This window comes from Primulina tabacum, chromosome 12 (assembly GCF_025594145.1).
Source record: "Primulina tabacum isolate GXHZ01 chromosome 12, ASM2559414v2, whole genome shotgun sequence".
In the NCBI taxonomy this organism is placed as follows: Eukaryota; Viridiplantae; Streptophyta; class Magnoliopsida; order Lamiales; family Gesneriaceae; genus Primulina; species Primulina tabacum.
In genome coordinates this window covers 33367822-33436318 of record NC_134561.1, presented here as the reverse complement: position 1 = coordinate 33436318, position 68497 = coordinate 33367822, and the positions used below count along the sequence as shown (strand labels likewise).

General features: G+C 35.4%; 7 protein-coding genes across 11 annotated transcripts in view; 4 read left to right on the top strand and 3 right to left on the bottom strand.

The window, feature by feature from the left end:
• Window positions 1-14323: 14323 nt before the first annotated feature.
• On the bottom strand, window positions 14324-24377 carry LOC142521420 (uncharacterized). The gene is made up of 3 exons (XM_075624624.1): window positions 21033-24377; window positions 14462-14675; window positions 14324-14353 (listed from the first exon to the last, which is right to left on the bottom strand). Exons 1-2 carry the CDS (start codon window positions 21783-21785, stop codon window positions 14640-14642), a joined length of 789 nt encoding a protein of 262 aa, XP_075480739.1. The 5' UTR covers window positions 21786-24377; the 3' UTR covers window positions 14324-14353; window positions 14462-14639.
• Window positions 23291-26736, top strand: LOC142521421 (uncharacterized). The gene is made up of 2 exons (XM_075624625.1): window positions 23291-24001; window positions 26499-26736. Exons 1-2 carry the CDS (start codon window positions 23291-23293, stop codon window positions 26508-26510), a joined length of 723 nt encoding a protein of 240 aa, XP_075480740.1. The 3' UTR covers window positions 26511-26736.
• Window positions 26737-34643: 7907 nt separating this feature from the next.
• Window positions 34644-39619, top strand: LOC142521473 (serine/threonine protein phosphatase 2A 57 kDa regulatory subunit B' theta isoform-like). 2 transcript variants are annotated; one of them, XM_075624680.1, is made up of 3 exons: window positions 34644-34779; window positions 35240-36728; window positions 38980-39619. In XM_075624680.1, exons 2-3 carry the CDS (start codon window positions 35529-35531, stop codon window positions 39322-39324), a joined length of 1545 nt encoding a protein of 514 aa, XP_075480795.1. In that variant the 5' UTR covers window positions 34644-34779; window positions 35240-35528; the 3' UTR covers window positions 39325-39619. The 2 variants fall into 2 exon arrangements, with proteins under 2 accessions (XP_075480795.1, XP_075480794.1); XM_075624679.1 differs by lacking the exon at window positions 34644-34779 and having other exon boundaries at window positions 34789-36728.
• A 10609-nt stretch (window positions 39620-50228) lies between these two features.
• LOC142520654 (E3 ubiquitin-protein ligase AIRP2-like) lies at window positions 50229-55373 on the top strand. 3 transcript variants are annotated; one of them, XM_075623730.1, is made up of 7 exons: window positions 50231-50932; window positions 52677-52839; window positions 52984-53050; window positions 53139-53373; window positions 53456-54198; window positions 54285-54629; window positions 54700-55373. In XM_075623730.1, exons 1-5 carry the CDS (start codon window positions 50844-50846, stop codon window positions 53664-53666), a joined length of 765 nt encoding a protein of 254 aa, XP_075479845.1. In that variant the 5' UTR covers window positions 50231-50843; the 3' UTR covers window positions 53667-54198; window positions 54285-54629; window positions 54700-55373. The 3 variants fall into 3 exon arrangements, with proteins under 3 accessions (XP_075479846.1, XP_075479845.1, XP_075479844.1); XM_075623731.1 differs by having other exon boundaries at window positions 50229-50932; window positions 52685-52839; window positions 53456-54629; XM_075623729.1 differs by having other exon boundaries at window positions 53456-54629.
• On the bottom strand, window positions 54786-55517 carry LOC142520655 (photosystem II reaction center proteins PsbY, chloroplastic-like). The gene has a single exon (XM_075623733.1). The coding sequence runs from the start codon at window positions 55452-55454 to the stop codon at window positions 54879-54881; it is 576 nt and encodes a 191-aa protein (XP_075479848.1). The 5' UTR covers window positions 55455-55517; the 3' UTR covers window positions 54786-54878.
• Window positions 55518-59989: 4472 nt separating this feature from the next.
• LOC142520500 (oxysterol-binding protein-related protein 1D-like) lies at window positions 59990-65348 on the top strand. Its single transcript, XM_075623493.1, has 8 exons — window positions 59990-60919; window positions 61479-61835; window positions 62105-62192; window positions 62322-62785; window positions 63281-63436; window positions 63653-63961; window positions 64338-64682; window positions 64846-65348. Exons 1-8 carry the CDS (start codon window positions 60386-60388, stop codon window positions 65017-65019), a joined length of 2427 nt encoding a protein of 808 aa, XP_075479608.1. The 5' UTR covers window positions 59990-60385; the 3' UTR covers window positions 65020-65348.
• Window positions 65349-67630: 2282 nt separating this feature from the next.
• Window positions 67631-68497, bottom strand: part of LOC142520497 (uncharacterized) — a 5099-nt gene continuing 4232 nt past the window's right edge. For both annotated transcript variants that reach the window (XM_075623488.1, XM_075623489.1), the window contains exons 14-16: window positions 68391-68489; window positions 68153-68260; window positions 67631-68008 (exon numbers count right to left, since the gene is read on the bottom strand). In XM_075623488.1, the coding sequence (XP_075479603.1) occupies window positions 67859-68008; window positions 68153-68260; window positions 68391-68489 (357 nt within the window). In that variant the 3' untranslated portion in view covers window positions 67631-67858. The remainder of the gene's footprint in view (window positions 68009-68152; window positions 68261-68390; window positions 68490-68497) is intronic.

The window sequence follows — 68497 nt, the reverse complement described above, 5'->3', positions numbered from 1 at the left end:
GGTGCTACGCATTCATTTATGTCTAAGAGATTTGCCAAGAAGTTAGGAGCTAAGCCTGATAACTTAGAAGAACTATATAGAGTAGCAACTCCCGCAAATCGGATTTTAGAAACTCACACTCTATATCGGGATATTATTGTACTCATAGAAAATCAGAGTTTCAAGGCAAACCTAATCCAACTAAACATGGTGGAATTCGATATAATTCTTGGAATGGATTGGTTAGCCAAGAATCATGCTTTAGTAGACTGTCATGGAAAGACGGTAACCATCCAAGCTCCGCACCAAGAGAAACTTTTATTTCATGGTAAGACAAAAGAACGAAGGACTCTTCTTTTTGCTTCTCAAACTTGGAAAGCCATGAAGAGTGAAGAAGAAATTTACCTAGCTATGTTAAGCGAGGTAAAGGAAGAAACCACACTTGCACTAGAAGAGATTCTGGTAGTACAAGAGTTTCCATATGTCTTTCCTGAAGAACTCCCTGGCGAAATTCCCGACCGCGAAGTGGAATTTGAGATTAATTTAGTACCCAATTCTACACCAATCTCAAAAGCACCATACCGAATGGCTCCGACAGAGTTAAAAGAACTCAAAAAACAACTTCAAGAATTGTTGGATAAAGAAGCAGATCCGTCACAGTGCATCTTCGTGGGGAGCCCCTGTATTATTTGTGAAAAAGAAAGATGGGAGTATGAGGTTATGTATCGACTATAGAGAGTTGAACAAGATTACAATTAAGAATAAATACCTTCTCCCGAGGATATATGACCTTTTTGATCAATTGAAAGGAGCCAAGGTCTTTTCAAAACTCGATATGAGGTCAGAATACCATCAACTGAAGGTCAAAGCGGAAGATATCACTAAAACAGCCTTCAGGACAAGATACGACCATTATGAGTTTACAGTGATGCCGTTTGGACTGACCAATGCTCCAGCAGCATTCATGGACCTCATGTATAGAGTCTTCAAACCATACCTTGATAGGTTCGTGGTCGTATTCTTCGACGACATTCTGGTATATTCTTCAAGTGAGGAAGACCACAAAGAACATCTTCGTCTCACCCTCCAGAAGCTGAGAGAAAAGGAATTGTACGCCAAGTTCAAAATATGCGAATTCTGGCTAGAGAGCGTCACATTCATGGGACACATAATATCAGCAGTAGAAGTCTCTGTGGACCCTAAGAAAGTAGAGGCAATCTCAGATTGGCCTAAACCAAAGACTGTCACAGAAATTCGAAGCTTCTTGAGATTAGCAGGCTATTACCGAAAGTTTGTTGAAGGATTCTCTTCAATAGCAATACCTCTCACCAAACTCACACAGAAGAACTCAAAATTTCAATGGAGTGAAGATTGTGAGAAAAGCTTCGAGACTTTGAAGAAAAAGCTTACGTCAACACCAGTGTTGGTATTGCCAACTGAAGGCAGAGATTTCACCATCTACAATGATGTATTTAAAGAAGGTTTAGGATGTGTACTCATGCAAGAGGGAAGGGTGATTGCATACGCGTCGAGACAGTTGAAGCTGTATGAACAGAATTACCCAACGCATGACCTCGAACTAGCTGCATTGGTGTTCGCACTAAAAATTTGGAGACATATCTTTATGGAACCAAGTGTGAGATTTTCACTGATCACCAAAGTCTCAAATTTGTTCACCCAAAAGAAACTAAATATGAGACAAAGACGGTGGATTGAACTCATGAAGGATTACGACTTGACTATAAGCTACCACCCAGGCAAAGCCAACAAGGTAGCAGATGATTTAGGTCGAAAGAATACGAGTAAGGTGATCCTGACATCACTTTCAGCACAACCATGTCTTCAAGAAACAATCAAGATAAGTCAAGATAGAAATTCCGCTTTGGTGAAACTGAAAGAGCAAGCTAAAGAAGGAAAATCACTAGACTTCGAGACGGATAACAAAGGAATCTTGTGGATGAAAGGACGATTGTGCGTACCAGACATCGATAACCTTCGACAAGAAGTAATGTCTGAACCACTTAAATCAAAATTTTCAGTTCATCCTGGCAGTACCTAGATGTACAAAGATTTGAAGAAAAATTTTTGGTGGAGTGGAATGAAGAAAGACGTGGCAATGTTTGTTTCTAAGTGTCACGTGTGCCAGCAAGTCAAAGCAGAGCACCAGAGACCTGGTGGACTTCTTCAACCATTAAAAATCCCGGAATGGAAATGGGAACATATTTCCATGGATTTTGTAGTTGGTTTACCCAAGTCGAGACAAAGTCATGATGGAATATGGGTAATAGTAGATAGACTTCTTACCTGTCCGCATGAACTATAATTTGGATAAGTTAGCCACATTGTACATGAATGAGATCGTGCGATTACATGGAGTTCCAGCTACCATACTGTCAGACAGAGATCCTAGGTTTACATCTCAATTTTGGAAGAGCTTTCAACAAGCTATGGGGATAAATGTCACTCTCAGTACGGCCTATCATCCTCAGACCGATGGCCAAACAGAAAGGACAATTCAAACTCTAGAAGATATGCTGAGAGCATGTGCTATAGACTTCAGTGGTAATTGGAGCGAACATCTGCCCTTAATTGAGTTCGCATACAATAATAGGTATCAAAGCAGTATTGGAATGGCACCATACGAAGATCTGTATGGAAGAAAGTGTCGATCACCACTATATTGGGATGAAGTAGGGGAAAAAGCCATCGTTGGACCCGAACTGCTCCAAGAAATAGTGGAGAAAGTTGCTTTGATCAAAGAGCGACTAAAAGCTGCACAAGATTGACAGAAAAGCTGGGCTGACCTGAAAAGAAGACCCGTGGAATTTGAAGTCGGAGAAAAAACATATGTGAAAGTGTCACCTATGAAAGGTGTAATCCGATTCAATAAGGCTGGAAAACTGAATCCCAGATATGTTGGACCTTTTGACATTTTAAAGAAAGTGGGAACACTTGCTTACAGATTATCACTTCCCCCCGATATGTCAAGGATCCATAATTTTTTCCACGTTTCTCAGTTAAGAAGATATATTTCTGATCCAAGCCATGTTCTTGAAGCTGGACCACTGTTGATTGAGGGAAATCTAAATGAAGAACTGAAGTATGAAGAAATTCCAATTCGAATTGTGGATATCAAAGACCAAGTACTAAGGCGACGAACTATTCCATATGTCAAAGTACAATGGTCCAATCACACTGAAAAAGAAGCTACTTGGGAGTTGGAAGAAAAGATGCGAGAACAATACCCATATCTATTTGAGGATCATGTATAGCCAAGTTTCGAGGATGAAATTTCTCATAAGGAGGGAGGGATGTGAGAACCCAAATTTCCAGCACTAGCTAGCATTTTGCAGCAGCTAGTAAAATCAGTAGCAATGTAAAATTTCCAGCAAAAGCTAATATTTCAGAAGATGGTATTTTTCCAGCAGACAAAATCCAGCAGCATAAGAGTTCAGTAGCGAGGTTCCAGCAGATAGCTATTGATTTTGCTTATGACTTGTAATTGAAGCATTTAACACGGAATAAAGGTTGTTAATGGCAGATTATGGCCATTAATTGGGAGGCCAACAGTCAGAATTTTGCCTATAAATAACACCATCAAATCTCTGAATTGGTGTTACACAAACCTTGAGTTATCACTTGAAAATTCGAGTTAAGAGAGTGCCTATTTTCGAGCAGTAGAAATCAGTAGCAAGAACAAGAAGATTCCAGACTCCAACCGAAACTTTCTAGCAAATTACTGTAAGTGGGCTTATGTATAAATATCTTGAAAACTGTTTGATGACTTCTGTTTTGAAGCAAAGTATATGTATTTTTGAATTCTGATATCTGATTTTTGAAGCACTGAAACCTAGTGAACTAATTGTAAGAATATATATTCTGAACATTACTGAATTCTGATTACTGATTACTAGCCTCACCCCTTAGAAGAGATAACATATAGGGAACTGATATCAGTTTAGCCATGAAATTCACAAATGTGCTTAGTGCTTGCTTACTTGTTAAATCTCTGATTTCTATTCTGAATACTGATTCCTGAATACTGATTCCTGTTCTGAAAATAAGAGTTTCTGTATATTATTTGTATCACTGTTTCTGTTGAAAATGACTTTGAAAACTGGGAGTTATTCCCGCCCCCGCTTACTGAGTGACAACCATATCACTCACCCACCAAACTCATCTCAGATAAGAACAAGGAAGAATTGTTAGAAGAAGAAGAGCAGATCTAGTTCTGGGGCTGGTGAAGAAAACTGTTATTTCTCAGTTCTAGTTTATGTTTTTCCGCTGCATCTGTTGAGACGTTGTTAAATTTGGTTTCTGAATTTTGTACTTCTGAGGCTTGTTGTTTTCGAATGTAAATTTGAGAGCAACGCCGGTGTCGGCCAACCCCGTCCCTGGGGCGTGACATTTAGAGTTAAATATGTGGCAGTTTGGTGATCAGTTAAATCTTGGATTTATACTCCTTTATAATGATTTCTTTCATTCAAAAAGAAAACCATGATGATAAAACAACAAGTTGGCAAGTAACAATGTAAAACCAATTTCGAGACTCGAACAAAGGATAATGAAAGATCTGTTTACAGCTTCAACCTCTCTTTTATCAAGACCCATGCCAAAAAGTCACTGTTGCAACAACCTTTCCAGAAAGAATTCAAGTCAGTGAAATAAGGCAAGTGTCCAAAAAGAAACACCATGTGAGAAAAGATGAGAATTATTTCCTTACCACTCTTATCTTGTTAGAACAAAATAAATCTTGTATGCGACTCCTATCTTTCGCAGGAAGACCACTGTGGTAACTCTGGGAAAGATTCAAGATTTATTTCATATAGTCAGCCTGAATTTAAAGAACTGCCCCTTGAATCAAACTCTGTGTCTTTTGACCGAGTGAATGTTAGCAAGTCTAACCTTTGCTGACATTTTGTTATCACAGAGGTATCTGCAGATTCAATATGATAAAAGGAAAATAAAATCCAACTAAGTTCACTATGTCATCGTTAAAGAATCAAATGATTAAATTAATGGTTGGGAAAGTATACCTGGAATTTACAATATATAATGATGCTTTTGATATCCGAAAATGGAGAACACTTTATCAGTGCCATCAAATCCTTCATTCTGTTTAGCGAGATGCTATTGAGATCCAGTGCTAACAAGACTCTTATGAAGGCAACCTGGCAGTGAAAGAAGCCTATATTTGGACTCACTTGTTTCCACTCACAGAAATCGGCAGATGCAGATTTTCCCTCAAGTTGTCCAACTTAATAAGATTTGTTTCAGGAATCTCTAAGGCATCATGCAAAGTTCTGGTTGTTGCAGTTGCAGTCATAGCAAGAATGCATCCAGCATTAAACGTACCATGCAGCAAAGAGCCTTTGAGCCTCATATATGAAGGTCGAAAATTGTGTGACCTGTCCCAAAAAATGAAGATGAGCCAACTTTGTGAAAGAAAGTTTAAGAGATGTTTGAGTTTGGCAAAAATACAACAACCAATCACAGATAATCAACACGTAGCATTTGTGTGACGCCCGGTTTAGGAATTCATAATTATTCCCTTACTAAGCGCCACATTTTCTACAATATTTCTTTATTGAACTGCTATCTTTATTTTTACCATTAGAAAAAAATATTGTAAATAAAAATTTAAATATTTTCTACTATTATTAAAAGATTATATACAAATATTTACATTCTTATTTCAAATATGTACAATTATTTTACAGCGGAAGTTTAAAATTTATTTATAAACATGTCATCACAACTTTCAAATGCTCTTATTTCAGCTTCAGTTATTTTCCTCTTGTTCCAATTCTGAGGTTCCTGTGTCTGAAAATTACAATAGACGAAAAGAAACAGAGGGTTAAGTCTTTAAAGACTTAGTGAGTTTAAATTAGTAGATAGCTTTTAAATAAATTAAAATAGCGCTTCATAATAATTATGCATGAAGTAATAAGCATAAAAATTAGATGTTATGAATGCTATGAAATGTTAAAATTACTAAGAATAATAGATAAATAAAAATTTCATAAATTAACATTGGTGGCTCTAATTGAGCACTTATAAGATCATTTTACGAGCCGAGTGAACCATTCTCTGGACCGAAATATTCGTTGCGCGTTGTTCAGATGAACCATATACCCGGGACTTTTGACCTGTTGTTCATTGAACTCATTTTCCGGGCCGAAGCCACGTTGTCCAGTGGACTCAATTTCCGGACCGAAATCCATTGTCCATGACTCCATTCATTAATGATATATCAATCGTTCATAAATATGCAAGAAAATATATCAGTAATCGAAATGAACTCTGAATGATATTTGAACATTAAATAAATGCTATTGAAATTTTCAGGCCAAATGCCAAATGCTTTAATAGAAGAATGAATAGTAAATTCCTCACCTGATAACTTACAGTTTAGGCTTGATTAGTAATCCGAATTGTTGGAGCAAGTCCTAAAAATATATTACGAATGATATTTATAAGTTAGAGTTTCAAGTAAATAGCTGATCATTTCCAGATTATTTTTGTTCAAAATTTAACCCGGTTGATTTTACTTAAGTTTGCAAAATTCATATTAATTAAAAAATATTTCTAAACATTACGAAAGTTGGCCAAAAAGTCGGGAACATCACCAGGAAGGTTCGGCCACCGAAAAAACAGCGATACGGCGGCGCGTGAGGTACACGCGCCGACAGTTCCGGCACGTGACTTGCCTTCCAACGGCCACGCGCGGCCAGTTTTTTTCCAGCTTATTTAACTTTGTAAGATCTTTAATTCTTGTGTTGAAAGTATTTTCAAATTCCTATCCGATCAATACCAGATTTAAATATCATTTTATGAAGAACTAAGGTACTCCGGCATTCCAAAAATGTTAATTCCGGCAATATTTTGGAACGACGGACGGTATGTCCCTTATCTATGCAACAACAGGCACAACTTTTGTGTTCAAGTCAACCTCTAGTTTGGTGTGTAGCTATAAGAAAGATGAGTGAAAAGTAACTAGCTTGAAACGTGATTCCGTTGCCGTTTTTCGGAATATCTTGGTTTGATTTTCTTGTTCTTGATTGATCTATTTATATCACCTCCAGTGCTATATGGATTTCAGACATGAGATGAATAGTTGGTGATTTATTGGAATTTTTCGGAAAAGGTTATAGATTTTTCTTCTATTTTTTTTCTCTTTTCCCCTTTCCTTTCTTCTTCCCTCTTCCGTGTATTTCTTCTTTCTCTCGGTTGATTGTGAATTGAGAATGAGAAAGGATATATATAGCCGTGGATTCCATGTTTATCCATATTTATTGTATTATTTAATAAATGAAAAAGATTATATTTATCCAAAACTTAATATTATTATATACTTGCATACATTTAAATACTTTGTACTTAGTTAGAATATATTGTACTTAATGATTATATACATTGAATTTAATTATAAATTATATTACATTGTACTTAATTACTTAACATATATGTTGAGCTTAATTATAATATTTTATTATATTTTGGGTATTTGGTCTTGGAATGAGAACCTCATAGTACTTGATAAATTTTTAAGTGTATTGTGATGTATTTCAAGGTATTTCTTGATACTTTGGACAAATAAAATTTGTACCAAAAAATAATGTGGTAAAAAAAATGAAAATAATAAAATTTAGTTATACTAATAAACTTTTAAATGCATTTATGCACCTTTATGTTTAGGGTGTCACAATTTGTTAGCATGATGATGATAAATAAAGTGCTAAAACAAAAATCTCCAAACACTCACCATTCGTAAACACAGTGGGCCTCATTGATGACCACAAGAGATAATATTGAAGTGCTGGAAAATGTTGATATTGTTGAAAATATGAAAAATATTTGTGTTGAAAATTATAACGTTGAATGTTGAAAATTAGGTAAAATTAGGTGTTGAATATTGAAAATTAGTGTGTGATGATGTATGTAATGATGAAATTGTTTTTGGATTGTTTTCCAAAGAAATACTATAAATAGGTCTCCATTGTAAAGATTTGATACAACTGAGTAGAGAGAAAAATATTATAAAGTGTGTAGTTTGGTAAATTTTGAGAGTTTGAGATTTTTACTTTTTAACATAAATTTTTACTTTTTCACAACACGTTATCAGCACGAAGCTCTAAAAGTCATCCATACTTTTCCAAGCTCCAAACAGAAGAAAAAAGTAACAAAAGTAATAATATTTATTTTACTGTTATTTATTTATTCTGTATATATTTAATATATAATATAATGTTATTATTAGAAATAATAAAAATAAATTTTTCAAAAACTTGTTATGAATCCTGGGAGGATGTTAAGACGACATCCCACAATCCTGGTAAGGGATACAAGTATAAAAGCTTATAAGATTTTTAAACAAAATAACTTATGACACTTCATTATAATAATGTGATATGATATACATAATTATGACTAATATTATATACACCATATTATTACCATAAAATTATACAAATACATACATTTATTTTTTTGTACACCAACGGTCATAAACGGTAACAAAACGGCTAGTTTTTGCCCTATAAATATGATCTCACAAACTCTTTCAATCACTCCAACTTTCTCCTATTCTCTAAAAATTATTCTTCATCAAATTTTCGAAGAAAAAAGAAGATGGCTTTCTCAAGGTTATTTTTAATTATTTTGGTTATCATACTCACGAGTCTTTTATTTATCGGAGAATATCATCCTCATGTGTTTTCTTTATTTTTACAAATGCCTGTACTTGTTGTTTATCCATTACTTTGTATTGCAATATTTATTAACTAATAAAATGCATCGTAATTTTTTAGTACCACAATGTCAAATTTGACAAAGCTCGAATTTGTTGCGCTCGACATCACGGAAAAAAATTATATGCCATGAACTCTCGATGTAGAAATGCATCTTGAGTCATTGGGTCTTAGTGAGACCATTAAAGAAAATGGTATATCTTCATCACAAGAAAAAGCAAAAGCTATACTATTTTTGCGTCGACATCTCGATGAAGGTTTAAAATGTGAATATCTCATCGAAAAAGATCCCATGGCTCTGTGGAAAGGATTGAAAGAAAGATTTGAACATATAAGAGAAGTTATACTTCCGACCGCCCGTGATGAATGGAATATGTTAAGATTCCAAGATTTTAAGAAAGTCAGTGATTATAATTCAGCGATGTATCGAATAATCTTGCAGCTAAAATTTTGTGGACATGAGGTTACAGAATCGAAAATGCTTGAAAAAACATTTTTCACGTTTCACGCATCAAATATAACTTTACAGCAACAATATAGAGTGTGTAGATTTGCGAGATATTCTGAACTCATCGCCTGTCTTCTTGTGGCGGAAAAGAACAATGAGCTATTAATGAGAAATCATCAGTCCCGACCCACTGGATCAACAGCATTTCCAGAAGTAAATGCTGTGAGTAAAAATGAATTTAAACCTTGAAACCAAAATCAAATCTAGAGACAAGGTTTTGGTCGAGGTCGTGGTCGTGGACGTGGACGTGGAATTGGTCGTGGTCGTGGTCGAGGCCGTGGTTTTGAAAACAATAGAGATAGTTATTTTTACAACTCATCTCAAAAGGGCGTCACGAACCATCCACAGAAAAGGCATCATGAGAACATGAATGAAAATCACTCGAAAAGATTTGAAAGTTCTTGTTTCAGATGCGGCACTCCAGGACATTGGTCTCGTATTTGTCGAGCCCCTGAGCACCTTTGCAAGCTCTATAAAGAATCGATAAAGGGGAAAGAAAAAGAGACCAACTTCACTGAACGAAGTGACCGTTTGAGTGATTCAACTCATTTTGATGCTGCTGATTTTATGAATGATTTCTCTGGAAATGATCAATATGTTGGTGGGATAGAAATGAACAATATTGATGCTACAGATTTTCTCAATAATTTTTCTGAAAATGAACAATATAATGGTAGAGTATAAATGTACAATAAATTATTTTTCATGTATTCATATAATAATGTTTTATTGTACAATTATGATATGTGTTATATTTACAGATGTATTGTCAGTAATTTTATTTCATTGCATATTTTTATGGAAAATGTTATGAGCAAAGCTGAAGTTTGCATACCCGATAGTGGTACAACGCACACTATTCTCCGAGATAAAATATATTTCTTGGAACTAAAACCAACAAAAACAACGGTGAATACAATATCAGGTCCTGTAGACTTGATTAAAGGATGTGGTAAAGCACAATTTTTGTTACCTAATGGTACAAAATTTTTTATCAATGATGCTTTATATTCACCACAATCGAAAAGAAATTTGTTGAGTTTTAATGATATATATTCCCATGGTTATGATACTCAAACAATGAATGAAGGGAATGAGAAGTATATGTGTCTTATCACATATAAATCAGGAAAAAAATATGTGATTGAAAAACTACCAATGCTCCCTACTGGATTGCATTATACACATATAAATCACATTGAATCAAACATGGTAGTTAATAATTCTTCAATATTAACCAATTGGCATGATCGATTAGGACATCCTGGTTCAACAATGATGCGAAGAATTATAGAAAATACACATGGTCATCCGCTGAAAGACCAGAAGATCTTTCATAATAATAAGTTTCAATGTAAAGCATGTTCTCTTGGAAAACTTATTATAAGACCATCACCAGCCAAAATCCAAACTGAATCACCAATGTTTCTTGAACGTATTCAGGGTGATATTTGTGGACCAATCCATCCACCATGTGGACCATTCAGATACGGTATTGATTGATGCCTCCAGTAGATGGTCACATGTATGTTTATTATCAACTCGAAATGTTGCATTTGCAAGATTACTTGCTCAAATAATAAAATTGAGGAATCAATTTCCCGATTATACAATCAAGAAAATTAAACTTGATAATGCTGGTGAATTTACTTCCCAAACTTTCAATGATTATTGTATGTCTATGGGAATCATTGTTGAGCATCCTGTTGCTCATGTACATACACAGAATGGATTGGCTGAATCATTGATTAAACGTCTGCAAATGATTGCTAGACCAATGATTATGAAAACAAAGCTCCATATTTCTATATGGGGACATGCAATTTTACATGCTGCTTCATTAATTTGCATCAGACCAAGTGCATATCATAAATACTCCCCATTGCAGCTTGCATTTGATAAAGAACCAGACATTTCTCATCTGAGAATTTTTTGATGTATGGTGTATGTGCCTATTGCACCACCGCAACGAAAGAAAATGGGACCTCAAAGAAAGGTTGGAATTTATATCGGTTATGATAGTCCATTAATCATTCGATATCTTGAACCTCAGACAGGAAACGTGTTCACAGCACGTTTTGCTGATTGTCATTTTAATGAGGAAATCTTCCCAATGTTAGGGGGAGAACAGAAACATACCGAAAAAGAAATTACATGGTATGTATCATCATTGTTACATCTGGATCCAAGAACAAAACAATGTGAAAAAGATGTACAGCAAATTGTGCACTTGTAAAGAATAGCAAATCAAATACCAGATGCATTTGCAGACACAAAAGGGGTAACTAAATCATATATACATGCTGCAAATGCCCCTGCTCGAATTGAAATTCCGAAGAAACAAATTGAAGATACTCATGATGTCATTAAACGCCTGAAGCGTGGAAGGTCAGTCGGTTCCAAGGATAAAAATCCTCGAAAAAGAAAATTCATAGAGAAACACGATGATCACAAAATAAAGAATGATGTTCCTGAAGAAACACATGATGATCACAAAATAGAGAATGGTGTTCCTGAAGAAACACATGATGATGAAAATGTTCTGTCAGAACCACAAACTGACAAGAATCATGAAATCTCTATCAATTATATTAATACTGGAAAAATATGAAACCGAAAAGATATAGAAGAAATTGATGATATATTTTCTTATAATGTGGCAATCGACATCATAAATAATAATGAAGATCATGAACAAAAATCTTTTGGTGAATGTAAAAATCGTCAGGATTGGATAAAATGGAAAGAAGCCATCCAGGTTGAATTGGATTCGCTAAATAAACGTAATGTTTTTGGACCTATAGTCCTTACACCTGAAGGTGTAAAACCTGTTGGATACAAATGGGTTTTTATTCGAAAGCGAAATGAGAAAAATGAAATAGTAAGATATAAAGCTCGACTTGTTGCGCAAGGTTTTTTTCAAAGGTCTGGAATTGATTATGAAGAAACGTATTCTCCCGTGATGGATGCAATTACGTTTCGGTATTTGATTAGCTTGACGGTATCTGAAAATTTAAAAATGCGTCTTATGGATGTTGTTACAGCTTACTTATATGGATCACTTGATAGTAATATATATATGAAAATCCCTGAAGGATTTAAGATGCCTGAAGCACAAAGTTCAAAACCCAGAGAATGTTATTCTGTGAAATTACAAAGATCATTATATGGGTTAAAGCAATCCGGTCGAATGTGGTATAATCGACTAAGTGATCACTTGATGAAAAAGGGATATGTAAATAATTCAATATGCCCTTGTGTTTTCATTAAGAAAACAACATCCGGATGCGTAATTATTGATGTATTTGTTGATGATTTAAACATCATTGGAATGAATAAGGAAATTCAAGAAGTTGTGTCATACTTGAAGGAAGAATTTGAAATGAAGGATCTTGGAAAAACCAAGTATTGTCTGGGTTTACAAATTGAACAAAAAGAATGTGGAATATTTGTTCACCAGACAAATTATACAGAAAAGATCCTTAAACGTTTTAATATGGATAAATCAAATCCTTTAAGTACTTCAATGGTTGTAAGATCATTAAACATAGAAAATGATCCATTCCGTCCATGTGAAGATGATGAAGATATTCTTGGTCCAGAAGTACCATATCTAAGTGCTATCGGTGCCCTTATGTATCTTACAAATTGTACAAGGCTTGATATATCTTTTGCCGTAAATTTGTTGGCAAGATTTAGCACATATCCAACAAAGAGACACTGGAACGGAATTAAACATATATTCCATTATCTACGAGGAACGACAGACTTGGGACTTTTGTATTCAAAAGATGCTAATCCAAGTATAATTGGTTATGCCGATGCTGGATACTTATCTGATCCACACAAGGCACGTTCCCAAACTGGATATGTATTTACTCGTGGAGGCACTGCAATTTCTTGGCGTTCACAGAAACAAACGCTCGTAACAACTTCATCAAATCATGCCGAGATTATTGCACTACATGAAGCAAGTCGTGAATGTGTATGGTTAAAATCAATGACCCAACATATCCAAATCTCATGCGGATTATCATTCGACGAGAAGCCTGTGATACTATATGAAGATAATGCTGCATGTGTTGCTCAAATGAAAGAAGGATACATAAAAAGCGACATAACTAAACATATTTCTCCTAAGTTCTTTGCATTCACCAAGGAGCTTGAGAAAAATAAATGTATTGATGTTCGTCACATTCAATCAAGTGAAAACCCATCAGATCTCTTCACAAAGGCACTTCCTACAACAATATTCAGAAAGCACATATACAATATTGGGATGCGCAATCTACGAAATTTGTGAAGAATTGTTCATGTCAACATGAGGGGGAGTTTACGTAACTGCACTCTTTTTCCCTTACTATGGTTTTTATTCCAATGGGTTTTTCCTAGTAAGGTTTTTAACGAGGCAGTACAAAATCACGTAATGAAGACATCATTGTATCATGATCATCATCACAAGGGGGAGTGTTGAAAATATGAAAAATATTTGTGTTGAAAATTATAATGTTGAATGTTGAAAATTAGGTAAAATTAGGTGTTGAATATTGAAAATTAGTATGTGATGATGTATGTAATGATGAAATTGTTTTTGGATTGTTTTCCAAAGAAATCCTATAAATAGGTCTCCATTTGTAAAGATTTGATACAAGTGAGTAGAGAGAAAAATATTATAAAGTGTGTAGTTTGGTAAATTTTGAGAGTTTGAGATTTTTTACTTTTTACCATAAATTTTTACTTTTTCACAACAGATATGAATTCTTCATTCAAAAATCTTTCTGGTGAGACAAAAAGGACCTGAATCATGAACTTTAACATATTATTATTGTATTTTACAATATATTTTTCTACTTTTCTACAAAAATTCCATAAAGTTCAGTGAAAAAATAAAGTCTGCAAGGGAAAACCAAAAGCCGATGACAAGATAAACAATAGTGCATGGGTAAAAATACCTTAATAACACAAATTGATTAAAAATCCAATGCATAAGCAGGAAATTTTTAAACAGCTTGATGTGTATGTTATAATAATTAGTGGCGGAAATGGAGTGTGTATGGAAGGATTCAACATAAGTGAGCCTTTATTCCCTGAGTGTTTCTGATGCCTGTTCTGCAGTCTAAGAAAGAAGCAAGAAACTCATAGTAAACAACTTCTACTCGCAGATGGACAAACTTAAAAAAAATAAAAACCAAAGTACACACTAAGAAACTGAGAGAGCAATAACCTGACTGCTCCATAAGAGACCACCCGGAATCGAGGGCGCTAGCTGCTTGAGCTGATCAATCATCAAAGCTACCAGAGGGCTCACTACAAGCGTGACTCCTGGAAATACCAAAGCAGGCAGTTGGTAACAAAGCGACTTTCCAGCTCCCGTCGGCAAGACCAGCATTGTGGAGTTCCCATTAATCACCATCTTTATTGCATCCAACTGACCATTCCTAAATGACGTTAGAAAAATGAGTTTTGTACACATTTAAAATCGATTAAATAATTCGAACGAGTTACGTTGTCAACAGAATTATTTCTCGATTACCAATTAGAGTAAATGAGAAATTAATTGAGTTCAAATTTTATATGGTGAAAAGATTGAATCGAAAATATTATATATATATATATATATATATATATATTATATATATAAATGGTCGTGTGATTTCATATTAATGTGACGCCTCTTGGACTTGGCCGAATGGCCAAGTTGTGATTCATTAATTAATGAAATGATGACATGAAGTGGTGCATCATTTCATGAAGACTTTTCACTTTCTATAAATAAGACCTCCCACATTTCATTTATTGCACCAACTTCATCTCTTCTCTTCTTTCTCTAATTTAGTTCTTTATGCGAATTTTTAAACACTAGCGCTTAAAGTTCAAATTTTCAAGATATAAAATATTGAGTTTGAATTTTCTAATCTTATACGCTTAAATTCGAACTTTGAAATTAAATTTGAGAGTTGTCTTCTAGTTTTGAATTTTTTAAGCATTTACACTTAAATCCAAGTTTTGCAAGATTTAAACTCTTGGAATTGGATTTTTAAGTTTAACGCTTAGAATTCGAAATTAGAAAGTTTGCATACCATCTTGATAGCGTTCTAAACATTTCAAGTTCGTGTGACTTTAAAATTTGTAGTGCTACTATTTTAAAGTCGTAGTCGTTGTATCTTGGGAAACGAATTGTCAACAACCGTGAGCATCGGGGCGGGGCAATATCGTTTTAAGGAAAAAGAGTCAAACTCTTGCCTCGACTATTTTCTCCTAGCCATTTGGTTCACCCATTTATATTCATTGATTTCCCAAGACAAAAGAATACCATACCAACAATCTTAAAACGATATTCGAACTAAAATGGCCTCAACAAGTACAACGACGACTCCAACTGTCCATCATGGAGAAAAACCTGAAAAGTTCCATGGTATTGATTTCAAGCGGTGGCAACAAAAAATGCTCTTCTACTTGACCACCTTAGCTTTGGCGAAATTCCTCAAGGAAGATCCACCTACTGTTGATGAAGGAGAACAAGATACTCAGAAGAGGGCAGCCGTTGATGCATGGAATCATAGCGACTTCCTATACAAAAATTATATCTTGAATGGACAAGACAATGCACTATACAACGTGTATTGTCAAGTGAAAATGGCAAAAAGAATTGTGGGAGTCACTTGACAAAAAGTATAGATCTGAGGATGCCGGCTTGAAGAAATTCATTGTCGGACGATTCTTGGATTTCAAGATGATTGATTTCAAATCAATTATGGCCCAAGTGCAAGAGTTACAAGTAATTCTGCAAGAAATTCATTCGGAAGGAATGACCCTTAGTGATTCATTCCAAGTGGCGGCCATGATTGAAAAGTTGCCTCCTATGTGGAAAGATTTTAAGAAATATCTCAAGCATAAACGCAAAGAGATGAATCTTGAAGACTTGATTGTGCGCCTAAGAATTGAGGAGGACAACAGGGCATCCGAAAGGAAGGCCGGAAAGAGCAATTTTGAGGCGAGAGTAAATTTGGTGGAACAAAACACTAGCAAAAAGAGAAAACACCAAGGAAATGGTCCAAAGAAAGGAAAGGCCAAAAAGTTTAAAGGAAATTGCTATAATTGTGGCAAGCCTAACCATTTGGCACGAGATTGCCGAGATAATCAAAAGAAGTCAAGGGACCAAGTGAACATCACCAAAGATGAGAAATTGTCAAATGACATGACGGATCTCATGATTTCTGTTGTTGTGTTTGAATCCAATCTAGTGGACAATCCAAAAGAATGGTTCATCGATACAGGAGCAACAAGGCATGTTTGCGCCGAAAAGGAAATGTTCTCTACCTATACCCCGATTAGTGGACGACAACTCTTTATGGGTAACTCTACTACGTCAAAAATCGTGGGACTTGGAAAGGTGGTGCTCAAGATGACATCCGGCAAAGAATTAACTCTTATTGATGTGCTACATGTTCCGGACATCCGAAAGAACCTTGTGTCGGGATCAGCACTTGTTAATGATGGATTTAGACTAGTGTTTCATTCTAGTAAATTTGTACTATCTAAGAATGATATGTTTGTAGGAAAAGGCTATCTAGAAAAGAGCCTTTTCAAACTGAATGTGATGAATGTACTTCGTAATATTGAAAGCAATAAAAGTACCAATTTTATTTACTTGGTTGAGTCGTGTGGTTTTTGGCATGATCCTTTGGGTCATATAAGTTATAATTCATTACGTAAGCTAGTAAATTTAAATTTATTGCCTTCAACTGACGTAAACAAAAAACACAAATGTGAGATTTGTGTTGAGGCAAAATTTACAAAGGCCTCGTTTCCATCCGTGGAAAGAAATACAACTCCTCTAGAGTTAATTCACACTGATTTATGTGATTTGAAGTTTGTGCAAACTAAAGGAGGAAAAAAGTATTTCATTACTTTCATCGATGACTGCACAAGGTATTGCTATGTCTATTTGCTACGTAGCAAAGATGAGGCTCTCGAAGTGTTTAAACACTATAAGAATGAGGTTGAAAACCAATTGACTAAACGAATAAAAATTATTCGTAGTGATAGAGGTGGAGAATATGGAGCACCATTTGACAAATTTTGTTGCGAAAGTAGCATTATTCATCAAACTACTGCACCATATTCACCACAATCAAATGGTATTGCTGAAAGGAAAAATCGCACTCTTAAAGAAATGATGAACGCAATGTTATTGAGTTCAAGATTACCCCAAAACTTGTGGGGGGAAGCAATCCTTTCAGCCAACTACATTCTTAATAAAATACCACACAAAGTTAAGGACGAAGCTCCTTATGAATTATGGAAAGGCCACAAGCCTTCCTACAAATATTTAAAAGTGTGGGGGTGTTTGGCAAAAGTTGAAGTGTCAAAACCAAAACAAGTAAAAATTGGACCAAAGACAATAGATTGCATATTTATTGGATATGCAAATAATATTAGTGCATATCGATTTTGGTATATAAATCTGAAATAAGCGATGTGCATGAAGGAACAATTATTGAATCAAGGAATGATGTCTTCTTTGAAACAACATTTCCTTGTAAAGAAAATAAATAAATAAGTTCTCGAAAAAGGACTTATGAAACTACGAGCAGTGGAGTTCAAGAAGAACAACAAGAACCACGACGTAGTAAGAGGGCTAAAACAACAATGACCTTTGACCCTGATTTTCTAACTTATATGTTGGAAAATGAACTAAGGACAATTAGTGAAGCATTATCAAGTCCTGAAGCCCCCTTTTGGAAGGGGGCAATGAACAATGAGATAGAATCTATCTTGCAAAATCATACATGGGGATTGGTTGACCTCCCTCCGTGAAATAAACCATTAGGATGCAAGTGGATTCTTAAAAGGAAATACAAGACCGATGGATCTATTGAAAAACATAAGGCTAGATTAGTAGCCAAAGGATATAGACAAATGGAAGGTCTTGATTATTTTGATACATAATCGCCAGTGACGAGAATAACATCTATTCGAGTATTGATAGCAATTGCATCATTACATAATCTAGAAATACATCAAATGGATGTGAAAACGGCATTCCTCAATGGTAAACTTGAGGAAGAAATATATATGGAACAACCCGAAGGGTATATGGTTCCTGGACAAGAGAAAAAAGTGTGTAGACTCGTTAAGTCATTATATGGTCTTAAACAAGCGCCAAAACAATGGCATGAAAAATTCGATAAAACTATGTTGTCAAATGGCTTCAAAATTAACGAGTGTGATAAATGTATTTACATCAAAGGCACACCTGAAGCATATGTGATGGTATGCTTGTACGTCGATGATATATTAATTGTGGGAAGCAATATTAATATCATCAAGACTACTAAGAAGATGATAACAAAAAAACTTCGATATGAAAGATATGGGAGAAGTAGGTGTCATTTTGGGAATAAAAGTCACCAAAACATCGGAAGGACGTGTTTTGTCGCAATCTCACTATGTTGAGAAAATATTGGAAAAATATAATGCGAATGATATGTCCTTGATCAAAATACCTGTAGATCCAAGTTTGCATCTTTCCAAAAATAAAGGTGAACCCATATCTCAATTAGAGTATTCGAAGATCATAGGCAGTCTGATGTATCTCATGAACTGCACTCGTCCAGATATTGCTTATGCTGTAAACAAACTTAGCAGATTTACAAGTAATCCTGACAATGATCATTGGAAGGCATTAATAAGGGTACTTAAATATTTAATATACACCTTAAATTATGGATTACAATATACGAGATATCCCGCGGTCCTATAAGGTTATAGTGACGCAAATAGGATATCTGACACAAATGATTCAAAATCCACAAGTGGTTACGTATTTACCATTGGTGGTGGGGCTATATCATGTAAGTCTTCTAAGCAAACTTGCATTGCTCGATCCACAATGGAATCGGAATTTATAGCTTTAGACAAAGCTGGAGAAGAAGCCGAGTGGCTTCGAAATTTCTTAGAAGAAATCCCTTGTTGGAATAAGCCAGTGTCCTCAATAATAATTCATTGTGATCGTCAATCAGCAATTGGAAGAACACAAAATACTATATATAATGGTAAGTCTAGACACATCCGTCGTAGACATAATACCATAAGACAATTGATCTCTAATGGCATTATCTCCATTGATTACGTAAAATCAAAGGAGAATCCAGCGGATCCACTTACAAAAGGTATACCGAGAGATCAAATGAATTGTCTATCAAGAGGAATGGGATTAAAACCCCAAAATTAAATCTTGTAGTGGATACCCAACCTAGTTGACTGGAGATCTCAAGATCTAGGTTCAAAAGGGACAACTAAATTACAAGATTGGTAGAAACACCTTGGAGAAATCTCCTAGCTATTTCTATGATAAGTGGTGTTGCCCACAAAGGGGTATGAGGCTAAGTTTTACCTTTAATGATTCCTAAGATATACTAATACGTATGTTGGAGTATAGTGGTATACTCTCCTAGGAGATCACCGGCATAAGTGCGAAGTGTGGCCGCTTCAAATATGAAAAGCACTCGCGAAACCAAGAGGTGTCCATGGCCGAAATGGACCCAACAGTGATAACATAATGAAATATTAGAAATGTTATTGTGTAAATATAATTGTCTTGGTTTACACAAAATGGCGAATAGTTCAAGTCATCACGTCCACTAATTGCCAAGTAAATCCGATTATATCTTACTAAGGAAGGTTCAAAGCCAAAAGCTACCTATCCTGATGCAATAATATTTTGCTAGAACGCTATTTGTCGAGTCAGCATAGTCACATGCATTAATTTTCATTCATGTGGGAGATTGTTAGAAAAATGAGTTTTGTACTCATTTAGAATCGATTAAATAATTCGAACGAGCTACGTAGCGAACGGAATTATTTCTCGATTACCAATTAGGGTAAATGAGAAATTAATCGAGTTCAAATTTTATAGAGTGAAAAGATTGAATTGAAAATATTATATATATATATAATTATAATATATATAATATATTATTATATTATAATATATTATTATATTGTAATATTATATAATATATATAAATTAATAAGTAATTATAAGCCGTGTGATTTCATATTAATGTGACGCCTCTTGTGGACTTGGCCGAAAGGCCAAGTTGTGATTCATTAATTAATGAAATGATGTCATGAAATGGTGCATCATTTCACGGAGAATTTTCACCTTCTATGAATAAGATCTTTCACATTTCATTCATTGCACCAACTTCCTCTCTTCTCTTCTCTCTGATTTAGTTCTTTATGCGAATTTTTAAGCACTAGCGCTTAAAGTTCAAATTTTCAAGATATAAAATCTTGAGTTTGAATTTTCTAAGCTTATACGCTTAAATTCGAACTTTGGAATTAAATTTGAGAGTTGTCTTCTAGTTTTGAATTTTTTAAGCATTTACACTTAAATCCAAGTTTTGCAAGATTTAAACTCTTGGAATTGGATTTTTAAGTTTAACGTTTAGAATTCGAAATTAGAAAGTTTGCATACCATCTTGATAGCGTTCTAAACATTTCAAGTTCGTGTGATTTAAAATTTGTAGTGCAACTATTTTAAAGTCGTAATCGTTGTATCTTGGGAAACGAATTGCCAACAACCGTGAGCATCGGGGCGAGGCAATATCGTTTTAAGGAAAAAGAGTCAAACTCTTGCCTCGACTATTTTCTCCTAGCCATTTGGTTCACCCATTTATATTCCTTGATTTCCCAAGACAAAAGAATACCATACCAACAAATGAATCATAACTATGTGTCAACTTCAACAAATTCAACAAATTCTTTTCGGATGCCTCATTTCTCACCTTCATCACGGCCTCTACAATCAGTTCATTATCATCAAAACATAATCCAACTTCCCCCTCTTGGACATCCACAACCAAACCTTCTTCATCAAAAGCCTCACAGTCTTCTCCTCCAACTCTTCTGATTTCTTTAGTTTTTCTATTAAATTTCCATCGCCTACTTGATTTACTGAAGCTGTTCTTTTTATTCACATATCTGAACTTTTTCCTCCCGTAGCCGTTAATATTAAGCTTCACAAAATTGCCTTCACTTACACATTTAGGCCTTTTCATGGGCAGTGCATCAGGAACATTACCTCCTATCAAATTAAGGCCCTTCCTTCCTTTTCTCTTTGCCATCCCGTTAGCAACAGGTTCAACATTAAATTCTTCGAAATCTGCACTTCTGTCAGAACAACCTTGACCTTTTGTCTGAACCAAAACATCAGCCTGAAAGTTAAGATCTTTACCCCTTGAGCTCACTAATGAAGCAAATCTGGATGTGCAGTGGCCTCCAGGAAGGAGGAACTCCGAAGCATTCTTGTAATTTTGAAGGTTGTCTGGTTCCTTTTTCTGTAAAGGTAAGTCGGAAAACAAATTACGCAAGATTTGTGGCTGGGCTTCGAGCGGATCTGATTTAGATGTATTCGAGTCCCAATCCGGTTTTGATTTTGAGCTTATCCTAGAGATTTTGGGATTCAAAATTAGCCGAGAAGTGGTAGCTGCGGAAGCTGAGATTTTGGTTCTCGCTTTGGTGGAAGACAAAAGGGTCATCAGAGGCTGCGTCCGCTATTAGATATTAAATAGATCAAGTTAGTTAGATGAGTTAGTTAACCAAGTTAGTTTACGGTTAATGGAGAAATGTGATCAAAACCAACTGTGAGACTCATTTTTCATTCATTCAGAAATAAAAACTTTCTTCCGCAATATGGTATCAAGAATGTATAGCCCTTCAATTTTTCTACCCTTGCCAATCATCCTTTGGGTCAGGGGTTCCTGGATAATGAATAAATCATGGTAGAAGGATATCACATACTTTTTGTCATCAAGAAGAGAACTCACCGATAAAAGATTGAACTTGAATTCCGGAACATAAAGCACATCCTTAAGCATCAGGGAACTATTAAGTCTAATGTCACCACAATACTTAGCCCTTATGGAATCATGATTTGGTAGTGTGATCATCGAGCTATGCACTGTTTTGTATGCTTGAAAAAGTGACGGATTCGAGCATATATGGCGAGATGCTCCAGAATCAACAATCCAACATGTGGGTGAGTATAAGCTTCTAGGTTCAGATATAGATAGACAAATACCTGTGGGATTATCAGTAGGTGGATTATCAGTAGAACCAAAAGTGGATAAGTGCTGAGTAAACATAGCCATCAACTGCTCAACTTGAGCTTTGTTAAAATTCTGAAGCATATTCTGTGATGGATGAGGTTCAGGACTTGAAATTTTGGACGGCCCAGATAGCTGGTTGGCAACTGCATGAGAATATTTGTTTGGAGCTTTGTCCTTTAACTTGTATCGCGGAGGATATCCGTGAATTTTGTAACAAGTATCAATCGTATGTCCATGCATGTTGCACTTGGTGCAAAAAGGCCTTTCTCTTTGTATAGCTGACTGCCCTCTGTGGGGAGCATGCCGCTGGTGTTGTTCATTCTTGATGGCAAATGCCATGCTTCCCACTGAATTGTGCTCTGCACTTTGTGAACCTAAAGACCTCTGACGCTCCTCTTGCACAATTAGGGAGAAAACTCGATTAATGGGTGGAATGGGATCAATCAGTAAGATCTGGCTCCTGACTTGAGCCAAGGAATCATTTAGACCCATGAGAAACGCCATCGTATAATCCATGTGAAAATATTCGTCAATTTTCTTTACACCTTCACAAGTGCACTTGCCACAATTGCACATAGGACGAAAGCTTGTCAATTCTTCCCACAGCGTTTTGAGTTTTGTGAAATATACACTGACCGAATCTTGTTCTTGACGCAAGTTGATCAGATCACACTTTAATTGAAACACTCTTGGACCATTGCTCTGTTGAAAACGTTCTTTTAGATCTTGCCAAATTTCTGCCGCCGATTCAGCGAAGAGAATGCTAGCTGAAATTTCTTTGGAAACCGAATTCAGAATCCATGAAACAACAGTATTGTTGTTTCTAGTCCAGTAGATGAGAAGATTAATTACTATACTCTACGCAGCTTCGGCTGTCTCGCTTTTGCCTCTACGTTAGCTGCTCACCGTGATAAGATATCTCCTCGAGCACGTCCATGCATCTTTCTGGGGTATCCTCCAGGGGTAAAAGGATACAAATTACTTACCATCGACACTCAAAAGTGTTCATCTCCAGGGATGTTGTCTTCCACGAGTCGACATTCCCCTGTCACTTGGGTACATCCCCCACAACAATTGATCCTTTTCCAAATGTGGTCATGCCGAAGGATTTAGATTCACCATGCCCTGAGATTACTAATCCAGAGGCTCCAGATTCCAACCAAATACAGCTGATCAGCAACAATGACCAATCCACCAACGTGCCTCGCACTTCGTCCAGAGTCACAAATCCTCCGTCATATCTCCGTGACTATCACTGCAATTTGTTGCATTCTTCAGCACCTATAATCTCCAAATGCCCCTATCCACTAAGTGCTTGTGTCTCTTATGATGCTCTCTCTCAGTCCTATAGGAATCTAGTGCTCAATGTATCCTCACAATTCGAACCTCAATTTTATCATCAAGCTGTCCAACTTCCTCAATGGCGAGAAGCAATGAAAGCTGAACTTGATGCCATGGAGGCCAACAGCACTTGGACAATGGTCCCTCTACCTCCGGGTAAACATGCTATCGGTTGTCGTTGGGTCTACAAGATCAAGTACATGTCAGATGATTCTGTTGATCGACACAAAGCACGGCTTATGGCTAAAGGATACACGCAACAGGAGGGTATTGATTTCTTTGAGACGTTCTCACCAGTTGCCAAGGTAACCACCATTAAAGTTCTTCTTGCACTTGCTGCCAACAAGCATTGGCATCTCACACAGTTTGATGTAAACAACACATTTCTCCATTAACCGTAAACTAACTTGGTTAACTAACTCATCTAACTAACTTGATCTATTTAATATCTAATATCCGCCGTGGAACCGAGGTGGTTGGTGGACCACGCGGCGGGGTGGAGGAGATGTGAGATCCGGCGGAGTCTGAATCGGAATCCATCGGAAGATCAACCGAGTGCCGCCACTGGTTGCATACACATCTTCCCGCCAATGTTATTATATAAACTTTAAATTCTTTGACATATTTTTTTTCAAAATATTATTTGACATTTTTAATCAATGGATCATTTAATATAATTTAATTTTGATGATAATTTTTTTGCAAATAACTTAATTATATAATTTATCTTTTTTTAAGATATCGTCGATCGTTGGTAATTATTTGATATCAAGATTCCGATTATTCGAACATGTCTTGTTGATTTATTATAAATCAAATTTTTTTTGTTGTAAGTGATGTGTTACATCTCCGACAAATTTTTTGAGTGTTCGAATTTATAAATCATAAGAATATGGCTTCAATTTATTAATAAGTTTCATAAAACTCTTTTTGAATCCATCTGTTTTTGCCGACAAAATCTTCGCTCAAAATCAAATAATATATATGGGGTATTAAGAAAAATAATGTTGATATTTACCTTTCATTTTATATAATCTATATTTCATTATATATATATATATATATATATATATATATATATCAAATTTATTTACAAATCAAATGCAAATAACAAAAAATTGAACTTAAATATTGATAAAAGATTGATCATTTGTAACATTGGTTTGGTGCCGTCGCTTGGTGAATTTGTACACAATTTTTTTTGTTTAAAAAAAAATTGCTATATTTAAAATACATTTTGATATTTAAATACATTTTGATATTGTAAGTAATTCTATTTTGACTGAATTTATAGATTTAGAACCAGAAATATCCATTATTCAGTGGAGTGTATTCAATTAGGAGTTTTGATGATTTTTAATGATTTTTTCTAATGATAGAATTTTATGGATTTGATAGATTTTTATTGACTTTTACGGAATCTCACAGATTTATAAACAGATTTATGTGGATTCGTGTAAACTTTTTTGCAAGATTTTTATAGACTTTTGTGAATTTTTTTATAGAATTTTATAAATTTTGTACTTAATTATAAAATATATTTTTTATTAATTTCTTTGAACCAATAATTAATTGACATATATAACATATTCAGTTTGAAATATTTTTTCCATATTTATATTAATAAATAAATTTAATTATTTAAAAGTTAAATAATTTAATATTTACATGTGTATATATATGGGTTTGTATGCATGTTTGTAAAATTTTTAAAATACATCAATTGATTAATCTGTAACCTTGTTTTTGAATTGATAATATACATGTGAAAAGAATATTATTTAACATTGTATGGATATAATTTCGTATAAAAATATCATAGCTTACATATTAATTAAAAATGCTAAAAAGAATTTAAAAAATAATGGTTTTTGCGAGGTTATTCAATTATTATTGTAAGGCCCGAGAATTTTATCCTATTAATCTGAAATGATTTGGGGATAATTGATATGATTATAGACGGAAAGGATCGGACCGGGAAAGACAAGATAATGCATGAAAATGTGCGAGGAACAGTAGCCCTCGCGCATATGCGCGACGTGGGCAGAGGACCTCGCGCATATGCGCGAAGTGAGTCGCGCATATGAGCGAGCCTGTAAAAGCCAAGTCCAGAGGACCTCGCGCATATGCGCGGAGATGAGTCGCGCATATGCGCGAGCTGCCGAGAAGCTTATCCACGAGACCCGTAGGTCTCGCGCATATGCGCCGATATTAGTCGCGCATATGCGCGAGACGTGCAGTAGGCATACCGAGCCACTTGGCTTATTGCATGTTACGTATGTATATATACATATACATATGTCTAATCTTCAGAAATGAAAGAAATCGAGGAAAAAGAGAAAGAAAAGTGTTCGAAGCATAGACTTGCGACTTTTACGATATCCGTCTATCCGATTTTGAATCTGACTTCGGTATTGAGTTCCTATCGACGTAGGCTACAACTGGACGTAAGTTTTGCTACGTTTTGATATGTTTTGAAATTATGGTATTGTCAGAATCTGATAGGATTCATATATGATGTTCTTGACATGTTAGACATCGTATAATCGAAATCGGACTGAAGAATAGATACCATATGAAATTGTTATGATTTTCAGAGTTGAGTTGATTGAGATTTGATATCAGAATTGAATTGTTATCAAATATGAGATGTTAGAATTGATATCTGACTGATATGGTAGTGCTGGATATATTGAAATTATGACATCATATTGTTGAAACAGAATTTGATTGAATTCTGATTATATCCAGTATTGATTGAGTGGTGTATTGATGCCGTACCCTCAATATTGTTATTGTCAGATTGAATATTGACAGGCTTTGAGTTCGAGACTTCGACAGAGTCAGAGTATCAGAAAGAAAGGTATAAATTAATGTTGAGTTGGGATTGCACAACTCGAGTGAGGTTTGACTCGAGTTTCCCTAAATCACATACTTAGTTTATTGCATTGATATTTGTAATTGATGAGATTAATGTTTGTAGTCTATTGATTTATAGCCACTGCATGTATTGACTACTGATTCGCTAGTCATCGGCTGATTCGCCTAGTTACTGTATGCATGTATTGACTGCTGATTCGCTAGTCATTGGCTGATTCGCCAAGTTACCGGCTGATTCGTCTGGCTATCGACTGATTCGCCTAGTCCCTGACTGATTCGTCTAATTATTGGCTGATTCGCTTAATCCTTGACTGATTCGTCAATTCTGTGGCTGTTTCGCCCAGACACTGGATATAGGAATTATATCGATGTCGTAGGGTTGAGTCATTCCTATCGACTGAGATTCGATATAATTCTCAATATTCAAAACCGGGATCCCTAGATTAGGAATGAGTCGAGTCTGAGACGACGCGTTGTTTGAGTCAAGTCTGATACGACTAGTTGATTTACAGTTTTGATATCATACATGTTTGTTGATTGGCTGTATGTGAATGATATTTGTTATATGCTTTTGTATATGTTTTTATATGATTCCATGTTTACATTGTTTATACTGGGATTTATTCTCACCGGAGTTATCCGGCTGTTATCTTGTTTTGTATGTGTGCATGACAACAGGTGGGACAGGTTCAGGGTTGAGAAGATGAAGAGAGATCGTGATTAGAGTGGAGGCTCCGGACTTGGATTAGATATAGGGTTAGACACGTGATATTAGCTGTTAAACCTTAGTTGAATAAATGTATGTGATACAGGACTTGTACTTTTATACTGAGATGTATATACGTTTTATTTCACTATGTTTCGCATTTTAAAAAAAAATTTAGACCCTGTTTTATAATTGATTAATTAGTCCCAATAATGATTAAGAACATGATTAGCGTCCGGGTCCCCACAACAGGTGGTAACAGAGCGATAGATCCTTTAGATTGAGATAGAAGCTAGTGAGCGGGGTAGATTAAGTTTTCTTTCTTTACTTGTGATTGCTAGCATGCTTTACTGCTTTATATAATACATGTTACTTGACTTATCTGATTTGATTGTGTAATATGTATTATTGGGAACGAATTTGAACCGATTCTCGATCAGCAGTAAGATGATCGGAGGAGGGAACTGAAGTGAAACATGTTTATTGGATTGGGTTACTAATCCATTTGATTATTAGATATGCCTCCTCGAAGAATACCAGAACAGGGTAGCACATCGAATCCTCCAATGGATGTGACAGCAACTCCGATGGAAACGTTATTGAAATGGTTTCAGTCATTCAAACCACCGACACTGAAGGGTACTGAGACATCAGTTGAGTGTGAAAGTTGGTTAGATAATATTAAGATGCTGTTTGATTCACTGGAGTACAGTGATGAGCGCCGAATTAAATTGATTGGGCACCAATTGCTTGATGTTGCAAAGAACTGGTGGATTACGATGAAGAGGGCCTTGGAACAGCGAGGTACGACTATTACTTGGGATGTATTTAAAACTGAGTTTTATCAAAGATTTTTCCCAGTGTCGTACAGGAAAGACAAGGGGGCGGAGTTTGCCAATTTGAGACAGGGTCAGCTGAACATTGAAGAATATGTGACCAAGTTCTCTACCCTGTTGAAGTTTGCTCCACATGTGGCTGAAAATGACGAAGCCGTTGCTGATCAGTTCATCAATGGCTTGAATCCCGATATATTTACATTGGTGAACAGAGGGCGACCGAATAACTTTGCTGATGCCATGAATAGAGCAAAGGGCGCTGAAGCGGGCCTGATAAGGCAGAGAGGAGCTGCAGATATTCCTCCCGCACCGAGACCACAGCAATCACCTCCCCGATTCGAGAGTGATAGTAGCAGTGGTGGAAAGAAAAATTTTCTGAAGGCTAGAGGAAAGCAGTTTAAGAAGTCTGGCGGCAGTTCTTCTAGCTCCAGTGGTTCCAAACAGAGTTATACCGGAACTTACTGCCGAAATTGTGGAGGGAGACATTCCACTGAGCAATGCCAAGGACTACTTGGTAGTTGCCACTTCTGCAAACAACAGGGACATTTTGCCAGAGTGTGTCCACAGAAGGGTTCTCAAGGATCCCAGAGAACCGAATCATCTGGATCAGCGGCACAGTGGAGTAGAAGATCAGCTGCTGTTCATTCATTCCAACCAGCACCATCTTAGTCACAGCAGAGGCCAGGAGGAAGTCAGATAGTTGGCCAGCCTCCTAGACAGCAGGCCAGAGTATTTTCTTTGACCGAGGAGCAGGCTCAGGAAGCACCAGATGATGATGTTGCAGGTAACTGTTCTTGATGTAGTTATCCTGCTTTTGTATTGATGAATATGGATGCTTCCCATACGTTTATTTTTAAACGATTTGCATTGAGTTATGCATTACCTGTTGAGTTTTGATCTACTGTAGTATATCTCTTTACTGGTTAGGGAGAGTTTTTATAGCAGTGAATTCTGTAAAATATCGTACACTACAATAGGATGAGAATGAGATTGAGTTAGATCGTCTAGTAGATGGTATTGTACTAGTGTTGTCTGATTTTGGGATTGCATTACTGATATTGATATGCTGATCAAGTACAGAGCTACCCTAGAATAGTTCCAGAAGATGGTGAGAATCGGACCTGAGATGGCCAAAGGATGAATATTGTACGATAAGGATTCTAAATTGAGAATTCCTTTGATAATCCGTACTATCTATGACTCGATTATTACAGAAAGGAGTAGAGAGACTCCTTATGTATTCAGTTGATTTACTGAAGTTGAGTATATCATTGGCTGATTTACCAATGATATGAAAGTTATTGATGTTTTCCCCCAGATAAGACTTTAGATTTGATTTCAGTCAGAAAGATTGATTTTAACCTTGACTTGATATCATAAATTGTGAAATGGTGAATCCTGATTGAGACAGATTGCATTCAGGTTATGTTATATCTGAAGATGATGTATCTATTGATTTTAGCAGAATTAAACCGTAATTAGTGGGCCGAGATGGATATCAGTGTTTGATATTTGCGGTTTTATGAGTTAGCAGATCAGTACCGATGAGTGATATTTTGAATTTGATTGAATATTGCTGTTATTCTGAATCCGTGTTCGAATCAGATAGTAGACAGTGGGGGAATTTATATTGTACAGTCCGACCCAGAGCTGATTTTGAAATATAAGCAGCTCAGAAAGTTGATCAGAATGTACAGAACTAGATAGCGAGGGTTCGAGCAAGACATCGATCCGAGTATCAGGTTCATGACAATGTTCTGTATGTAAATAACTGTATTGTTGTGCCAAATGTTTCGGAGTGAAACGATAGATACTATCAGAAGCGCACAACATTCGATTTAGTATTCATCCTGGTGGCAAGAAAATATATATAATGATTTGAAAAGACAGTTTTGGTGGAAACAAATGAAAGCTGATATTGCTAAATTTGTAGCCAAATGTCTGAATTGCCAACAGGTGAAGGCTGAGAGGAAGAAACCCGGAGGATTTTACAGAGTTGGTCTATTCCTGAAGAGAAATGAGATCACGTTTTCATGGATTTTATAATGAAGTTACCAAGATCCTCCCGAGATTGTGATGCGATTTGGGTTGTGATTGACAGATTAACCAAATCCGCATGCTTTATTCTGTACAAGATGACGTACAGACATGACTAGATGGCTGAGATTTATGCCATAGAGGTGGGTAGACTGCAAAGAGTGCCGAACTCGATTGTAGCAGACCATGATCCTCGGTTTACATCGTACTTCTGGCAGAATTTACAGCAGATTTTGGATACGAAGTTATATTTTAGTACTGCATATCATCCATAGACTGATGGATAGTCTGAGCAAACGATCCAAACATTGGAAGATATGCTGGGAGCAGCAGTGCTTGATTTTAGCACTAGCTGGCAAGATATATTGCCACTTGGTGAGTTTCGTACAACAATAGCTATCAGACGAGTATTGAAATGACTTCTTTCGAAGCGTTGTACGGAATGAAATGTTGATCCCCTCTTTATTGGGATGATATCTCTGAGGTTCCTGAGATCGGACCTGGCATGATCAGAGATATGACTGAAAAAGTGAAGCTGATTCAGAAGAAAATGAAGGCAGCCCAAGACAGACAAGCCAATTGTGCCAATGTCCGATGACGACCGTTGGTATTTGAAGCTGGAAGCCGAGTATTTTTTAAAATTTCACCTTTCAGTTGAATTGTCAGATTTGGCAAGAAATGGGAGTTGTCTCCACGATAGATTGGGACGTATGAGATTCTTGAGAAGATAGGAGATCGTGCCTATCGACTAGCTTTAATCGCCTTCATTATATGGGATACATGATGTTTTTCATATTTGTTCTTGCGAAAATACCTGTTTGATGCTTCACATGTCATCCAACCAAATGAGGCCGAGTTGGATGAGACATTGAGTTATTTCGAAAAGCCGATTCAAATTCTTGATCGAAAGGAAAAGTAGCTCAGAACGAAGATTATTCCACTTGTGAAAGTTCGGTGAAGTTAACCTGGCATTGAAAAAGCTACTTGGGAGACTGAGTCTAATATAAGACAGAGGTTCCCAGTTTTATTTCACCAAGGTGAATTGTTTACTTAGCTTCTTCTATATACCTTCTTATGATATGATTGATTGCCTGTGATTTCGAGGACGAAATCATATTTTAGGGGGGGAGAAATGTAAGGCCCGAGAATTTTATCCTATTAATCTGAAATGATTTGGGGATAATTGATATGATTATAGACGGAAAGGATCGGACCGGGAAAGACGAGATAATGCATGAAAATGTGCGAGGAACAGTAGCCCTCGTGCATATGCGCGGCACAGATGCGCGCATATGCGCGACGTGGGCAGAGTCGCGCATATGCCCGAGCCTGTAAAAGTGAAGTCCAGAGGACCTCGCGCATATGCGTGGAGATGAGTCGCGCATATGCGCGAGCTGCCGAGAAGCTTATCCACGAGACCCGTAGGTCTCGCGCATATGCGCCGATATTAGTCGCGCATATGCGCGAGACGTACAGTAGGCATACCGAGCCACTTGGCTTATTGCATGTTACGTATGTATATATATATATATACATATTTCTAATCTTCAGAAATGAAAGAAATCGAGGAAAAAGAGAAAAGAAAAGTGTTCGAAGCATAGACTTGCGACTTTTACGAAATCCGTCTATCCGATTTTGAATCCGACTTCGGTATTGAGTTCCTATCGACGTAGACTACAACTGGACGTAAGTTTTGCTCCGTTTTGATATGTTTTGAAATTATGGTATTGTCAGAATCTGATAGGATTATATATGATATTCTTGACATGTTAGACATCGTATAATCGAAACCGGACTGAAGAATAGATACCATATGGAATTGTTATGATTTTCAGAGTTGAGTTGATTGAGATTTGATATCAGAATTGAATTGTTATCAAATATGAGATGTTAGAATTGATATCTGACTGATATGGTAGTGCTGGATATATTGAAATTATGACATCATATTGTTGAAACAGAATTTGATTGAATTCTGATTATATCCAGTATTGATTGAGTGGTGTATTGATGTCGTACCCTCAATATTGTTATTGTCAGATTGAATATTGACAGGCTTTGAGTTCGAGACTTCGACAGAGTCAGAGTATCAGAAAGAAAGGTATAAATTAATGTAGAGTTGGGATTGCACAACTCGAGTGAGGTTTGACTCGAGTTTCCCTAAATCACATACTTAGTTTATTGCATTGATATTTGTAATTGATGAGATTAATGTTTGTAGTCTATTGATTTATAGCCACTGCATGTATTGACTACTGATTCGCTAGTCATCGGCTGATTCGCCTAGTTACTGTATGCATGTATTGACTGCTGATTCGCTAGTCATTGGCTGATTCGCCAAGTTACCGGCTGATTCGTCTGGCTATCGGCTGATTCGCCTAGTCCCTGACTGATTCGTCTAATTATTGGCTGATTCGCTTAATCCTTGACTGATTCGTCAATTCTGTGGCTGTTTCGCCCAGACACTGGATATAGGAATTATATCGATGCCGTTTAGGGTTGAGTCATTCCTATCGACTGAGATTCGATATAATTCTCAATATTCAGAACCGGGATCCCTAGATTAGGAATGAGTCGAGTCTGAGACGACGCGTTGTTTGAGTCAAGTCTGGTACGACTAGTTGATTTACAGTTTTGACATCATACATGTTTGTTGATTGGCTGCATGTGAATGATATTTGTTATATGCTTTTGTATATGTTTTTATATGATTGCATGTTTACATTGTTTATACTGGGATTTATTCTCACCGGAGTTATCCGGCTGTTGTCTTGTTTTGTATGTGTGCATGATAACAGGTGGGACAGGTTCAGGGTTGAGAAGATGAAGAGAGATCGTGATTAGAGTGGAGGCTCCGGACTTGGATTAGAGATAGGATTAGACACGTTATATTAGCTGTTAAACCTTAGTTGAGTAAATGTATGTGATACAGGACTTGTACTTTTATACTGAGATGTATATACGTTTTATTTCACTACGTTCCGCATTTTAAAAAAAAAATTAGACCCTGTTTTATAATTGATTAATTAGTCCCAATAATGATTAAGAACATGATTAGCGTCCGGGTCCCCACAATTATACTATGATCATAGTATGAGGACGTTTGAGCAATTTAGCCCCCATCGTCTAGTGGTTTAGGATAATCAAGCAACATTTTTTTGGATCATCTTTTATTATTATTGAATATTACATTAATTTGTATAAATTATAAATTAAAAATCACAAAATCAATTCTAAAATTCAACATTTCCTATGATATTAAAATAAAAAATTATTAAATATACAATTAGCCAAAAAATGAAAAATTTGAAAAAATAAAAGATGAAAATATTTATAGAGATGCACTTTAAAAATTTGAGAGAGTGATGTAAATAGATGAAAGTTAGAGAAGATAAGAAGAGATGTGATGTGAAGTGACATAGAAAGAAATAAATAGCTTGTGTTTGAGATAGAAGTTTTAAAAATCCATCCAAATCTTTGGTTGAACTAAATACAATTTTTAACAAATTATAGTTGTACCTTAGGCTTTAATATTTGTATGTTAAAGAATTCCACGAAGTTATTAAAAATCTATTGAAATTTTGAATACCTATAGACTTTTATAGAGTTTTTAAAAGTCAATGTTGAATATCACTTGACTTTTAAAACTCTATGAAAGTCTATTTTCAATACCATTAGACTTCTATAGAGTTTGTAAAAGTCTTAATTGAATACATCTAGACTTTTAAAATCTACAAAAGTCATTAAAAATTAATAAATCTCTTACATTGAATACACATGTTAGTGCTAGGGTGAAATATGTTATTATTCATTTTAACGATCAATATCGTACAATTGAATGTCGAATTCAAGATATTATTATTAGACGAACCGCTATAATATGTACGTAGAATAATTTATTGGTTTGTGTACAATTAGTCATCGTAAAATAAAAGTATTAACATTTCTTTGAGCACAAATTCAAGTTATAAACTTTTGATGGACTAATACACCAAAATTATTTTTCCTCAACAATTTCAAAACGAAAACATGATATTTTCAAGAGATAAATGGTAACACTTTTTTTTTTTTTTTTTTCATTTTTTCAAATCTTAATACTTAAATAATAATAAGTCTTTTGTGAAAGATCGTGAATTGTTAATCTGATATGTATTTATAATAAAAATTAATATTTTTGATATAAAAATTATATTTTTCTTATGTCAATTCATATCATATTGTAGGTCTCTTGTGAGACGGTCTCACGAATCTTTTTTTGTGAGACGGGTCAACCCCACCGATATTCACAATAAAAAGTAATAATCTTAACATAAAAGTGATATTTTTTCATAGATGACTCAAATAAGAGATATGTCTCATAAAATACGTCTCGTGAGACCGTCTCACACAAATTTTTGCATATTGAAAATTCATTTCACGAAATTAAACTGCGTGATAATTTTTAAAAATTATATATAAATATAAATTATTCTTAACAATTCCATTTGGACGAAAAATTCATCCAATCAGCGTCAACAAACGACAGAAGAAGGGATATTAGTATTACCATGGCAAAAGAAAATTTTCAGAGAACGAATGAAAGATGGCGATTGTTTACTGATGGGAGTATTATTTCTCTACTACTGTAAGCTTTTTCAACAACCCTTCATTATTTGTATATTGAAATTTGTGTTTCTCATAAAGGCTTGCTTTATTCCTCTTTGTTTTATCTGATAATTTTTCTTTGTTTTTTTTGTTTTTTACGGATTGAATTTGAGGGGAGACGTATGATGGATTTTGATTAGTTATTAGTCTGTTTGGGGTGCGATAATTGAAGTTTTTGCTGATTTCTTTTGGTGGATTTCGCATTTTATGGGTTTTTGGATTTTAAGTGGAAATACTCGAAATTTGTGGTTTGATTTTGGTGAAGAATGGTGGGTTTCGTTTAGGTCGTGAAGGGAAAGATGGGTTTCTAATTGGTCGATCGGTGCGCTTTTAGACTTTTGATATTTGGTTCAAAGTGGGTTTCTGGTTTGGCACTGTTGATTTTATTATTTTATTTTTGCCTGGGTGAAAAAAGGGTTCTTTTCCCTTTTTTTTTGAAGAACATGTAGATAATGCAAGCTGGCTTTGGTTCCTGAAGGATTGACGCGTATTTCAGCCACTTCAAACTCAGAAAGATCTTTCTGAAATTGGATTAGAACCTCGCTGTCTGTTGTTGGGTCAGTAGTTTGATTTTGATAACTTTTGAATTTGGGTTTGGGAGTCAGTATTGAAAGAAAGATTCAATGCCTCTCTGTTGATTTTGGTAGAATTTTTCGTTCTTGAAGTTGAATTTTCCATCATTTATTGCCTGTTTTGTCGGGGATAAATTTTGGTTGATTTGTTCAAAACATGATCAAACAAATTCTCGGAAAGATTCCCAGAAAGCATTCAAAGTCTGTGGGAGACTCGAACCTCTCTTCAAGTTCTTCAACTTCTTCAAAGAGAGGTGATGGAGGGAGTAAACGATTAAGCACTGCAGTAGATGAAGTTATTTCAGCCCCTTTTTCGGCTTTAAGTACTGGGAATCATTCAGAAGATAGTTTTCTTCGAGATAAAAACTTGAAAATAAATGGAAGTTCTATCTCCGGTTCATATGAAGCATTGCCGAGTTTTAAAGACACCTCAAGCTCTGAAAAGCAGTTATTATTTATCAGAAAAGTGAAGATGTGCTGTGTGTTGTTCGACTTCACCGACCCTACAAAGAACCTTAAGGAAAAGGAGATCAAGAGGCAGACCCTGTTAGAGATAGTGGAGTATATAACATCTCCGAATGGAAAATTTACAGAAACTGTAATGCAGGAAGTTGTTAAGATGGTATCTGTGAATATATTTCGGGAATTCACTCCTCAACCAAGGGATAACAAGGTTATAGATGGTGTTGAATTGGACGAGGAAGAGCCTGCCATGGATCCTACATGGCCTCATCTGCAAGTTGTGTATGAATATTTGCTCAGGTTTGTTGCTTCACCAGAAACTGATGCTAAGGTTGCCAAAAGATACATTGATCATTCCTTCGTTCTGAAATTGCTAAATCTTTTCGACTCTGAAGATCCTAGAGAGAGGGAATATTTGAAAACCATACTCCACCGTATCTACGGGAAATTTATGGTTCACCGGTCGTTTATCAGGAAAGCCATCAACAACATTTTCTATCATTTTGTTTTTGAGACAGATAAGCATAATGGCATTGCTGAATTTCTCGAAGTGCTTGGTAGTATAATCAATGGATTTGCTTTGCCTCTAAAAGAAGAGCACAAACTCTTTCTTGTCCGGACATTAATTCCTCTACACAAACCAAAATGCCTGGCCATGTATCACCAACAGCTATCTTATTGTATTACACAATTTGTGGAGAAAGACTTGAAGCTTGCTGATATTGTTATTAGGGGACTGATCAAGTATTGGCCAGTCACTAATAGCTCTAAAGAAGTTCTGTTTCTTAATGAGCTGGAGGAGGTTTTAGAAGCGACACAGTCACCTGAGTTCCAACGGTGCATGGTACCTTTGTTTCACCAAATTTCACACTGTTTGAGTAGCTTACACTTTCAGGTATGTGTTATTTATATTAGCCCATCCCATCTCTTCTTTTTTCTCCATCTTTTTTCACTCTACGCATATGTTTTCCAGGCTTTGGCCTTATGTTCGGTTTTATATAAATTTCATCATGGGCTTATCGTAAATTCTTTGTAGGGTTTTGTATATATTCTTCTGAAGAAATAACTATTGCATCTGCTAACAATGTGGCGTAGCATATTATGTTCTCTCAAAGATTACTATGATTGTGGAACTTAGTTTACGGTGATCATATTGTCTTAACTCCGCAACATGACCTGTTTAGTTTAGAGGATTGACTGAACCATACTTTTTTGTGTAAGTAATTGCCATGCGCATTGTTGAGAGGATCTGATATGAGGGAAACGGTTTAATTCTGATTCAGTGGCAACTACATTATTATATAAGGTTCTTTTTTTTGTTACTTTTTGTTGGGAGCTGATGTGTGTGGTTACAAGTGACGAGTGACTGTTTGGAAGCTATAACTGAGTTTTTTACTGCTTGCATTTTAAACGATGCAGTGAATAAATTATTGTTCTGTTTGACTCTTCATGGTCCAAGGAATAAAGGTTGCTTGTGGTAAATTTAATATTTGTGAGTTGTGACAGCTGTGATGCAGTATCACCGATGCTGTTTATATAATTTTTCTCATTCATTCCCTCTGTAACAATGTATAATGGAATAACCTTAGCAGATAGAAGCTTTTGGAATATTATGTGCAAGGTGGGCGTGTTCAAATTTGAACCATTAATTTTATAATGATTTTTGCACACATTTGGCAGTGGTCCCAAATGGGCCTTTTCCTTTTAATTACTTTGTAATACACTTTGATTCTTAGAATGAGTTTTGTTAGAGAAGATGTCCTTCAAAATGCTTATGCTTTTAAAAACAGTTTTTTGTAATGTTTGGTTTGCTTAAAATAGCCAGAAGCTAGATTGTAGAAAATGTGACTCCTGGGCTTTTGTTTCTACTTCTTCAAAATACATTTATGATATGGCAAATAGTATTTTTCTAATGTTTTAACTATTAAAAGCAAAGGAACTTTTTTCCAAATTGTGGACCTTAAGCTTCAACTTGCTGCAATTGTGTTGGAGAATTGTCACGCTCAAGCTTGGAATCATTCTTATTTCTAGCTGAGTTTATTTAGACCTGTGATAAGTCAGTGACGGACCAATATATGTTATCAAGTTCATAAGATTTAGACTTGTTATACTTTGTTGTTTTGGTAGGCCAATTGAGTTTTCAACATGGGGATGTAGATCAGTTCTGAGCATGTGGCCATTGTTTCGGATATGTTGAGATGGAAACTTATATGTTTTGACTTGATTATTTATTTCTTCACCTTATTTCGTTTTTTCAAATGGAGAACAATGATAACATCTCTGCCTTATGTGTCCCTAATAGCGTCTTTCCGTCAAGAGAGATAGGCATTGTCCTCTGAAGTGAAATAATGCATGAAATGATATTTTTGTGTTTATCACATTAACAGGTGAAAAACCAGAGGCCAGGGAACATTTTATTTGGTGTATACCATGCAATTTAAGAAGCATACGTTTCTCTTTTAGCATAAATGTTTATTCCACGTGATCCTGTTATTTTTGGCTGCCTTCTAGATTAGTAGACTTGTTTCTAGATAAACTGCGTGTGTTTTGTTAGGGTCTATTAAGTGATAACATTTTTTGGTGCAAAATGATGTTATGATTTCGATCAATTTATAGTTTATCTATAAGGTAAAGAAAACCTTTTTGATAACTCCAAAACAGCAGTTGAAATTCTCCTCCCTCATCTCGTAAGGCAGGCTGTTGTCAACTAGCATGGTCACGAAAATGGGGCAGCAGTTAGTAGGAGTCACTTGCTGTTCTTGCTTGAGGTGATGGTTGACCTCTTGTTTCCGTATTGTGACATTTTCTACTTCTATTGGTCTTGGGGGCATAAGAGCAGCTATTTCATATCCTGTAAAGTCAGTAGTTTATTTTTGACAGGGGAATGGGAACTTTCGTTCACAGGGACGAGAAAAAGGCTGATTAGTCTTTTTGAAAGAAACTTGCTAGCATGTTATGTTAATGGTAGAGCCGTCTTAGATTCTCGTTTTACTGATTTCTGCACTTTGAAAAGATTACATGGAGTCTCAGCCGATGGTACCATTAATTTGTCTGATCTCTCTCTCTCTCTCAGATTATTTTATCAAATTTGGAGAATAGAATCTTGTGGGTTACCAATAAATTTACGGGTATTTCTTCACTGTCAGGTGGCGGAGAGAGCTCTGTTTTTGTGGAACAACGATCACATTGACAGCCTCATCAAACAAAACCGCAAGATCATTCTGCCTATCATCTTTCCCGCTTTGGAGAGAAATGCCAGACACCACTGGAATCAGGTTGTGCACAGTTTGACACTAAATGTTCGCAAAAACTTGTACGATCACGACCCTGACCTATTCAAGGCGTGCCAGATCAAGTTTCAGGATGACGAAGCAAAGGAAAACGAGAGAAAAGAGAAACGTGAATCCACGTGGATACACTTGGAAGAGCACGCCGCGAAAAGGGCTGCGAGTAGTCAAGCTATTCTTGTTCCTCGAACCGGGGCAACTTAGACGTAGGAGAAAGATGTACATCCTTTCACTCCTATTCGTTCGCCGCCTTTAAGTTGAATTATTGCTTGGGTTTCTCTTTTTCAGTGTTTTGTTTTAGTTGAGTAAATCCGTTTGATAGTAAGATTTAGCAGTTGGGCGCTACTTTTTAGTTGTTCAGACATGGTTCATGACTCTGTTGCTTATATAGCAGATGAGCAGTACCAGATTGTTTACTCTTCCATCTTAATGTGTATAAATAAGCATCTCAATATGTTTTAACATGCAGAAATATGATGACTATCTTTGTTTGTTCTCATTTTCATGTTTTGTATACCAAGTGTTGTTAAATTATATTTTAATTAATATTTGTGTTGATAAATAGTCAAGAGTAATAAATATTAAAATTTAAAAGTTCATTGTATATATCAACATCACGACAAAGAAATATAGGGAAAAAATAAAATTATAAAAATAAAAAAGCGAACTAAAATTGAAATTTGATAATTTATAAAACCAAAACTACAAAACAAAAAATAGTTCAAAATCACAAATTTTCCCTAAAAATCATCTCTAAAGTTCTTAATTTCTATATAATCTATTGGAATTCAACCAAAGTCTACATTAGAAATATACAGAGAAAATCATGTGTTAATAAGATGCAAATATATCTTCATTTATACGAGACATTTTGGGTAAAGTCTAAAAATAAATCTACGAGAACTTAAGCTTAAAGTGGATATATCATACCACTATGGATATATTTATATTTCATTGCACAACAAGTGATGTTAGAATCATGATCCAAATTGAGGCATGTGGGTGAAATCTTTGGATACATAAACGAGGTTAAGACTCTCACCAAATCTTTGACAAGCTCTCAAAATACTTCCAAGTATTTCACACAAGACATGCGCTCTCAACAAAGTGGAAATGAGTTACTTCGATTTGAGTGTATGATTTTCCAAGTTGAGAGGATGGATGGATGAGCTTAAAGGGAGGTATCAACCATGAAATTTTGGTAAAAAAAATGTTATGCTCCGAATGCATGTGAGCATTGCCTCGAACTTTATTAAATTTATTTACGATGAAACATAGTTATTTTTTCCATTAATTATCTCATGAGCAAACAAGCAAGTTAAATTTTAAGTCGATAATCGAACCGAACTTTCTAAGTGGACTTTGTTTCGATAACAGACTAAGGAATAGTTTCTAGATTATCTGCGACGCAGATATCGTGATAAAATTAAAGATATCGACTTCGAGCTCCTCGAGTTTCATCATGAAGTCGTGATCAGCCGCTAAATATGCAGATAGATGGAGAGACAATTGTGGTTTTAGGACAGCTTCAATTTGCATAAGTCCATGTCGAACTGGTTTATTTGTCAATCTTTAATATTAGATTGTGCATTCCATCAAATGTGACAAAGTGTTCATTTTTTAATCTGCCCATTAGCTGGAAGAATCCTAGCTAGCTACATGATAAAAGCCAGCAGCAACCCTTTTCGTCTCTGGAAACTAATCTGCAAGAAATTCATCATTTAATTTATTCTTGTACATTACTGTAACATTCTGATTTTGGATTCTGCTTTGAACCCTTCTGTGAAAATGGGGGGACAGCTGTGTTGCGAGAAGATCGGGCTCAAACGCGGTCCATGGACTTGGGAAGAAGATCAGAAGCTTATGAACTTCATTCTTAACAATGGCATTCAATGCTGTAGGCTTGTTCCAGAGCTTGCAGATATCCTATGTTCTTTCATTCTCTGGTTTTCTGGTGGCGAATTGATCGAGATCAACACATATTCGAATAGCAAGAAAAATTATTTTCATGTGTGAGGATTATTGATTGTCCTGGTTCTGGCAAACGATGGTGGATGAAAAATGACATAACAGATTGAACATAATATCAATTGTAAGAATTATACTAGCTCTTTATGGCGAATTTCGCCCCTCTCTAATTTCATTAACCGTAATGATTCGTGCAATGAGATGATGAATGATGTTAAATATAGGGATGATAAATCCATATATATGAATCACACAATGTTTTATAACCATAAATCTTTGAAATCAACTAATGCATCTAATACCCCAGGAAATATGCTCGGCCCACTCTCGATAGCTCGTGGAAATTCATGCCCAATATTCAGATAGTTCCGGGAGGTCATCTTAATGGTTAAGGTTCACCAGGAGGTCACCTCGATTCATCAATTCATCTAGGGACCCGCCCTGAGATCTATTTACCTGGATTCATTGGGAGGTCATCCGGGAGCTCATCCCAGCCGACCTCCCATGCTTCCATAATCTCGTTGATCAGCAAGGCATGGTCAACCTCCCAGCATGCACATATGTTATGTAGCGATTGAGAAAGTCTCGGCCTACCTCCCTAACCTAGCTCCCATAGAAAGCTTGGACTCGCTCAGTATACGTTAGACGAGCTCTTGCCTCAATGAGCTCCCATTAGATATATCAATATGCAATCTGAAGCTAACTTTATCTAAGATTATGAGAATTCAGAGTCCAAAAGATTTAGAACTCTACAAAGATAAGAGTTTTAGTAGCCAAATAACACTACTCGCATAGGGACTCTTTTTCTATAAATACCTGGTTCTGGTCATTGTTTATCCATTCATTCACTCTTTTTGAACACACAATATTATCTCTATTTTCCTATTCTCCGACTTGAGTATCGGAGAGGCTACGTCGGAACAACCTTTTGTCCCTCTTTTAACGTTTCTGTTTGTGCTTCCAAATCTGAAGGTCCGACCCGAGCGATTCCAAAACGAGATCCGACCTCCCAGTAACCCTCGCGATTTTCCTCAACATCAATTGGAGTCATCTGTGGAACTCGTAAGCAAAAGGCATAGATATGTGGGGATGAAGAGGGTGAAGAAAAGGTTTTAGAGACAATCAAGGAAAAGGTGTAACAAATCTCAGTATAGGTCAGCTAGCCCAGTTGATTAATAGATCTGTCGAAGAGGCCCTCTTTCGAAATCAAGTTCTACCATAACCACCACCTCCACCACCAACTTCGCCTCTACCTCCGCCTCCACCTGAGCATCTAGAAGCCATGTGGGAGGAAATCAAGAGGTTGGGCAGAAAATTTGGAGGCCGACCTACGTCGTTAGACATGCAGAGACAAATTCTTATTTTTTAATATGCCCATTAGCTGGAAGAATCATGTCTAGCTCCATGATAAAAGCCAGCAGCAATCCTTTTTTCTGGAAACTATTTTGCAAGAAATTAATCATTTAATTTCTTCTTTTACATTATTGTAACATTCTGATTTTGGATTCTACTTTGAACCTTTCTATGAAAATGGTGGGACAGCCTTCGAGAAGATCAAGCTGAAACGCGGTCCATGGACATGGGAAGAAGATCAGAAGCTTATGAACTTCATTCTTAACAACGACATTCAATGCTGGAGGCTTGTTCCAAAGCTTGCAGGTATATATCATATGTTATTTCATTCTCTGGTTTCCGGTGGCGAATTGATCGAGATCAACACATATTCGAATAGCAAGAAAAATTATTTTTATGTGTGAGGATCATCAATTGTCCTGGTTATGGCAAATGATGTTGGATGCAAAATGATATAACAGATGAACATAATATCAGTTGTAAAAATTATACTAGCTCTTTATGGTGAATTTCTGGTGCGCTGTCGTTAAGTTACCAAACTTAAATTTCTACTCTCTAACTAAAATGAGTGTAATGATGAGTATGTTCGAATTCACAAGAAATGAGAGATTTATTTATTTTGAGGAAAGACAATTAAAAGGGAGATTTGTTTGATTAGAAATAAATAAAATACTACAAATAATTTAGTATGCAAAAAGAAATAAATAATCAAGTGAAATAATTAATGAAATGTAAAATTTAATATTCCCAGCTCTGAATCAAGAGGGGTCCACTATTCAGTTATATCAATATTCAATTATATCACTATTCATCGGCCAACACATTATTTATTCATGCAGTTACAAGTAATTAACCTTAGAATTATAGGAATAGCCGCTAAAATCCTTGTGTTTTTCTAATTTAATTGACCAAACTCAACATCCAGTCAAATCTAATCAATAATCAACTGAGCACGATAGTGTTTCATATTAACTAAAGATAGCATTGTCATTTTGTGAAAACAGTTAATCCTAAAATCTAACAATCGAGATAGTTGCAATTTATAGATCGAGTTTCGTTGATTTATTTAGATTAAATATGCTAGCACTAGAGCACAACATACATAATCTAGTTTTACTTAGGTACCAATCGTTCTTGACAATTACGGATCATTGAATTCATGGATAGCAGTAGAAAATTATATATCGAATTAAATTGTCAGATTAATCGACATACAACTTTCATATAATTAAATATATATCAACAAATACTTGAACAAAACAAGAATATTAAATTAGAGTGCAAAAAATCTCGCAGTGATAAAAGTTAAATAGCAGAAATTTTCTTTGAATCAGAAATAAAACTTAGCCTAGAGTTATGGAGAGAAGATAAGAAATTCCTTGTGCTTCACATTAAAGATAGTGGAATTTTTTTTTGATTTTTTTGTGTCTCATTGCTTTTCATGTGTATTGATTAATCAGGTCCAAGAGAAAATTTTATTAATCAGTAGAAAACCTAACGTTGCGAAAACAACATAGACTCTATGGACTATGATGTGAGCAAGTCTTTCTCCACAAAGTTTTATTCTGAAATTGCTTTAGCTTTGTGGCAATCGTACATCAATATAGAATTTATTGAAGAAAAAAATATTGATGTAGAGGCCTATGGAAAGTAGAATCTGAATATTTTCTTCAAATATCGAGTAATGTTTGTTATTGTGAGAATTATACTTCCTATGCAGAAGACATGTCCTGAAATTTTACTACAATCTCCTATCCAATGTTGAAGATAAAAGATCGGTGAAGTTTGGCATGGTATTTGTCCGTGACTGGATTTTAAGCTTTAATCCTGAAGTAATAAATATTTTCTATAATACCCCTACTAGAGAAGAATATTAGGAAGTTACACCTGATTTCAATGTCATTGTTGATGTTCTCACTGGTGGACTAATCAAAGTTTTTCCAGATCATCCCAAAAGGCTGTCTGCTGCAAACTTGACTTTGTTGTATTCTGTTGTGCATAAGACCGCAATCAGAAATTAGACTCCCTCAACCAACACTACAGTGGTTACTAAACCACATGTCATTGTTCTCTACATGATTGGTACTGGTAGTATGCATTCAATTTGGCCGAATGATATTCAATATTGTACTGCATTTTGCAGGAGGATTCAAATCCACCAAGTTATCTTTTCCCTCCTTGATCTATGGGATTTCGGAATCTCAATGATTTCTCAAGGATATAGATGAAGAATTGTCTTATGCGGGTTACCAACCGAAGATTGCACATGTATTTTTGAAGGGAAACATGAAGGTTGATCTTCCCTGGTTTGAGCCAGGTGTTCCCTGGATGTTGGCAACATGGGTGCTTCAACATCTGGAACCAAACCAGCTAAAGCTAAATCTGTTTCGGGGGAAAAGCTTCTGAGTATGTTATGTCTCTACCTCCTATATCCAAGCTCAGATAGATTTTGGCCGATAACAAATTCAGACTGCACGAGATGTTATTGCATTCTATGAAGCTCAAGTGGCTGAGTATGAATTGTTGTTGGAAGTTGGTGTTCATTCCTTTGCTGAACAAAAAATGGGAGTAGAAGTCAGAAGCTGCTACTAATGCAAAAATGGATAAGCCTCATGTTGAACTTGATGATGATGATCATCAAGATATTGTTGGAGATGCCTCGTAAATTGTTTGATTTTCTTTTATTGTGTTATCTCTAAGCTTTTAGTTTTATTTGATTTAGTTATCTTGTTCTGTTAATCATGGTATTTCTGAGTGTTCTGGTTTACGTGTTACAATACCTATTTGACAATATTGTACTAACATGTTTGAATTCAGAAGGAGATAATTATATAACTCAGTGTGAGTTATTATACAAACAAAGATAATGCATTATGCATATAAAAAAGATAATGTCATTTTTGGATGTTTTATCCAGAAAACCTAAAATGGGTAGATTGAAATGAATATTTTATTTCTTAATTAATTTTTTCCTTGTTGATGATATTGGCATATTAAAATATAGAGTTTTGTCTTTCTAGATTAATAAAATTTTCTATAATATTGATATTTTCTTTTTTCGATAATATTGTGATATTACTGATATTTATGATAAGATCTCTAAATATTATATTATTGTTTAAAAGAGTTTATTTTCAAATGAAACTTTTGTTTCTTACTTGTGTAAAACTCTACACAAGGAATAAACTTTAGGGCAAAAGAAGTTTATAAATAAGAGAGATCGTTGCTGCTGCTCAGACTGTGGTTTTGAGAGTCTAAAGAAGAGCAAAAAATTACATCAATGAAGATTTTGCGTGGTCGACTCAATGGGATAGTTTGAACCATTCAACCATTTTGAATACCTGTTTCCATGAGATTGAGATTCAAAGATCATTTTAAACCATATTTATTACAATATTGGGATCGGGGAGGGATTTAATGTTAGGCAAAAACTTCTGTGAGACGGTTTCACGGGTCGTATTTTGTGAGACAGATATTTTATTTGGGTAATTCATGAAAAATATTACTTTTTATGCTAAGAGTATTACTTTTATTGTGAATATCAATAGGGTTGACTCGTCTCACAGATAAAGATTCGTGAGACCGTCTCACAAGAGCTCTACTCTTAATTTTAACCAATCATTCAAACATAAATAATTATATTTAAAACAATTATTTAAAAATAAAAATATATTTTAGAAATAAATAATATTTATATGTTATATTTTATACACATAAATAAATAAATAAATTTATTAATATAATCAATTTTAAATATTTTTTTAGATATACATTTTATAATTGAATAATACACGAGTATGTTGCAATAAGTCTTGGATGTTCTGCAATAATCCAGTGGGCCTTTGCATTATTCGGAAAAATTGTAATTTTAATCTCATGACTTGTTTTTTATTTTAGTCTCGTAACTTTTTACTGTTTAGTTTTCATCCAATTTTTTTTTTTTTTGGTTTGATTCTTTTTTACTTGAAACTATTAAATCTATTAAATATTGTTTATTTAGAATCGATAATTTCTTACATAGCTCATATAACAAAAATAAAATATATATTATACTCATTAAAATATATCTAAGCATAAATAAAGAAAACAACAAGCTTTTTTTTATCTCATTTTGAAATATTGATTGTCGTTTTACTTTACTTTTTCCTTTGTTTTTGTTTAGATTTATTTTAATATGTTTACTATAGATTTGTTATCGCTATATAAGCTACGCATGAGAGCATCGATGTCATATAACAATATTCGAATGAGTTAGTGGTTTTTGGCCAAAAATGATCAAAAAAAAATCCAAGTCTGCAGAAGAAATCAAACATTAACAAATTACAAGATTAAAACTCAAAACATATATATAAATGGTCACAAAAATTTATGTTGTCATTAAATTTTATTTTTAAATGATCGGTATGTCTTTAAATCTACCATGATACTTTTATCTAATTTTTATCCGGATTTTTTTAAATCAAAATATGACTTCTTCTTTTTTCCTTTTATCAAAATATTATGCTTTGCAAGGCTTTATCAAATTATAATAAAAAATCGAAAATAAAAAATAATAGCTAAAGCTTCCATTCCCCGTCTCTTGGTCAAGGAAGGAGAATGAATTTTTAAGTTCTTTTCCCACCTTGAGTTGCTATATAATATTGTATATTTCATCCATTTTTGTATCTCATTTACTCCTTTATTCATATCGAAAAAAACTTTTCCCTACTATATAATATTACATTTCATCCATTTTCGTTCCTCGCTTAAATTTTTTATTATGTTTGATCATTCTAATAAATTTTGTTTATAATTTTGCAAAATCTCGGGATCACCTTGTGTCTACTTATATTTCAATGTAACTATTATTTTAAAATTTTGTTATAATCTCATTGTGTCGAATTCTATTTCAAGGTAACCAATTTTTTTAGATTTTGTTATATCATAATTTTAGATAACAATTGACATGTTCTGATATTGCGTCGAAACCTGACATTCAGTAACTGTTGAGTACATAAATTTTATCCTCTATTTCCGTTGCGCTATGATCTTTAATAATGATTATATTAATTCTTTAGGAAATATATTGATTTGAACTGACTGGTCAACTAGATAGACTGTCAGTTGGGCTTCATCAGTTGGCTTTGGATTGATTTGGCTTCCTTCTCGTGTTTTACCAGTCTGACTTTGTAATCAGTTAGGCTTCTTAGAAAACTTCTTTTAATAAAAGTTCAGTTTTCCTTCTTGAATTCAGTTCGATTAAGTTATGTAATTATATGGTGGATCAACAACTTTGTTCAATTGGTAAAACTTAAAATGTTCCAATAATTTATAATGCGTTCTAATAAAAGTGTTTATTTATTATGTTTAAAATTGTCATTAATAATATATTAGTTGTTATTTTATTTTTTGTAGTTGTATATTTTTTATGTAAAATATTTCTTAGAGTTTATATTTATTTTATATGTTTTGTAATTTATTTGTTATAAATTAATATGTTAAATTAATAGAGAGATCAGTTATAATACTTTATTATTGATATTATTGTTGTATTTATCATTTACGTAAATAATACTATTAGAATTTATAATTTTATCAATACTATAATAATTATTTATTATATTATGTATTATTGTTATTTTTCATTTTACTACGGTAAGAAATATCAAGTTGGATATTAAGTTTATTATTCTTAAAATTATAATGTATATGTATTAAATTTTGAAAAATAATTTATTAAGTGTTTTTATTAATGTTTATTATTATTATTATTATTATTATTATTATTATTATTATTATTAAAATTAAAATTATTATTATTATTTTATTTATTAATGTTATCATAACTATTTTTTAGTTTTTAAAATTGTAATTATTATATATATACAAAATAAATCTATACACAAAATAAAAAATATTTATAATATAAATTAATATATATTTTTATTTCTCATTAGTTAATTTTTATTTTTATATATGAAAAAGAAGATGAAATTTAATGCTGGACCAATAGATGATAGTGTTTTACATAGACAAGAAACTTATATATCAAGTGTGATCCCAAAAATAATTTGGATAAAACTTTAAGGGCGTGTCGATCCGAAAATATTATATCAAAATTGTGTGGAGATAAAGTAATATATTATCATGTTCTTGTGCGTTTAAATGACATGATGCTCTATGACATTATTAGTTGTGGGTATCTCAAATATGATAATCGTTTGATTACGATTGTCATTGAAAGATGTCGTCAGGAGACCCATACATTTCATCTTTGTGTTGATGAGGCAACGATATTGTTGCAAGATGTTGAGCTGGTATGGAATCTAAATATTAATGACTTTGTTGTCATTGGCGTCGATTAGTCTTTTAAACCACATTTGTTGCCAAATTATTGTGGTGAATGGTTAAGTTTTCTACCACATATAAATAATTTTAAAGGTAATAAATCGATAATGTCAGCTCTGTATCAATATTGTAGATCAAATTTGATCAACGATAGTAGCTTAAATTTAGAAGTTGAGCGGTATACTTGGTGATCAAATCTTCAATTTCTCATTAAATCTATTCACGACGAAAAAATTACGGATGATTTATAAGAAAAATATTTTTGAGTTGCATGTAATTTAAAAAATAATAATCCATACTATTAAATTTCAGAAATTATGAGATATACCTCAAGAACTAGAAATCATGGATATTTTCTTTACTGATGACTAATTTCTTCTCAAATTTCTTATCATTGAAATTTTTATGTATAAAGAATAATAAGACTAGTTAGTTACTCATCGAACAAAAAAATATTACATTGACACCATATTTAGTGAAAAATGAAGACGTAATTTTCACCTTAAAAAAATCCAACAAAAAAATATTTATATAATATACAATCACCAATTAAAAATTAAATATTTTTATATTGTAACTTTAAATAATTAAAATAAAAATTTGTGTGAGACGGTCTCACGGGTTGTATTTTGTGAGACATATCTCTTATTTGGGTCATCAATGAAAAAAGTATTACTTTTTATGCTAAGAGTATTATTTTTTATTGCGAATATCGGTAGGGTTGAACCTTCTCATAGATAAAAATTCGTGAGACCGTCTTACAAGAGACTTAGTCAATAGTTAATTGGCCATGAGTTCAATAAGAGGCCCCCTCATGCATTAATATGCCCACTAATTAGTCAAACTTCCATACAAATAAGTAGCCAAATCATTACTCTATTTTGTGGACTATAATAAAATCCCAAGAGTTAAGAAATACCCTCAAAAATTAATCTTCAATCAGCACAAGACATGACGTTGAATGTCTAAGACAATATTATCATTATTATTATATTTTAAATTTAAGATACATAATTTGTAATTTGAGACACATTATTTCTCTATATTTGAGTATTTAAAATTTTATAACATTCTGGCCATATTTACTTAAAAAATATCGTTTATTAAATATACGCGGAAAATTTCATCTTTCAAAATTTTCTCATTCTTATCATAATACATTGCATTTATGTCAAATCAGGCTCGAGTTATTCGACACCGGAGTTCGAGTAATGATATTCGAGTTGAGTAAGTGAAGCGATTAATCAGATATTTTTTTAACATGTACTCAATCGCGACTTCCTCGTCAATTAAGAAGAAAACATGAAATATATAAATTTCCTTGAGTCTCGAGTAACTAATTTTGTATTACTAAAAACACATTTTCAATCTTCATAAAATCGTTATTAAATACATACTTATGAAAAAAATTCAAAGAAATAGTAAGAAAAATGTTTGGAGAACTAACAATTACTCGAATTCATTAAATAATAATTTTGGAACTCGATTTACCATATTTGTTCAAGCCTCGCAAGGCTATCTATGGTTGGATTTCAGCCGGAAAACTCGGCCACCTCGCAAGAAATATCAGCACCGCTCCGATGGGCATATTTATTGAGGCTTTGGTGAGAAAGAAACAAACAGTGTGTGACGATGAAAACATCGGGTGATGCATTACAATTTGTAACTAGAAACAAACTACTCCGTCTTCAATCCGAGGACCCTCAACCTCTTCGTCCACCGTAATAAATTTTTCTGCCTCACAAAACCAAAACCCAAATTTTGTTGGGGAAAAAGCCACGATTTTTGGTTGAGAGATATAGAAAAAAGCAAAAAAGAAATTATTTTTGATCGGTTTCTCTTTCCTTTCTCATCATTTGGTTTTCTTGTATGGAAGAATTAATGGCATTACGTTTCTCGAAAAAATACGAAGTCTTGTGCTTCTCGCAGCTTGGAGGGTTGCCTTTAAAAGGGTGCTTTCGAGTCTTTGTGGTTTTTTTTCTAGTGCAGAAAGTTGAGGCATTTGGAGGGTGAAAACGAGCTAGAATCTTGCTGAAGAATAACGAGTGAGTGTAGAAGGAGAAGAAAAGGAGAAAATGAAGAATAAATGCTGCCAAGAACCGAGGAAATCGTTCAAGGAGTCATTGAACGATATTGAAGCAGACGTCGAACATGCAAATGCCCTGTGAGTTTACATTTCGGCTACTGATTTTGTCTATTTTGGTTTTGATGGTGACCCTTCTTTTCTTGGCATGCACGTGTGTACTGAATATGTTTCAGTGAACTTGGGGATTTTTGTTCTGTTCTCTACTTATGCCAAATCTTTGGTTAAACTTTTAGAAATTGTTGTTTTAAACAGGTGGTATGAGCCCAGGTGAATTTTAACGTTGTTTATATTTAGTTTTACATGTATTTTGACTCAGTTGATTTTATTGTTTTTCCAATTTCTTGATCTATAATTTCACATTGGCGCAGCTAGTTGGAATGTGAAAGTTTACAGCTTTAATATTGGATAAGTTAAATGAATGCAAAATTATTGATGAAAGCTCTATTTTCTCTTATTTCGAGCTTTGATCATCTGATCAGGATGCATACTTAGAGATATGTGTTGCAAAATCTTTAGAGGAAAGAGGGTGTAGGGAGACAAGGGTTATTGCCTTTTGTGGTAACTGATATTGTATGAAATAAAGGTTTGTCCAATTCTGTTATAATATATTCGAGCAGCTGTATATAGCTTCCTATGGTTCCCACGAATTATTCTTTTTTATAAGTACTCACCGCCTCTCCTGCCTTGCTTCTCCTCTCATTAGTATTGTCGAGCGGCAATTTTATTTACACCTGATCATAATGTGGAGTGGTAATTGGACCTGTCATTCCTAATAGCTGCAATATGTAGAGGAATGACTATACTTTTAGGCCTCCTCGATAAATGTCCTTCATTTTTAGTTGGTATTGGCTGCAGAAAAATGATATAGCCTAAATATAAAGGGTTAAAATTGCCAAGGGCATTCCAAGAATCTTCTTGATCTTGAGTTCGAGGAACATGTACGGAATTCTGAGAAATGCATGAGAAAGAAAGCCTTATGTGCCATAACATTTATCCAAAATAGTGCGGAGGTGGGGCGCATAAACCTAACTTATATCTAGGATTGTCGTTGGGTGAGGATCTATGTTGTAGTGTCGGATGCTTTACGTCGAATCTTCCTTTCAAGTCAACTTCGTATTTTTGAAATGGATGGGAGTCGAATTATGGCAATTAAAGTGTTTGCTTTGTCTGCTGAATTTAAATCTGTTAATTGCGAATCTAGTTTTGTCGGAGCTGTGAATCATGACGATTACTGGCATCGACGCTAGCAGTTAAAATTGTTTATGCTCATTCCGTGTTTTGTTACGTCATTGCTATTTTTCTTTTGTTCGATATTATAGTGTGAATTCTTCCATTTCGTGTCAACTTCGTATTTGTGAAATGGACGGGACTCGAATTATGGCAATTAATGTGGTTGCTTTGTCAGCCGAATTTTAATATGTTAAATGGCGAATCTAGTTTTGTCGGCGCCGTACTTTGATGAATCATGACGATTACTGGCTTAGACACTAGCTGTCAAATTTTTTTAGTGCTCATTCTGTGTTTTGTTACGTCAGCACCGTTATTTTTGTTTCAATATAGTAGCAAGCCTTCATATTTGTGAAATGGATGGAAGACAAATTATGTCAATTAATGCGGTTGATTTGTCTGTTGAATTGAAATCTGTTAATATCGAATCTCATTTTGTCGGTGCTGAACTTGGGTGAATTATGACGATTACTGTCTTAGATGGTAGCTGCCAGAACTTGTTGATGCTCATTCCGTGTTTTGTTATGTTAATGCTATTTATTTTTGTTTCGATAGTATGATGTCAAAGTAGAAATAATGTCATGATTATTCACAGTGCTGCAGCAATTCCGGGAGCTAAGAGTGGTACTCGTCTGGAGATGAAATTGGTCTACAATGACATGGCGCCCCTCCTTTTGCATTTACTCCAATGGATGGAGTGTTCATGCTTGTGTTTCTCGCCAAGATATCTGAATCTTAGTTACATCCTTATTTGTAAGGTATGACGGCGTCGTTCTTCTATTATCCAACATATGTGTCACTTGCTGGTTAAAGCATATAAAAACATAAGCAAATTTGTTTCGAGTCGTTCATTTTCCATTTATATAGAACACTGTTTGATTTGCACGCCTCTTGCGTTGTAGGTGTACGAAGATGGAACACCAAAAATGTCAGCACATGCGAGGAAAGCATCTATTAATGACTTTTACGGTTGTCAGTTTATCTGTTTGCTTACTTCAGAAAAATATTTAGTTCAAGTATGCAGCTATTTTACAAGTTCTTGAAAAACAAACTTCAGGTATTATATTACCATCACTTGAGCAATTACATTCTGACATGGCGAAACTGGATGGCACTAATGCTGATAATCTTGTCTCGGAAAGCACTAGCAAGAAGAGACAGGACAAGGAAGGCGAATCTTCGAGCTCAGATCCTCTGAAAGATGGGGAATGTGGAATATGTTTAGTTTCTCAGGCCGAAATCGTCTTGCCTGATTGCTATCATTCAATGTGCTCAAAGTGCCACTATAAATGGTAACTCACACGATTTCTGAACATATTCCTGATGTTGATAAATGTCATCTCCTTCTCTGCCTAAATCCTCCATACTTTTCAGGATCTCAAGATCAGAATCCTGCCCCTTTTGCCGTGACAACCTACAAGGACTTGAGCCAATAGATTTATGGTACCTAACTAGCAAGGATGAAATTGCAGACCCTGCCACTATTTTTGCAGGAGACTTGCAGAATTTCTGTCTTTATATCAAGAACCTCCCTAAAGTTTTACCTGAGGTTATGTTCCTAAAGTATTATGAATACTTGATATGAAGTGAATGCGAAGAATGATGTATAGGAAGCCGACCTTTAATGTAATATATATATCGTCGGGTGAAGAAAGTTCGCTCTGGTATTGTGATATGTGTCAATGTGCCAAATATACATGTAATATATTTAACCGAATACTTGGTCAATGGAAGTTGAAGACTTGGTTATTTAATTTCAGTAGTTGCTTTGTATTAGTTTCCACACTCATCCAATCATGTACATAGTGGGGGCTTAGTGGGAAGAAATGCGTGGATATTTGTTTTAGACAATTTCTTTGCTTGTAAGATGTATAAGAATGATAAATGTAATAAAAAAAGTTATGGGAGAACAGTAAAAAAGATCTCCGTCCTTCTAATTCTTTCTTCTTCGTTGTCCTCCTAAAATTCTTCGTATCATATTGTAATAACCAAGCTTCGTCTATGCGGTGTTCATGAATATACCTTTAATGTATCTATCAATAAAACAATAATACTATCTAAGTTGCACCTCTATTTTGAATGCAAATGATCTTGACAATGTGTTTGCTATTTGGCCTGTAAGTTGCCATTGATCTTTAGATGCTTAGATAGCTGCTTTTCCACAGTTTATGAATCACATGCAGGTGTTTTTCGGTGATTGTAGGCTTTACGACTGCTAAACTAACCTGCAGTACGCCTGTATAAATAGTTACATACCTTACCGGAGTTCCTTGGGTTGAAAGAGAACGGTGTACGAGTGTGATTGTTGGAGCTTTCATGCTATTTGCTCGGTTGTATTTGTGTTAAATGTTTTATACAGCTATGTTCTTGTTGTCTGGAGCAGAAAAAAAATGCTATGGGCGATGTGCATGCAATGTGGCAGATCACCAGGGAGTTCCCTTACCTTTGTGCTGATCTAGTATGGCTATAGATCTGGTGCTGGCCACAACCTTACACCTTCCCTCGTCTCTCTCGAGGCAAGGTCGATCCTTCTAGTGCTTGGTACGGCGTTATGTCTAAATCGAACCATTATATATATTTTATTTTCCAATCAAATTGAAATATCTGCAGAGATCAAGGAAGTGTGGGGTGATCTCAGAAGTATCATAATTCATGCAGAAACATTCAAGATCTATAAAAAAGTAAGTTGTGCTGCAAAGAGAAAGATTCGAAAATATCAAATGTCATATAGGTTTAAAGAAAAAGAGTTCAAATTACATGCAATCCACTCTCGTTCAAAGTATTTTTATACACTCTTTCAAGATCTCATCTTGTTGATCTGGTTCAGAGCAGGTTGGAAGATATTGTACAGAACCCAAAGAATCGCAGGTGTGATGACGAACAACAACAGCTGGCCCCTGCTGTCGGACACGGCCTCTCCAATCACAGCCATTTCACCGGCGGCGGAGGCGTCCGCCGGGTAGAGGAGCCCGGAGGCGGCGAGACCTCCTAGCCCGAGCCCAACGATCACCCCTTTGGAGCTGGTCATCTTGTTGATCTGATTGAGCGCCGGCTGCAAGATGTTGTAGAGAACCCAGAGTATGGCAGGGATAATCGGGATCAGAAGGGCCAACCCACGGTTGTCCCCGTCGGCTATCTCCGCCAGCTGCTGGACAGCGAGGGCGGGCTCCGCGGCGGAGAGGGTGGAGAATATGGCTCCGGCTAAAGCGGTACCGGTGAGTGCTGCAGTGTTCTCCGGCAGCTTGGGGAGCTTTTGCAGGGAGAGAAGAGAGACGGCCGGCTTCGTGGGTTTGCAGAAGGGGTTGAAGGACTTCGTGGTGTGGCATTTAGCGCCGAGCATCGCCATTGTTGTAGCCATTGTAGCTGCCGCCATTGTTGAGTGATTCTTCTGCTCTCCTTTGTCAAAGATTGGTACAGTGGAATGCTGAAGATTCTGCTGTTCTTGGAGAATTTGGTTGGAGGATGAAGCCAAGGAGGAAATTTTGGGACCAATGAGAGCGTGACAGCTGGATTTACTCTTATCCAAAGGGTGTGTTCGTGGGATATATACCTCATATTATATAATCCAAACAATTCCTCATCTTCATGTTTTGTGTTTTCTTCTGAAAAAAATATCTTGATATTTGTAGATTTAAAATATATTTTATAAGATCTAATGCGTCATAACAGATGGTAAAAGTATTATTTAAATATTTTAAATTGTACAACAGCTCAATCACCATATTTCGACAGTTATAACTGTCTAGCATGGACAATTATTTCACCAAACAATCACTCTCTCAATCATTGTATTCTTTATAATAAATAAGAATCGAACATGTGACATTGACTATGATATTAATTATAGATGCGAGCGATTGTCGTTTTATTAAAAATTATAACTGATCGTAATATTGCAACTTAATATTTTAAATCGTACGACAATTCAAACATTATATATCGGTTGTAATATTCAGTGTGAGCCCCAAATACTGAACGTATAATATAACATATTTATAATACGACTATAAATAAAAAAACATAATAGCGGAAGCGTTACTACAGTTTATTTATTCATAGCATGACGTCAAATGAACGTTTTTCTACACAATCATACTTTATTTTATTTTACAACGCATTACAACACAATCTACTAGTTTAACACATTGTTTGTTTTTCCTCCGGTTGTGGCTCTGATTCCCCTCTATGTGTGTGTGTGTGTATATATATATGTGTGTGTGTGTGTATATATGTGTATAAAAAATGAATCATGATGATATCCCGAGTTTGATCAATATGTTAGAAGATTCTAAAATGAAAGAGAATTGAAGTATTACGTCATGACTGTCCCGATTCTAGAGTGGATATGCAGGCTAAAGAGGTGGCTCCCACCATTATTTGATGTAACCCTTTTCTCCACATACTCATGTAGAATATGTACCATCAATTAATACGAGCCAAGGTGAACTCACTATTCCGTACTCAAGTCACGTTATTCAGATGAACCATATATCTGGATTTGAACCTGTTGTTCATTATATTCACTTTCCGGGCTTAAGCCACGTTGTCCAAAGGACTAGAAATCCGGTTCGACGACCGTTGTCCCGGCTTTATTCATTCAATCATTTAATCATTCATTCAGTAATAGTCGGTCGGTAACAAATAAGAAATTAATAAATTCAATATGAAATACAATATGATAAATAAATAAGAAATACATGATATGATGCAATATATATGAATCAAGCAGTAGTTATCAAATCATACGATAAATTCCAAGCTGAATACCAAACATATCATAAAATCAATGATAAACCTCACGTTTCCATCTTACACATTGATTTGCTTTGATAATTCAATTGCTTCAATATTCCTATGTTCATCAATTTTATGATAATTTACATGTTAGTAAGATTTTTCGAGAATTAATTTGTCTAAGTTCAGATTTTGATAAAATTTGGTGTTTTGATACACTTTAAAATTACAAAAAAAATCATAATATTTCGAAATTAATTCCAAAAATTCTGAAATTTTCACATCAGGTGTATTTTGTAAAATTCTATAACTTTTGTATAGACATTTTTTTTCTAATTCCAAACTCATTCTACCCAGATAGTAAATTTTCGGGCTGCTTGACTATGGGTATTTCCGGCCCAAAAAAAAGACTTGCTCTACCGTTTCTTGCCATTGACTGAACCTTGAGCATACTTGAGATCATGTTCAACATTTTCCATTCTATACTCAAGTTCAAAAAACAATGTACATGATTGAAATCCAGAAACATCAAAATTGAAGATAACCATTACAAAACTTTGTGGATCTTGATTTTGTATTTCTTTAAAAAATTCATAGACTAGTTCAGAAGCTTTAAAATTTGAAAATCTAGTATAGAACAAGTGCAGAAACCTTCGGACATAAAAATTCCGGCCATGGCGCGTGGTGATGATGTCGATGCCATGCGCGGTGGAGATATTACTGGAAGACCCCATTCATCAAGATCTACAACTTTTGTATACAAATTTTCCGAAAGTAACAACATATTTTGCCCAAATTTGAATTTTAAAAATGGATGGTTAACAACTTTGCTACCAGAAAATAATAGCTTCCGATGACTTTCCGGCCATTTTTCCGACATTTCTAGATTCTACTCAACCTAAATAACAACTTTTATGTTATAAACGAACCTTGACTAAAGCATTAAGCAAAAGTTTCAAGTGCATGAACATGCAATCAAAAATTGTTATTCTTGGAAATATACATTTGTAGATTCTCATTTTTTTTAATTTTTTTGAAGTAATCCGTGAATCATTTTGCTACACCTCCTGCGCCAACTTGTTTTTGGGTATGATAGGAAGTTTAGTTAATTTTTCCAGAATTTTTGAACATTGATTACTAATTTTCAAATATTTATCTCATTTCTTGACATTTTCTCTCCATTTTTTTCTTCTCTCATTTTACTAATTTTTTTCTACACGAATTTTGTTATTTTGCTGATGGCATGACGGTATTTATAGGAAAATTTAATTGAAGAGAGAATGTCAAGTGTCTAAGGTGATTGACACCTCTCATTTATATCCACTAGTAGAAGCAATATATATATATATATAATTTAAATTTATTACGAATAATAATTATACTATTATAGATGAGGTAGTTACATTCAGTAAGGACAATTTATTGCACCCAACCCACCATACTCAAAATGGTGAAATTATATATCGCAATAAAAATATCGATTATTTTTAAATGACGCATATTGTTCTTTAACCAGTCAGATAACGTGAATTATCGATATGCAACTCTAGTAGTCATGTTCGAAACTATTGATGTTAAATATCTCAAATCACTATCTTATTCAAAACTCGACAACATGCATTATTTTATGATAACTTGATACATAATTTCATATAATTTCAACTTAAAAATATGACTTTCTTATTTTTTTTAAAAAAAAAACATCATTTTATGTTTTAAACTATATTTTTGTAAATGATTAGGCCATGGATTAAACAAAAAGTGAATAATAAATTTGAAAAATTATTAAATATTTAACTTCCTATGAGGCATGTGGTCATGTTCATTTTTTGTAATCTTGTGATAAATATTTATTTTCTATTATAATGAATTAATACTCCTCATTATTTTTTTACGATATCATAGAGCAATTTTGGGCCTCCTAAAGCCTTATGCATATCCAATATTCCAATCATATATTTTATAATATGCAAAAATTTATTCAAAAATATTTCAACTAAAAATTAATTTTCATTACATTGAACACAACAAGACCACATACAATAAATAATAACCCATGATGTCCTCCCTATGTATCAATTTAGAAGAAGAATGAGCCAGCAACTGCGACCGCGACACCGACAACGGTGGCGGCTTCGAGCGTAACGGCACCGCTACCAGGCGAGGGGGCAGGGGTGGTAGCAGTTGGGACATCAGGGAAGGCACCAGCTGAAACTGGCCCTCCAACGGGTGCTGCATCAACACCACCAACACTGTTACCCACCACAGTCTCGTCAAATGGGTCGGGAGCATCCCCAGTGTTGGCGGCTGGTGCGTCTGCATCGGAGGAGGCCGAGGTCATCCCCACGGCGGCGAAAAAGATCATAGCAATAATGAGAAGTACTTGTCGTGCCATTTTTTTGCATGAATTTTTCTTGGGGTTGGTTTTCTGTTTGGGGTGAAGGGTTAATATAGGAGAATGGGTGGTGTTTGATTCTTGGGTGGCCATGCAATGTATTCTTTAACCACAAATATATATAACAAAGGAATCCAAGTCCACAATTTTTCTGGAGTAGATAAATAATAATAATATTTTTTAAAAGGCAAAAACTTGCGTGAGACTGTCTCACGGGTCGTATTTTGTGAGACATATCTCTTATTTGGGTCATCCATGAAAAGTATTATTTTTCATGCTAAGATTATTACTTTTTATTGTGAATATCGGTAGTGTTGACCCATCTCACAGATAAATATTCGTAAAACCGTCTCACAAGAGACATATTTTTTTTTTAAAAAAAAAGCTTTGAAATTAGCATGATGTATGGAAGCATGTCTCTATATTTTTAACATGCAAGGCCAATCCAATAATTCTCTATAATATTACCCAACAAATAAAAAAATAAAAATAATTCTCTATAATAATCCACCAATAATAATTGAGCCCAAATTTATCAAAAATCACAACTACATATTCCCCAAACTACCCCTACTCCTTGGTCAGAAGTCACTTTCACGAAAAAGATCCCTGTCGAGGCTGCAAACCCATTTCTGTCATTTTTTCTGACCATTTCCATAATTACCGTTTCACCCCTACCACCTAGCATAATTCCAATCACTACCTTTGCGATCGCATCCCACACTGCGCACGTTAGCTGTCTCCGCAATCATTATGCCTAACAAGAGCCATGAGCCATGCTTTTAAACCCCACAAAACAACGCACCCTCCGCTTAACCTACGCCCCCACCCCTCCAACACAGTCCACGTCACTGAATTTTGCTACTGAATCGATCCCCGAATTCGACTGCAGCTATACATACACCGTCCTGTATCTATAGTTGTATATGCTCGCACATGTATGGTAGTACGGCATTCTCATTGTTATCTGCTCTTGCAATTGTTTCGCCCGGAATCTTATGCAATATTTGCTCCGAAGCTTCGGAATCGTTGCTCGATCGATCTACGATCGGGTGAGAAAATTCGTTTGCGGAGCACACATTTTCTGGAACTGACTCGCTGGAGGTTTGCGGATCGGTGCGTATGTCGCATTGTCAATTATGAGCTGGTTTTCTCACTTTTGATTGGTGATAAGCATGAATCCGCTTTGCTGCATTGCTCCCGTGTCAGTTGAGAAGGATCGAGCTGGATTGAGACCTCAAACCCTAAGTCAGGAGTTGGTCTTCGATGATATTGTTGTTTATGATAGTAGCAACAATGCGGGTATCAATCAGGTGAGATACAGCTCGAGGCGGAGTTTTTCGATCGGGAATGATGTTCTGGCTGCGGTTGGAGGTGGCGGAGCAGTTGCTTTGGCGAAGGAAAGATGCGATGAGAATGTTGAAACGAAGAGCTGTGTCGGGGTTTTGTATAAGTGGGTGAATTATGGGAAAGGGTGGAGGGCTAGGTGGTTTGTGTTGGAAGATGGTGTTCTGTCGTATTACAAAGTTCATGGGCCGGATAAAATCGTGGTTGGTAATGGAAGAGAGAATGGTGTAAAAGTGATTGGGGCGGAGAGTTTTAGGTACATTAGGAAGTGTAATCTTGGTAGTGGGAGTTGTAATGGTAATTTCGGAAATGGGTTTGGGTCAGGGAAGCAGTGGAAGCCATTCGGGGAAGTACACTTGAAGGTCAGTTGATTTCTTTTGTTTGTTTTTTAGTTTTTTTATTGTTTATTGATGACATGAGGTTTTGATTTGTGATTTGTGGTGCATTTGTATTTTTATGATTATGATGAAATGGTGTATAGAAGGTAATGACGCAATGAACTAGTTGATGTACTGTGGAAAAGTGTGAACTTACTTGTTAACACTGCATTTAAAAATTTGAAGTACCGATCTGTGGGGATGTAATTTTACAAGAGATTTTCTCCCCACAGAAGTTATGGTCTAGAAGTAGGCACGAGGAATTTCGGTGTTGCACTGCGGCTGCAATTATTGGGTTAACGCTAAAACTCAGAGATACTATATAGTCTCTGTTTCTACTGTGCGGGCAATTGAAGTTTTTATGTCTGGTCTCTTACTGTTAGGATTATGTGGTTCTTACCTGTTAGTGACTGGTGTATGAGGTCGAAGATAAAAGAATGCGTTTGAAGTTGAGAAAACTTAATTTGAATCTGTTGTCAACTTTATAAGTTCATATTTTAGCTTGATGATTCCATAAATTTACACTAGCCATCATCTTGAGCAGGTTTCTTCAGTTCGGGCCAGCAAGTCAGATGACAAAAGGCTTTCCATATTCTCAGGGACAAGAACTCTTCATCTGCGATGTGAATCAAAAGAAGACAGAGCCTCATGGATTGAAGCACTTCTGGTTGCTAAAGATAAATTCCCTAGACTATTGACAAGTAGCGACCTAGCAAGTTCGGAAGAATTCATTGTTTCAACAGAGAAGCTGCGAGCACGGTTAATACAGGATGGCATCAGTGAGACAGTAGTTAAAGATTGTGAGTCTATAATGCTGGGTGAGCTTTCTGAGATTCAGAATCGGTTAAGAACCCTTCAACTCAAACATATATTGCTGCTGGATACGTTGAGGCGACTGGAGGTGTATACTTTATCCTGAGATTCTGGATTCATTTTTCTAGGAAATTATTTTTCCTCTTTTCATCTAGAATGGTTATTGAAATTCACTTGATATTACTCTAATGGGACATATTATGGATTTGGAATTTTATTACCAATCGATTTCCTGTAGAGCTCAAATGCCTATTTATTTTTTGGTTGTTACAAATTGATGCACATGTCTCTTGAAAATGATACTGTCCCATTCTTAGACCATTTAAGGACATTGGTATCTCTTATTTTGTTCTGCAGACAGAGAAAATTGAATTGGAAACAACTGTTGTTGATGAGACGAAGGGACGGGATTCTTGCAGTGGACAAGGGAATAGAAGGTTTAGCGGTCAGTTGAGTTTTCATTCTAACAAGATTGTTTGGTTGTGTTGCAATGACTGCGACATGATTTGTCACGCCAAATTTGTTTTTGTGGACAGTACTATCAGCTAATTATTGTTGCGTTTGACTGTTGCAGATTTCTATTCAGTTTTGTCAGAGGGTAGCGGAAGTGACTCAGATGCAGATATTGGAAGTAGATATGGAGGAGATGTTGAAACAGATGAAGACGAAGGAATCTTTTTTGACACAAATGATTTTTTGTCTGCAGAGTCTCTAAGAAGTGCTTCATATCGAAGTAGAGAGAATTCAGTTTATCCTTGTGAAACAGACTTTTACTTTTCTGGTCGTTTAGGAGAAATTGGAATGGGAACAAAGGAAATTGAATTTCCATACGTCAGGAGAAGGGATAATTTACCAGAACCGAAGGAGAAAGAGAAGCCAGTTGGGTTATGGTCAATAATTAAGGATAACATCGGCAAAGATTTGTCAGGTGTTTGCCTTCCTGTTTACTTCAATGAGCCTCTATCCTCATTGCAAAAATGCTTTGAAGATTTGGAACATTCGTATCTAGTTGACCAAGCACTGGAATGGGGAAAACAGGTTAGGTTCGATCTGTGCTTGTGTTTTTGGTGAAGGAATTTCCTTACATGATTATTTACTCCTGTTAGCTGCATATACTTTGATTTGTTGATTTTGGTATAATATTTTGATTTCTGAAGAATTTTCTGCCGAATGAAATTCAACTCCTCTGTCCATATTATAGCCTTTTGCATCTGAAATTGTCATAGAAAATTGTTACTCTTTCTGGTACTTGTGGTTTGTGACCGTAAATTGTTACCATGCCATCAACGTGAAATCCTGCCTATTCTTTACTAAGTGAGTTGCCTGAACAAATAGACTTGGTTCAGTGAGTAGGTTACAGGTAATAACAAATATCACATTAATACTGAATATGTTTTTAACAGTTTAAGAAATACTAAGCAATGTATTTTAAGATATGGCCTGAAAGTGTGTTAGTTTTGAAATCCAATATTTATTTCATACTGCTATTGGTTTGTCAACTTTATGTACGACTGAAAATTTTTCCTTCTGCAGGGAAATGATTTGATGAGAATTTTAAATGTAGCAGCTTTTGCAGTGTCGGGCTATGCCTCAACTGAAGGCAGGCAATGCAAACCTTTCAATCCTCTCCTTGGCGAAACCTATGAGGCTGACTATCCTGATAAGGGTTTAAAATTCTTCTCTGAAAAGGTTGCTCCTGCTTCCGACAAAAACTTCCCCTAATTAGTGATTGTTCTGTTATTTAACACTTTCATTGTTGGGTTTTTATGCCTGTTTTGGTTGTCACAATCAACTATAAATGTTGAATGGAGGGAAGAGCCGTTCTCTAAATGTCCATTGACACAACAGATTACACCAATCTAGGTTTAAGAAAGTTTTGTCAATTGCATGTGTACTGTGTTTCAGGTGAGTCATCATCCAATGATTGTGGCTTGTCACTGTGAAGGCAGAGGTTGGAAGTTTTGGGGAGATTCTAATCTTAAAGGAAAGTTCTGGGGTCGTTCCATCCAGCTTGATCCCGTGGGGACATTGACGCTGCAGTTTGAAGACGGTGAGACATTTCAGTGGAGCAAAGTCACTACTTCTATTTACAACATCATAATTGGTAAAATCTACTGTGACCACTATGGCACCATGCGCATCAAAGGCAGTGGAAATTATTCTTGCAAGCTTAAATTCAAGGAGCAGTCTATCATAGACCGAAATCCACATCAGGTAAATATTTCTAGTGTCAAGCATAAAGAAATGAAGCTAATGTTCTGGCCAATCTGTTGGACTTTGCATTCCATTTTAATATCCCCTTTCACATCAAAATGTAAAAGCAATGAAAAACACTCTTAAAATGGGAATGACTCTTTCTTTTTATTTTTTTTACTCTATCCTAAACTGTACTAACCTAGCACCTGCACATCAAATCAGTAGTAGAAAAGCTGTGTCATCCCATGACTGCACACTTCGCAGATGTATACACTGCATTGAATTTACCCCATATTATTGAGAACTTATGTTTGGATAATTTTTCTCCACTGTCTTGGAATCTGTCGTTTTATGGTTGATGATACAGTGATTTGTAAACAAATTTATTGAGCAGGTTCATGGTTTTGTGCAAGACAATAGGACCGGAGAGAAGGTTGCTGTGTTGCTGGGTAAGTGGGATGAGGCAATGTATTATGTTATGGGAGATCCAAGTACCAAGCCAAAGGATTTCGATCCAATGACTGAAACAGTGTTGCTATGGGAAAGGGATAAGTCTATGACCAAGACAAGATATAATCTCACACCATTTGCCATATCTTTGAATGAGTTGACAAATGGTTTAAGGGAGCTGCTGCCGCTTACAGACTCGAGGTTGCGACCCGACCAAAGACATTTAGAGAATGGGGAATATGAGCTTGCAAACGCAGAGAAGCTTAGACTTGAACAACTGCAGAGACAGGTACATGCTAGATACCAAGATAGACCACCCTCCTTAACTTGCTTCCATCTTTAGTTCACATCAATATACACTCCATTGACTTTGTGACATTTTGGAGATCCCAGTTCCAACCCATTCACTTTATCTCAAGTTAAAATTAAATTGTCATGATTTTTTCATGTAGGCGAGGAAGATGCAAGAGAGAGGCTGGCAACCAAAATGGTTCGCAAGGGACGAAGATGGTTGTTATCGCTATGTGGGTGGATACTGGGAAGCAAGGGAAGCCCGTAATTGGGGTAGCATCCCTGATATATTCCGGCAGCCCTGTGATCTCCCTGTTTGTGTAACAGAAGAGTGAACTATTGGTTCCCATTGTCATTTGAATTGTTCGAAGGTTTCCAAGAAAAACCGATCTCATCCGGAAGCGTAAAAAAGGTTAAAAAGAAAAGGAAATATGTCAAGATCAGAAATTTTGAAAAGCTCATTCAAGATCACAGGCGCCTGTCAGAATTTTTAAGCGTGTCCTGTAATTTAATTTCATCTATGGCACAACGGATGGGTTAGTACTAAAGGCATGTATCACCTTGTACAATTTTCTTCCCTAGTGAAATCAATGAATCCATATAATAAAAAAAAGCTTGGTTCAAATTAATGAGCCAGAATTGATGGTTTTAAAGTGAGAATTTATCCTGGGAGTCATAATATATGTAGCAGTATTTGGTGCATAGTATCTGATAATCATGGATGTGGATGAATAATGAGTGAAAAATAACAGTTGGTGATTCATGTAGTATGATTAATAATTTGGTATTTGGTGTATGAGTTGAGCAATCACCAATCCTTTTATCAACCACTCAGCCCGCATACACAATTTTTTTCATGTGTATATATATACTTGTGTGTACATTAGAATTATTCAAGTTTAAAAGTTTAAAAAATAAAAACAGTTAAAATCATATAAAGTGCAAGAAATAATTGTTTAATCAAAGTTTGATGGTTTTTATGGCTCAATTACTCATAAAGAAAGTAGGAACCTTTTTTTTTCGAGAAGAATAAAGTTAGAATTTTAATCGATCAAACATGTAACATATGTATGTCTAACTCTTTTTCGTATAATTTTGAGTGGAAACTTTTTTTAATATTTGATTAGTTACCACAATATACTGTCAGTATTTATTTTATTTTTGACGTTTCTGATGTTACAGTGAAAAATAGGTGGCATAATTGTGGAATAAAAAATGAAAAATTCTCCCGCGATAATTCTTTAATCGTTAGACAAAAAATTTAAGATAAGAGAACTGAATCGCTATTTCATCACAAAAAAAAAAATCAGTAAATTCTCCGTGCAATAAGTAATCCATAAATGGTTCTAAATTCCCAAATTTCATTATGAAATGTTAAAGATTCAAATAATAAAGGCAAAAACTTGTGTGAGACTGTAACGATCCATTACAGGCCAAGTGGACCGCCCATACGGCCCACTGCCCCGATCGACCCAAGGCTATCCCGATCTTGGGCTCCCTCAAAGGGGCCTTTTCCCTCACGGGCTTTCCATAGGCGTCGTACAGGTTACTCATAGGATCTCCCCCTCCCTACCAAGGGGTTTCTTTCGCCTCCCCAGGACTCGATCCCATGACCTATAGGATAAGTACATTGATATCAAGAGTCCTGATACTAATTGAGCTAGTAGCCTTAACGACCATGGGCTATCCCGATCTTGGGCTCCCTCGGAGGCCTTGTCCCATCTTGGGTTCCCACTCGGCCCTCTTCCCTCACGGGCTTTCCACATGCGTCATTACTCATAGGACTCTCCACATCAGGTTGGTGGAGTGATACCTCCCCAAGTCTCGAACCCATGACCTCCTGGCATAAGTACATAGTTCAAAGAGACTTGGTACCAGTTGGACGCCTTTTATTGTAACGACCATGGGCTATCCCGATCTTGGGCTCCCTCAGGGGCCTTGTCCCATCTTGGGTTCCCTCTGTGTCCTTTTCCCTCACGGGCTTTCCACATGCGCCATTACTCATAGGACTCTCCACACCAGGTTGGTGGAGTGTTACCTCCCCAAGTATCGAACCCATGACCTCCTGGTATAAGTACATAGTTCAAAGAGACTTGGTACCAGTTGAGCTACTAGCTGAATTGGTCTTGATATCAATGTACTTATCCTATAGGTCATGGGATCGAGTCCTGGGGAGGCGAAAGAAACCCCTTGGTAGGGAGGGGGAGATCCTATGAGTAAACCGTACGACGCCTATGGAAAGCCCGTGAGGGAAAAGGCCCCTTTGAGGGAGCCCAAGATCGGGATAGCCTTGGATCGATCGGGGCAGTGGGCCGTATGGGCGATCCACTGGGCCTGTAATGGGTCGTTACAATAAAAGACGCCTTTGAGGGAGCCCAAGATCGGGATAGCCTTGGGTCGATCGGCAGAGACCGTCTCACGAGTCGTATTTTGTGAAACGAATCTTTTATTTGGGTCATCCATGAAAAAATATTACTTTTTATGCTAAGAGTATTACTTTTTATTGTGAATATCGGTAAAGTTGACCTGTGTCACAGATAAAGATTCGTGAGACCGTCTCATAAAAAACCTACTCAATAATAAATGTAAAGGAGGAATACAAAAATTTTATTTAATACATAATTGAGCCTGTATGTTTCCTTCCATCCTAATAAGAGTGCATCAGATTGAAAAAGCCGAAGAAGCTTATACTCATTTTGCCTTTTTAATAAAAACATTTTAAAAAACTGGACTTTTCTCCAATCCACCACGGGAGCTAGGAATATAAACTTGCAGTATCAGACAAAAAACAGAAATTACAACAGAAACTTCTAAAAAAATAATAGCATTTATTATCGAACAAGATATAAATATCAATTATCAGCAAAAACTTGCAAAACGTTATTTATAAAAATAAAAAAGAAGGGAAAAAAACACTTGCAAAAAGTACAAAACTAAATGCGAGACTTAACAATCGTACAATTCGGGGTGTGAGACTGCTCATATTTGGATGGTTGACAAGTGATTTCCAAAAGAACAATTCATTGTTTAGAAACAAAATATGTTTGCATTAATTCCATAAAGGCATAAGCAAAAGAATATTAATTGTGTACGAGAAAACCAACAACTTAAAAAAGTAAAATAGCAGTGTATGATCAGAAGAAATGGATGATAATTGAAGAAAAGAAATGCAGATCATTTCCAAGCTTTTCTCCCACGGAATTGTTTGCCGGCTAGCTTTTTCTGTTTCTTCTTCTCTTGACGAGATTTGGCAACTTTGGCTCTCTTAGCTGCAAGGGGCATAGCTTTTTTGTGTTCCTTCTGCCGATTGCTTAAACCACCGGTCTGTAAACAATACAAATAAAACCACAAGGTACAGGTTAAAAAAATCAGTTGTGGTGTTACATCCCCAAAAACTGACCCTAGAAGAAAAACCAACGTATTAAAAACCCAAATAGAATGCAAAGTCAGGATGATAATTTGTGACACCTTTTTCTGTTTTATAGCAGTCCGAGCCTGGTATTTCCCTCTTTCTTCCCTCCCTGCTCTTATTAAAGCCAGTCTTTCTTGCTTGGTTAATTTCTGTTTTATATTAGCCTGATATCCAACAACAGTTGCATTAGGAATGTATTGTATGTGACAACAAAATAGAAATTTGACAAATAATACAGGGTTCAAATATAAAAAAACGACCAGAAAGAAGAAGCCTTGGAAAAAAGAAACTTACTTCAAGTGTAGCAGCATCAACTCTCTTCACGCTAAGTTGATCAGAGCTAGGAAGCTTAAATCCATGCTGGGCCAAAGCAGTTCGAGCCTCCTTCTTGGCCTATCAAT

Bases quoted from the DNA above. Each gene is read 5' to 3' on its own strand.
- LOC142521420 (XM_075624624.1), bottom strand. From the start codon at position 21,785: ATGACCCTTTTGTCTTCCACCAAAGCGAGAACCAAAATCTCAGCTTCC. The intron at 14,676-21,032 runs GTGAGAAATGAG...AACGTCATTTAG, and splicing joins TTGTAGAGGCCGTGATGAAG to GAATGGTCAGTTGGATGCAA.
- LOC142521421 (XM_075624625.1), top strand. From the start codon at position 23,291: ATGCATCTTTCTGGGGTATCCTCCAGGGGTAAAAGGATACAAATTACT.
- LOC142521473 (XM_075624680.1), top strand. From the start codon at position 35,529: ATGATCAAACAAATTCTCGGAAAGATTCCCAGAAAGCATTCAAAGTCT. The intron at 36,729-38,979 runs GTATGTGTTATT...CTTCACTGTCAG, and splicing joins TGAGTAGCTTACACTTTCAG to GTGGCGGAGAGAGCTCTGTT.
- LOC142520654 (XM_075623730.1), top strand. From the start codon at position 50,844: ATGAAGAATAAATGCTGCCAAGAACCGAGGAAATCGTTCAAGGAGTCA. The intron at 52,840-52,983 runs GTATGACGGCGT...CTTGCGTTGTAG, and splicing joins GTTACATCCTTATTTGTAAG to GTGTACGAAGATGGAACACC. The intron at 53,051-53,138 runs GTTGTCAGTTTA...AACAAACTTCAG, and splicing joins ATCTATTAATGACTTTTACG to GTATTATATTACCATCACTT.
- LOC142520655 (XM_075623733.1), bottom strand. From the start codon at position 55,454: ATGGCGGCAGCTACAATGGCTACAACAATGGCGATGCTCGGCGCTAAA.
- LOC142520500 (XM_075623493.1), top strand. From the start codon at position 60,386: ATGAATCCGCTTTGCTGCATTGCTCCCGTGTCAGTTGAGAAGGATCGA. The intron at 60,920-61,478 runs GTCAGTTGATTT...CATCTTGAGCAG, and splicing joins TCGGGGAAGTACACTTGAAG to GTTTCTTCAGTTCGGGCCAG. The intron at 62,193-62,321 runs GTCAGTTGAGTT...TGACTGTTGCAG, and splicing joins AGGGAATAGAAGGTTTAGCG to ATTTCTATTCAGTTTTGTCA.